Source organism: Pseudophryne corroboree, unplaced genomic scaffold (genome assembly GCF_028390025.1).
Source record: "Pseudophryne corroboree isolate aPseCor3 unplaced genomic scaffold, aPseCor3.hap2 scaffold_162, whole genome shotgun sequence".
Classification (NCBI taxonomy): domain Eukaryota; kingdom Metazoa; phylum Chordata; class Amphibia; order Anura; family Myobatrachidae; genus Pseudophryne; species Pseudophryne corroboree.
The window spans coordinates 972,388-1,043,668 of NW_026968254.1; the positions used below are offsets into that span (position 1 = coordinate 972,388).

The 71,281-nt window shown below is 45.6% G+C and overlaps 11 non-coding genes and 4 pseudogenes across 11 annotated transcripts; all 15 read left to right on the forward strand.

Moving 5' to 3' along the window:
* The first annotated feature begins 16,559 nt into the window (after positions 1-16,559).
* Positions 16,560-16,722, forward strand: LOC135001147 (U1 spliceosomal RNA). The gene has a single exon (XR_010202689.1). It is a non-coding gene; the product is annotated as a U1 spliceosomal RNA (small nuclear RNA).
* Positions 16,723-16,874: 152 nt separating this feature from the next.
* Positions 16,875-17,016, forward strand: LOC135001153 (U1 spliceosomal RNA; annotated as a pseudogene).
* Positions 17,017-17,708: 692 nt separating this feature from the next.
* LOC135001143 (U1 spliceosomal RNA) lies at positions 17,709-17,872 on the forward strand. The gene has a single exon (XR_010202685.1). It is a non-coding gene; the product is annotated as a U1 spliceosomal RNA (small nuclear RNA).
* Positions 17,873-18,024: 152 nt separating this feature from the next.
* On the forward strand, positions 18,025-18,160 carry LOC135001149 (U1 spliceosomal RNA; annotated as a pseudogene).
* Positions 18,161-18,858: 698 nt separating this feature from the next.
* On the forward strand, positions 18,859-19,022 carry LOC135001140 (U1 spliceosomal RNA). The gene has a single exon (XR_010202682.1). It is a non-coding gene; the product is annotated as a U1 spliceosomal RNA (small nuclear RNA).
* A 152-nt stretch (positions 19,023-19,174) lies between these two features.
* LOC135001151 (U1 spliceosomal RNA) lies at positions 19,175-19,328 on the forward strand (annotated as a pseudogene).
* Positions 19,329-19,983: 655 nt separating this feature from the next.
* LOC135001144 (U1 spliceosomal RNA) lies at positions 19,984-20,147 on the forward strand. Its single transcript, XR_010202686.1, has one exon. It is a non-coding gene; the product is annotated as a U1 spliceosomal RNA (small nuclear RNA).
* A 152-nt stretch (positions 20,148-20,299) lies between these two features.
* On the forward strand, positions 20,300-20,462 carry LOC135001148 (U1 spliceosomal RNA). Its single transcript, XR_010202690.1, has one exon. It is a non-coding gene; the product is annotated as a U1 spliceosomal RNA (small nuclear RNA).
* A 671-nt stretch (positions 20,463-21,133) lies between these two features.
* Positions 21,134-21,297, forward strand: LOC135001145 (U1 spliceosomal RNA). The gene has a single exon (XR_010202687.1). It is a non-coding gene; the product is annotated as a U1 spliceosomal RNA (small nuclear RNA).
* A 12,587-nt stretch (positions 21,298-33,884) lies between these two features.
* LOC135001150 (U1 spliceosomal RNA) lies at positions 33,885-34,041 on the forward strand. The gene has a single exon (XR_010202691.1). It is a non-coding gene; the product is annotated as a U1 spliceosomal RNA (small nuclear RNA).
* A 671-nt stretch (positions 34,042-34,712) lies between these two features.
* LOC135001146 (U1 spliceosomal RNA) lies at positions 34,713-34,876 on the forward strand. The gene has a single exon (XR_010202688.1). It is a non-coding gene; the product is annotated as a U1 spliceosomal RNA (small nuclear RNA).
* Positions 34,877-35,028: 152 nt separating this feature from the next.
* Positions 35,029-35,170, forward strand: LOC135001154 (U1 spliceosomal RNA; annotated as a pseudogene).
* Positions 35,171-35,862: 692 nt separating this feature from the next.
* Positions 35,863-36,026, forward strand: LOC135001141 (U1 spliceosomal RNA). The gene has a single exon (XR_010202683.1). It is a non-coding gene; the product is annotated as a U1 spliceosomal RNA (small nuclear RNA).
* Positions 36,027-36,178: 152 nt separating this feature from the next.
* Positions 36,179-36,341, forward strand: LOC135001152 (U1 spliceosomal RNA). The gene has a single exon (XR_010202692.1). It is a non-coding gene; the product is annotated as a U1 spliceosomal RNA (small nuclear RNA).
* Positions 36,342-36,984: 643 nt separating this feature from the next.
* Positions 36,985-37,148, forward strand: LOC135001142 (U1 spliceosomal RNA). The gene has a single exon (XR_010202684.1). It is a non-coding gene; the product is annotated as a U1 spliceosomal RNA (small nuclear RNA).
* Positions 37,149-71,281: the final 34,133 nt, after the last annotated feature.

The window sequence follows — 71,281 nt, forward strand, 5'->3', positions numbered from 1 at the left end:
CAGATGAACATGGGAGGGCGGAAGGCTGCCTAATACTGAAGCACCCTCAGACATTAAACCATATGCAACAACTATTGCAAGCATTCCTGGGGGAAGGTCTGCAGCAGACGGATTTGCATACGGTGATGTCATCCAAGCAGTGGGCCAAAGTTGGCTGGAACCCTCATCTGTATATGAAAAGAGAAAAGGGGCATGCAGGGCATGGCGGCCTTTTGCGGCGATTGGATAACCCCAAGTTTGCATTAAACACCCCCACCCTCCTTCGGTGTGGGGCTCATGTTAGCCATGCCCAAGCCCCTGAAGCATTCAAGCTGATTTCTTGCAGCAGCTGGGCACTGTAACAGCTTCAGAGCTGCTCTACAAGACAAGTAAAAGGGTGTGGGCCCTGCAGCACCACCTGTAGTTTGCATACACACATATATAGGACAGCATCTCTTATATGCCCCAGGGTCAATAAAATAGTATCCTTGTCTAGGCTATCCATCCCCTCAGATAAGGTATTTGTCCATGCCGCTACAGCACTACACACCCAGGCCGACGCAATTGCCGGTCTGAGTAAGGTACCTGAATGTGTATAAATGGACTTCAGGGTAATCTCCTGTTTGCGGTCAGCACACTCTTTGAGGGTAGCCGTATCCTGGGACGGGAGGGCTACCTTCTTGGATAAGCGTGTTAATGCTTTGTCCACCCTAGGGGAGGATTCCCATCGTAACCTATCCGTTGATGGGAAAGGATACGCCATAAGAATCCTTTTGGAAATCTGCAGTCTTTTATCTGGAGATTCCCAAGCTTTTTCACATAACTCGTTCAGCTCGTGTGAGGGGGGAAAGGTTACCTCAGGCTTCTTACCCTTGTACATATGTACCCTCTTGTCAGCGACAGGGGGTTCCTCTGTGATGTGCAAAACATCTTTTATTGCCATAATCATAAATCGAATGGATTTTGCCAATTTTGGCTGTAACTTTGCATCATCGTAATCGACACTGGAGTCAGAATCCGTGTCGGTATCTGTGTCAACAATCTGGGATAGTGGGCGCTTATGAGACCCTGACAGTCCCTGCAACATAGGATCAGGCATGGGTTTAAACCCTGACTGTCCCAAAGCTTCTGCCTTGTCTAATCTTTTGTGCAATGAGTTTACACTAGCATTTAAAACATTCCACATATCCATCCAATCAGCTGTCGGCGGAGACACCACATTCATTTGCTCCCGCTCCTCTCTAATATAGCCTTCTTCCTCAGACATGTCGACACACGTGTACCGACACACTACACACACAGGGAATGCTTTTTCTGAAGACAGTTTCCCCACAAGGCCCTTTGGAGAGACAGAGAGAGAGTATGCCAGCACACCCCCCAGCGCTATATAACCCAGGAATAAAACAGTAACTTAATGTTTGCCCAGTAGTGCTGCTGTATGTAATTTGCGAATTATGTGCCCCCCCCCTCTTTTCAACCCTCTTGTCTAACGTGGTATAAGCAGGGTAGAGTCCGGGGAGCTTCCTCTCAGCGGTGCTGTGGAGAAAAAATGGCGCTGGTGAGTGCTGAGGGAGAAGCCCCGCCCCCTCGGAGGCGGGCTTCTGTCCCGCTTAAACTGTAAAATTGGTGGGGGCTTATACATATATAAAGTGCCCAGGTGTATATATGTTATATTTTTGCGAAAGAGGTTTATATTGCTGCCCAGGGCGCCCCCCCTGCGCCCTGCACCCTTACAGTGACCGGAGTATGTGAGGTGTATGGGAGCAAAGGCGCACAGCTGCAGTGCTGTGCGTTACCTCAGTGAAGATCATGAAGTCTTCTGCCGCCTCTGAAGTCTTCTTTTCTTCTCATACTCACCCGGCTTCTATCTTCCGGCTCTGCGAGGGGGACGGCGGCGTGGCTCTGGGACGGACGGCGAGGGTGAGATCCTGCGTACCAATCCCACTGGAGCTAATGGTGTCCAGTAGCCTAAGAAGCAGGACCTTGCAACTCAGAGAGTAGGGCTGCTTCTCTCCCCTCAGTCCCTCGATGAGGGAGTCTGTTGCCAGCAGTGCTCCCTGAAAATTAAAAACCTAACAAAATACTTTCTGTCAGAAAGCTCAGGCGAGCTCCTGAAAAGCACCCAGTCTCCACTGGGTACAGTATCAAACTGAGGTCTGGAGGAGGGGCATAGAGGGAGGAGCCAGTGCACACCCAGAACTAAAGTCTTTCTTAAAGTGCCCATGTCTCCTGCGGAGCCCGTCTATCCCCATGGTCCTTACGGAGTCCCCAGCATCCTCTAGGACGTTAGAGAAAATAGGATTTTAATACCTACCGGTAAATCCTTTTCTCTTAGTCTGTAGAGGATGCTGGGCACCCGTCCCAGTGCGCACTGTGTCTGCAGTTATTAAATGGCCCTTAACTCCAGAACATTTATGTGGAGATGAAAACATCCAAGGAAGACTTGACCATCTTCCTTGGATGTTTTCCCCCTGTGTGACTGCTCTCCAGCCTCGGAGGGTTGCATCCGTGGTCCCTAGGATCCCGTCCTGGATCCCGAACCATCGCCCCTCTAGGTGGTGAGAACTGTGCAGCCACCAATGGAGTGAGATTCTGGTCTTGGAAGACAGGATTATCCTCCGGTGCATGTGTAGGTGGGATCCGGACCACTTGTCCAACAGGTCCCACTGGAACACTCTGGCATGGAACCTGCCAAACTGAATGGCCTCGTTGGCCGCAACCATCTTCCCCAGCAACTGAATGCATTGATGGATTAACACTCTTGCTGGTTTCAGAATTTGTTTGACCAGACTCTGGATCTCCAGAGCCTTTCCACTAGAAGAAAACCTCTTCTGTGTCCAGTATCACTCCCAAAAACAACAACCGCGTCATTGGGACCAACTGCGATTTTGGCAAGTTTAGGAGCCAACCATGTTGTTGAAGAACTGTCAGGGAGAGTAGATGTTTTGCACCAACTGGTCCCTGGATCTCGCCTTTATCAGGAGATCATCCAAGTACGGGATAATTGTGACTCCTTGCTTGCGAAGGAGGACCATCATTTCCGCCATCACCCTGGTGAAAATCCTCGGAGCCGTGGACAGACCAAACGGCAACGTCTGAAATTGGTAATGACAATCCTGAATTGCAAACCTCAGGTAGCTTGATGCAGTGGCTAAATGGGAACATATAAGTAGGCATCCTTTATGTCTACCAAAACCATGAAATCTCCTTTATCCCCCGGACTGGAGATCACTACCCTGAGAGATTCCATCTTGAAATTGAATTTCTTTAGGTAGAAATTAAGGGATTTCAGATTTAAGATTGGTCTGACTGAGCCGTCCGGCTTCGGGACCACGAAGAGGCTTGAATAAAAACCTTCTCCCTGCTGACTAAGGCTGATTTGAACAATCGGTAAGGGGGAACGTCTTGAAACCCCAGTTTGTACCCTTGGGACACTATTTGTAAAACCCACGAGTCCAGGTCCGAATGAATCTAGAACTGACAGAAGAGTTTTAGACGTGCCCCCCACTGGTGCGGGCTCCTGCAAGAGAGCCCCAGCGTCATGCAGTGGATTTGGCAGAAGCAGAGGACGATCTCTGCTCCTGCGATCTTGAAGAGGCTACAGACCTCTTCCCTCTTTTCCTTCCTCTACCTGCAAAGAAAGGGGAATCTTAACTTCTTGCATATCTATTGGGCCGAAATGACTGCGTCAGATAATGATGCGTCTTCATCCGTTGAGAGGGAACATAGGGCAAGAAGGATGACTTACCTGCGGGAGCTGCCGAGATCAAATTAACTAGGCCGTCGCCAAACAAGGCTTCACCTTCATAGGGAAGAGACTCCCTTTCTTCTTGGAGTCAGCATCAGCATTCCCTTGGTGAATCCACAATGCCCTCCTATCCGAGACTGCCATGAAATTGGCCCGTGAGCACTTGTGCCCGGTGTAGGATTTTTAAATATGTGTAGTTTACTGTATGCAAGGGTTTAAAACCTTTTAGGAACTGAGCTCTAAGGTGTATTACATGTAGTTTAAAAAAAACAAAAAAGGTTTATTTTATTGCAGTAGTTTCCAAACTGGGGTTCTTGCACTGGTAGCATAGTTTGGTGGTCCAGGACCAATTAAAATTATTTATACTTTATTAAATTGGCAAAACCATTCCCTCACAACATAACTGAACCTGAGGATGACATGCTATAAACACAATTTACTTAATTTTATATTTTTTTCTGAATTTCTCAATAAAAAAAACTTTGGCCTAGGGGTGCCGTGAAACAAATTTTGATACTCTAGGGCAGGGGTGTCAAACCCATGGGCCGCATGCCGCCCCCAATGCATCCTTTTGTGGCCCACAGGCCGGGGTCCGGCAGGGGTCCGACAGGGGTCCTTTTGTGGCCCGATCACCTTGCTTAGAGCGAGGGCAGGAGAGTGCAGCCAGAGTCTTTGCTTTCTATGTGCGGCACCATCTTCCCGAAGAGATCACCGGGAAGATAGTGCCCCTTCCACTGGCTACAGCACAGGTATACTGGGGTGGGGTAGCAAACTGGGGGCCCCAATGGGCCCCTCCAGCAGTCCCTCTACCAAAACACGTCTTTTGGTGGTTTTGCGGTGTTGTTATAACTACATGGTGACGATACTGTAGCACAGAGATTTTCAACCATTTACAACTCACGTCACACAGAACAAGATTTAAATATTGACAAGGCACACTGAAATATAATGGTGATGCATGGTGCAGTATCGTGTCCTAGGATGTCATGTCGCAGCTTCTCCATAGGTAACGCCTGAACAGGCCCGGTGACAGGGGGGACCAAGGGGACACTTGTTCAGGGCTCCAAGTATTAAGAACTGAAATAATGGGGCCACAGTGCCAATATTGCTTTTTAAAGTGTATCCACCAACTGCTCAATTTAAGCAGGAAAACAATTAACAGGCCAACTAAACCCTCCCCCCTCCTTTTACCCCATCACTTTGTCCAGTCCCTGTGGTCCATACTGTATTGCCATTATTATGCATGTTGCTGTGCTGGCCCTTTTCTGAATGTCCCTGCCACCGCCACCGAAGAGCTGGATAGCCCAGTATGAAAACCACCTGCCGGCCTCACTGACGGTCCGAGTCAAAGGCTCCATTTTTTTTTTAAAGATCCCTCTGCCAAGTTAAGGGGGGGTTGAGGGGGCCCCAGAGATATCAGTGTACTGGGCCCCGAGATTTCTGTTTCTGGCCCTGACCCTCAGGGGCGTATCTACCCCTTGGCCAGGATGGCACTTGCCAGGGGCACCATCCAGCTGTGCCAACCGTGGCTAAGGGATAGAGTTCTGCAGTCTCGAAAGGGCGCTATGGCAATCAGCGTGGGACTGACCAATTAGACGGTGAGGGAAGGATACTGAAATTGTCCCAACCCTGTTACAGTTTGAAACGCCCCTCAACTGCTGTCCACTGCTTCACTCCTAGCTCTGCCCCTTTGAAATTATTAATCCCTACCCCCCGGTAGGCGGAGTTCTCCAGGCCCATACTCAGGAGTCACCACTGCTGTACATTATGTGCCGGTTGTAGAGGCAGAGCGGGGAACATCAGAGAACGCCACAAATTACACAGTGGGCAAGGAGATGGCTGGAGACAGCTGCACAGCCATGCCTTGCAAGTTCGAGAGAGCTGTTGAATTTCAGCACTTCAAGTCAGAGCCTGCCCCCTGCTGCCCAAGCAGTCCGTGACAGTTAGTGTCGAGGAGGGGGGGATTTGTGCATGTGTGCTTTCAGTGTGTGTGTGGGGGGGGGGGGGGGTGGGGGGGTGGAGGATGTGTGTGACTGTGAGGGAGCTGTCAGTGTCAGTGGGGAGAGGAGCAGGAGGGAGTTGTCAGTGTGTGGAAGTGATGAGAGTTGTCAGTACTGGGGAAATGTGTGTGTGTGTGTGTGTGTGTGTGTGTGTGTGTGTGTGTGTGTGTGTGTGCTAGATTTAGGAGTGTGTGTTTGTGAGAGGTTTCAGTTGGGGAATTAGAGTTCATACAGTAATTAAATGTTTTCATATTGAGAACTACATCTCCCAGCATATACAGTGTGCTGGGGATGCTAACAAGCTTTATTTAAAAGTTTAAAAAACATTGCTTTTATGACTGCAATGGTTAAAAAGGGAGAGCTATAAATCAATTTATCAGTGAATGATCGCAGTTTGAGCTGTTACATTTTACTGAACCACCTATCCCTCCACACTCACTACCTGTCCTCAGGATACATTTACCATCCCGGCAGACGGTATACCGGCGGTCATTTGACCGATGTTGGAATCCTGACACCACTTGGGAGACTGGTGCCGGCACACAGACAGCCAACATCCCGAAGGCGAGTATTGGAGGGAGGGTTAGGACCGGGGGAGGGGGTGTTAGGGAAGGCACTAGGAGGGGGGGGGGGTTAGTCCTAGCTGCCACCCCCTGAGGGTTAGCCCTATCCGCCACCCCCCCAGAGGGTTAGGATTAGGATTAGGTATCATGTGACTGCTGGAATCCCGAGCGCCGGATGCCATACCCAACCCCCTTTACTTTTTCAGGCATTTCTATCTCTCCTCTCTCTATGGTGTTCCGATTGCCCACTTTCCCTTGTGCTTTTCTCTCTCTCTCCTTTGTTTAGAGCATCAGTTTCTGTAGTCCACTTTATCCTTATTTTTTCCAGTGTTTCACTATCTCTCTGATGTAATGAGGATGTATGGTCTAGAGGGATCAGTAATGCATTGTACTGTATAGAGGCGTCAGGGATGTAGCGTAGGGTATAGAGGCGTCAGGGTTGTAGCGTAGGTTATAGAGGCATCAGGAATGTAGCGTAGGGAATAGAGGCATCAGGGATGTAGCGTAGGGTATAGAGGCGTCAGGGATGTAGCATAGGGAATAGAGGCATCAGGGATGTAGCGTAGGGAATAGAGGCGTCAGGGATTTAGCTTAGGGAATATAGGCATCAGGGATGTACTAGCAGGTATATAGAGGTCAGTGTACTGTATAGAGGGGTCAGTAATGCAGTGATGGTTATAGAAAGGTCAGTGATGTAGTGTAGGGTATAGAGGGGTCAGTTATGTAGTGTGGGGTAAAGAGGGGTCAGTAAAGATACTAAGCTGAAGTACTTAGAACACTTCTTGAATTAAGACACAACCTGCAAGAAAAAGTATGCAATATGGGTGAAAAGGCAAATGTCAGAGGTCTGATACAAGTGACCAGCTCCACACCTTGCACCACATAGCGTTATGTTAAACTGGGATATGTTCTTTTTTGGTGTGTGTGTGTGTGTGTGTGTGTGTGTGTGTGTGTATGTGTGTGTGTGGGGGGGGGGTGCCAAAGGAAATTTTTGCCATTGGCTCCTTTGGTCTAGAACCAGCCCTGATCACAAAATATTTTTGTCTGAGCAGACTGGACACTGATCAGCGTTGGCTCATTCTCAGCCCCCCGCCCAGCCTCTGCTGCCAACAGACTGCTATTAGCTAGTTAACCTTCTGCCTTCCCTATCTATGACACAGACTGCTGCTAATGCTACCAGAATGTTCCCAGTGGCTTCACACCAACAGTGAATCCCAGCCGATGATGTAGGGCAGCGTGTGGGGGAGGGGGTCAGTTGCTGTGGCTCCAACATGGTAACCGCCAATGGACTGCAATGCTTTATCGAAAGGGGGGGCGCCAGTCCCTTACTTTGCCAGGGGCGCTTGGACCCCTAGCTACACCTCTGTTGACCCTAACCGATACCCCTAAACTAACCATAATTCCTGCAGTAAAAATCCATGTTTCTATGTATATAGGGGGTCATTCCGAGTTGATCGCTTGCTGCCGTTGTTCGCTGCGTAGCAATCAGTTGAAAAAAAATGGCTAATCTGTGCATGCGCATGCTCCGTAATGTGCATGCGCATCGTACGGGTACAAAGTCCATTGTGGTTTTGCACTAGTTCTAGCGATTATTCCAATCACAGAACAGGCCACAAGGAGATTGACAGAAAGAGGGCGTTTCTGGGTGTCAACTGACCGTTTTCAGGGAGTGCTTGGAAAAATGCAGGCGTGGCAGAAGAAATGCAGACGTGGCTGGGCATTCGCTGGATGGGTGTGTGACATCAAAAGCCGTCCCTCGGTTGTTAGAATCAACGCACACGAAGTGTAACTACAGTGCTGGTCTTATTTTGAAACGATTTTGCAGGCGCTCTGCTGCTCAAGTGTTCGCACTTCTCCAAAGTGAATATACACTCTCCAGTGGGCAGCGACAATGCGTTTGCATGGCTGCTAAAAACTGCTAGCGAGCAATCAACTCAGAATGACCCCCATAGTGTATTGCAAGAAAATATCTGTAAATCCAATGGTACCGTAAGTGCGGTATATACTCGCACTTCTTTGCGGGGTGAGAACATCTCCCCTAAGTGAAGTCAGCCCTATGAATAGAGTTTGTGTGATCCCTGTGCAGCAGTCACAGAAAGGGTTCATCTCTGCAGTTTGTCACTCAAATTACATTGCTGCATTTTTTCTAGAAGTGGATCTGAGAGCTGTTACCCGCAGACCAGCTACAATAATTATCCTGGGTACTCACTAGACCAGTGGTTCTCAAACTGCACCCTGGGGTGCCTCAGGACACTTGCAGGGGTGCCTTGGATTGGTGGTCCAGGACCAATTCAAAATATTTATAGTTAGTGTTATAGGCAAAACCAGTGCTGTTGGCTGGCAATCATAACATATGTGCACAAGCAGAAGCAAATCCTGTCCCCTACCAAAGGGCCAGTGCTAGGGTGTTTGGCGCCTCCCTGCAAACTATTAATTTGGGCCCTCTCTCCAATACTTAATAAAGGGACAGTGCGCTCCTTAAAAAAAGAAGGTGTGGTATCACAAGGAAGGGGCATGGCCACACAATAGCACCCCAAATCAAAATACGCCACACAGTAGCACTATCTTATTGTCATTACACCGCATGTAATAATAATAATAATAATAATAATAATACCCACAGTCGCAGTGCCCTTTATACACATAACCACCATATCAGTGCAGCTTACACACATAATGCCAACAGTAGCAGTGCCCCTTCTACACATGCCCACGGTGGCAATCCTTTACATGGCAAATATCAACCTGGTTTTGCCATGTAAAGGATTGCCACTTTAAAAAACAAACAATAAAAAAAAAAAAAAACAGGAAAAAACACAAAATCTCTCACTTTCTGATTCTCACACCCTATTACATTCCTCCCTATATATTTAAATGTTTCTATTACTGTATGTTCCCTCTTCCCTTCTCCAAACTATACACATCAACATTTTTTTGTATTTCCAGGTAAGTTTTGTGATGTAGGCCATGCACAATTTTAGTTGCCCTAATGTATTTACAGCCTTCTGGAGATATGGCTTCTGGAACTGAACACAGGATTCTAAATGTGGCTGTACCAAGGACCTATACAGTGGCATTACAGGTTGAGTATCCCTTATCCAAAATGCTTGGGACCAGAGGAATTTTGGATATCGGATTTTTCTGTATTTTGGAATAATTGCATACCATAACGAGATATTATGGTGATGGGACCTAAATCTAAGCACAGAATGCATTTATGTTTCATATACACCTTATACACACAGCCTGAAGGTCATTTTAGCCAATATTTTTTATAACTTTGTGCATTAAACAAAGTGTGTGTACATTCACAGAATTCATTCATGTGTCATATACACCTTATACACACAGTCTGAAGTTCATTTAATACAATATTTTTAATAACTTTGAGTATTAAACAAAGTTTGTGTACACTGAGCCATCAAAAAACAAAGGTTTCACTATCTCAGTCTCACTCAAAAAAGTCCGTATTTCGGAATATTCCGTATTTCGGAATATTTGGATATGGGATACTCAACCTGTATTACTTTTTTCTGCTACTGGTTCTTTAACCTATGCAAACAAGCATCTGACTTGCCTTTCCTATTGCTTTGTTACATTGCTCACCTGAAATAGTAATACTTAGATAGCTTTCCTCTTGCCATTATAATGCCCTTAATATTATAGTTAGCCTTTGCATTTTTGAGACGTGTATGATTTTGCATTTTTTGGCATTAAATGTTGCCATGTTCTTGACCATTCCTCTAGTCCAGGGGCAGAACTGCCAGAGACAACGGAGTCAGTTGCCGCCGGGCTCCAGCCCTGAAGGGGCTCCAGCCCTAAAGGGGCTTCCTCCATTGCCCCCCGGCTGTTACGTGCCCTTCCTACTAAATAGACAAAGGCGCTACCAGCAGGGTCTCGCAGTTTGTACATTCCATGCCGTAACACCCTTCTTTCCACCTTTTTCAAGACCCAGCCCAGCAGCCTCGCCGCTGCCACCACCGCTAGCTGCAGCACTGCCAGCGGTGGGGTGCCCCTGCTTCTTCTCACACCACAGATAGCTGGGCAGCACTGCAACTGCCTGCCTGATTGCTCCGCCCCCTTCCGGCTCCCAAGCACCTCTGCTGCCCAGTGATCCAGGAGCCTGCTGCTAGGAAGAAGTGGCCGAGCTTCAGCAAGCGAGTCTGGACACTGGCGGAGGAAGCCATGATAACCAGATAATGGGGAGTGGAGAGCCAGTTCCAAGGTAATACTTTATACAGCTGGTTGAGATCCTGGTCGGTGGATATGGATTCCAAGAAAACCCTGGAGGTGCTTCCTTTCAAGGGAGACACTCTCTTTGGAGAAGACCTCAATAAGATTGTAGCTGATCTGGCTACTGCTAAAACAGCTTGCCTACCTCGTATGACTCCTACCACGCAGAAGGCTAAAAGTACTTTCCCTTGGCCCTTTCATCCCTCAGGTAAAGCGTACCCAAGGTCAGGCATACCCAAAGCAAGCTCATGCTTCCAGACCTGCCAAGCCCAGACTGAAGCAAGCCTGGGCTGCCCATCAGCCTGCTTCCAAAACGGACAAGCCTGCCGCATGACGGTGCAGGCCTCCCTCTGGGGGATCCCAGGGTGGGGGGCCCGACTTCTAGGTTTGGCATAGAAAGGTATAATTCTAAGCTAGAGAATTCTGTTTGGAGCTCACCTTGTACTTTGTGAAGAAATAATCAGCATTGTGGCTGAGCAGATACATGTAGTGTGTGGCTGCAAACTGCATGGATCTGCTGCGTTGTAATGCTGATACTTTTTTTTTGCAAAGTACCAATAGCTTCATATAATGTTCACAATTTTTATGCAGGATCAAATAGCTCAATAGGTAGGGTGTTTGATTAGAATTCAACAGGTTATAGGTTTGAATCCTGGGTATGGTAGTTTGAGATGTGTTATTTAATAAAGTATGTTGTTCTGACTGCTGGGATATCATACTAAATAAATGGAGTTGATCAATTTTTTTTTTATTTTTTTTTTAAACTAGGGACAATTTCCAGATACTTTTCTTTATAACTGAGATTGCCCCCTGGAACTTCACATCAGTTGACAACTATGCATGAGTGGGCAGTGCTTGCTCTGGATCTGCCCACCCATTTATGTGCCGTCATAAAAGAAAGCACAACTGACAGTTATCCTGGGCGTACACTACACAATTATCTGTCAGGCTATCTATCCAGTCTGGATGGATGGAATGAAAATCTGGTAATGTATAGTAGCAAATGTCAATTAACCATTTGCTCCCAAACACTAGAAAAGTGGTCAAAAATGGTCATTACACAAATTGGTTAAACCCAAAATTTAACCAATTTGTTTAGGGGACCATGTTTGTCCATTTTCTAGTGTTTGAGAGTAAATCGTTGATGGTCATTTGCTCACATAGATAACCGGATTTCTATTCCAACCAGCCAGTGTTGGAGATATGGTCTGCCAGATTACATAATGCATACCAGAGCCATAACTAGACTTTTTGGTGCCCTGTGACAGAGAATTATATGCCCCCCCCCTCCCCTCCCCATTTTTGCAATATGGACAAAAGGCGCATGCCTTGTGGGGAAGGGGCATAACAAGATTGGTCTCAGAGAAAGCACATGAGATATGAAGATATATCTAGTATACTTGACACTCAATGGTTTGTGGTATTGCCGGGGTGCCCTCCTTAAATGCATATACAGTCACACATGGCGTGTTTGTGCAAATGGCATATCAGCAGTCAGCACTAACTGGTGACATGCCATTTGTACAAGTAAGCCATGTGTGACTAATATATAAACATACTTTATTAAATAACACCTCAAACTATCATACCCAGGATTCAAATCTATAACCTGTTGAATTCTAATCAAACACCCTACCCATTGAGCTACTTGATCCTGCATCTATTCTAACCTCCAAAAACAGATTCGGTTGCATTTTCCAGCGTGTTTTGTTTGCGCCTTTGCAAATGTCTTACATCGACAAACTTATTTAGTACTATTTTGCAAATAGGGTTACATTGTCGCAACATTGTGTTCCCTAATTGCTTGATTTTTTAAATGCAACAATTGATAAAGACACCTGATAATTGCTCTGTGGAGTGTTATTTTGTGTCTACTTCTTATCTACATTTAATTCCCTACCTCTAATCAAGGCATTTTTAAATGCTGGGGGCTGCCAGGACGTGAGGCCTACCTAGACTTTAGATCGGAATTTGAATGTACTTGTGAACTAACTTAATTTCCTACTTCTAAATTCATTCCTAAATTCACTACTTACATTAATCCTGTAGTTGGGCATTTTGAGCCTTCAATTGTGGGTATTGTTTTGTGTCCAGACCAGCAGCTGGTGGTGTGCATTTGCTGGAAAGGCATCGAAGACCTCCGATATGCTGCATCTCCTGATGTGTGTCTCCCTCAAGTGGCTGTCAGCAAATGCATGCTAGACACCCCATTCCAAGCTGATTGTGACATCACGGAACATGCATCATAGAACAGGCATGCTAGAATATGGGTCTTCAACCTGCGACCCTCCAGCTGCTGTGGAACTACATATACCAGCATGCCCTGCCTCAGTTTTAGCATACCTTAATAGCAAAACTGTGGCAGGGCATGCTGGGATGTGTAGTTTCACAGCAGCTGGAGGGCCACAGGATGAAGACCCATGTGCTAGAGCCAAGCCGCAGGTACATTGAATGCTAGCAAGCTGAATGTTTAAATCCTTTTTGTTCCGCAGCATTCCAATGCGGAAGATTCCATGGAACCAGAGATTATTCCATTGAGAAGGACATGCTGCCTGGATGACTGCACTGTGCAAATTAAATCACGGAGCCAGTTGGCTTGTGGGTGGCTCTGGTGACTGGGTGGTTGGGTGGGCGGTGTGTCAGAGGTGGAGCACATGCAAATGAATGTGTATCATCCTGCTAGTGAGAGTGAAAACTCATGCAGGAGTGTGCCTGCTTGTCAGTGGGTTATGCACCTTGCCAGGCGTCAAATCTACATGGAGCAGCTGGAGGGGACAAGAGCAGGTTTGCAAAATATAGATAGAAGAGCATATATGCTGGCGCATTCTCCATGATTGTGTCAGCTTATGTTTTGGTGCACTGCACTTTCCTCCACTAAGTTTTAGCCATTTTGGTTAAACGCAAGTGTAGTTGCTTCTCGCCCTTTTGGCTGTGATCTTGTATCGTGGTTGAAGAGTCTGCTGGAGGGATTGTTTTCTTCATTGACGAGAGACTGAAGATATTACAGGATGGAAGGCTTGGGAACACTATCTGTTTTTCAGTTGTGGAAGAGTTGAAAGACAGCTTTTCCTTGCCAATATCTCTCTTTTGCAAAGAGCTACGCATTGGAAAATTCAGGGCTATACTGTGTAGATGAAGCACTAACAGGAGGCTTTAAAAATTTCATTCTAGTTTCCTTCGTTTGGGAGAAAAATGCAAAGGTACAAGACAGCTTTTCCTTGCCAATATCTCTCTTTTGCAAAGAGCTGCACATTGGAAAATTCAGGGCTATGCCGTGTAGATGATGGCCTAACAGGAGGCTTTAAAATTTTCTTTCTAGTGTCCTTCGTTTGGGAGAAAAATGCAAAGGTACAAGACAGCTTTTCCTTGCCAATATCTCTCTTTTGCAAAGAGCTACGCATTGGAAAATTCAGGGCTATGCCGTGTAGATGATGGCCTAACAGGAGGCTTTAAAATTTTCTTTCTAGTGTCCTTCGTTTGGGAGAAAAATGCAAAGGTACAAGACAGCTTTTCCTTGCCAATATCTCTCTTTTGCAAAGAGCTACGCATTGGAAAATTCAGGGCTATACCGTGTAGATGAAGCACTAACAGGAGGCTTTAAAATTTTCATTCTAGTGTCCTTCGTTTGGGAGAAAAATGCAAAGGTAGCTTGTGCCATCGCCACTCTGCTCCTTGTGCCACCTTGGCGGTTTACATGAGCCACTGCGGTGACGTTGTCTGACTGGATCAGAACCGGTTGGTCGCAAAGTAAGGTCTCCGCTTGACGTAGGGCATTGTATATGGCCCCTAGTTTCAGGATGTTGATGTGAAGACAAGTCTCTTGACTTGACCAAAGACCTTGGAAATTTCTTCCCTGTGTGACTGCTCCCCAACCTTGGAGGCTTGCATCTGTGGTCACCAGGATCCAGTCCTGAATGCCGAATCTGCGTCACTCGAGAAGGTGAGCACTCTGCAGCCACCACAGGAGTGATACCCTGACCCTGGGGGACAGGGTGATCAACCAATGCATCTGTAAATGTGACCCAGACCACTTGTCCAGTAGGTCCCATTGGAAAGTCCTCGCATGGAACCTGCCGAATGGAATGGCTTTGTATGATGCCACCATCTTTCCCAGGACTCGAGTGCAGTGATGCACTGACACAAGTTTTGGTTTCAATAGGTTCCTGACAAGAGTCATGAGTTCCTGGGCCTTTTCTATCGGGAGATAAACCCTCTTCTGGTCTGTGTCCAGAATCATGCCCAAGAAAGACAGACGAGTCGTAGGAACCAACTGCGACTTTGGGATATTGAAAATCCAGCCGTGTTGCTGTAACACTTTCAGTGAAAGTGATACGCTGTTCAGCAACGGCTCTCTTGATCTCGCTTTTATGAGATCGCTCAAGTACGGGATAATTGTGACACATTGCTTGCGCAGGAGAACCATCATTTCCACCATTACCTTGGTGAAAATTCTCTGGGCCGTGGAGAGACCAAACAGCAACGTCTGAAATTGGCAATGACAGTCCTGTACCGCAAATCTGAGGTACGACTGATGAGATGGATAAATTTGGACATGAAGGTTTGCATCCTGTACACAAATGCGGACAACAGGTGTCAAGCCGTGTGTTGCCTTTGTCAAGCTGTAATAAGTAGGGGTAAGGACGTTAACCACCTCAGAACATCCTCCCTTATATGTCACCTGCAGCGCATTAATCATAAGTCAGTGACAAGTTCAAAAACTTTGGATGACAGCGGAAGCAGTCCACTGACCACTAAATCCCTTCCTCTTGTAACCAAGCTCCTGCAAACCACACCACCAACTCCCTCAGTGTCAATTTCCTCCTTAGACAGGAGAGCCAATAGTCCTGCAGGCCATGTCACTGGCAAGTCTGACGAGTCCTCTCCTGCCTGGGATTCCTCCGATGCATCCTTGAGTGTAACGCCTACTGCTGCTGGCGCTGCTGTTGTTGCTGCTGGGAGTCGATCGTCATCCCAGAGGGGAAGTCGGAAGACCACTTGTACTACTTCCAGTAGGCAATTGACTGTCCAGCAGTCCTTTGCGAGGAAGATGAAATATCACAGCAGTCATCCTGCTGCAAAGCGGATAACTCAGGTCTTGTCAGCCTGGGTGGTGAGAAACGTGGTTCCGGTATCCATCGTTAATTCAGAGGCAACTAGAGACTTGATTGAGGTACTGTGTCCCCGGTACCAAATGCCATCTAGGTTCCATTTCTCTAGGCAGGCGATACCGAAAATGTACACGCTTCTCCCAGGGCAAGGCTCACCCATTGCACTCTGGGTGTGCTGCTCCTGCGATTTCCCCAAATGTGGGACACTTGACTGCATAATTTGTGTTTCCTCTGGTCGGCTCTCGTATAATTCAGATCTCTTTGTCTCAGGTCTCTCTCCAGCCTAGTTTGCTGTCTGTTTCCACTTCTCTTTTCTTCAGCCGCTCCCTTCTATGCCCTTGCGCACTATCCTGACTTCTCCCGTCTGCTTACTTTGTGCCTTCCAACGCACAATGCGAACTACAGGTAGTGCTGCAGGGCCCACACCCTTTTAGTTGCCTTACAGAGCAGCTCTGGAGCTGTTACAGTGCCCAGCTGCTGCAAGAAATCAGCTGGAATGCTTCAGGTGCTGGGGCATAGCCAACATGAGCCCCACACCGAAGGAGGGTGGAGGTGTTTAATGCGAATTAGGGGTCATCCAAGGGCCGCAAAAGGCCGCCATGCCCTGCACATCCCTTTTTTCTTTTCATATGCAGACGAGGGTTGAAGCCAACTTTGACCCACTGCTTGGATGGCATCACCATATGCAAATCCATCTGCTGCAGGCCTTCCCCCAGGAATGCTAGCACTAGTTGTTGCATTTGGTTTGTTGTTTGGGGGTGCTTCAGTATTAGGCAGCCTTCTGCCCTCCCATGTTCATCTGAAAATATGTGTTCTCCCTGCAGTTGTTGTCCCCAGATGAGAGTTCCCTTGTGCTGCCTCAGTTGAATCGCCTTTACTTGACAGAGATGTGCCTGAGCAGCGGCCCTCCCCAGCCCTATCCCAAATCATACTTATTTTGCATAGGAGATATCATGGTCATGAAGATTGTTCTCCCAGGGTGAGGTTCATTCATTGCATTCTGGGTATGATGACCCCTGTGATTTCCCCAAATGTGGGAAACTCGACTGCATTATTTGTGGTAGTGGGGGACTGTGTTGTGCTTTCCTCTGGTCAGCTCTGGTAAAAGTCAGATTTCTTTGTCTCAGATCTTCCTCTAGCCTTGTTCTTCTTTCGAGAGTTCCCTTGTGCTGCCTCAGTTGGATCTCCTTCACTTGACAGGGGGGTGCCCGAGCAGCGACCCTCCCCAGCTCTAGCCCAACTCCTACTTACCTGCCAGGTGAGATACTATGATCATGTAGGTGCTTCTCCCAGGGCAAGCCTCACCCATTGCACTCTGGGTGTGCTGCCCCTTTGATTTCCCCAAATGTGGGAAACTTGACTGCATAATTTGTGTTTCCCCTGGTCGGCTCGCATATAATTCAGATCTCTTTGTCTCAGGTCTCTCTTCAGCCTAGTTTGCTGTCTGTTTCCACTTCTCTTTTCTTGAGCCGCTCCCTTCTATGCCCTTGCGCACTATCCTGACTTCTCCCATCTGCTTACTTTGTGCCTTCCAACGCACAATGCAAACTACAGGTAGTGCTGCAGGGCCCACACCCTTTTACTTGCCTTACAGAGCAGCTCTGGAGCTGTTACAGTGCCCAGCTGCTGCAAGAAATCAGCTTGAATGCTTCAGGGGCTGGGGCATAGCCAACATGAGCCCCACACCGAAGGAGGGTGGAGGTGTTTAATGCGAACTAGGGGTCATCCAAGCGCCGCAAAAGGCCGCCATGCCCTGCACGCCCCTTTTCTCTTTTCATATGCAGATGAGGGTTGAAGCCAACTTTGACCCACTGCTTGGATGACATCACCATATGCAAATCCATCTGCTGCAGGCCTTCCCCCAGGAATGCTTGTACTAGTAGTTGCATTTGGTTTGTTGTTTGGGGGTGCTTCAGTATTAGGCAGCCTTCTGCCCTCCCATGTTCATCTGAAAATATGTGTTCTCCCTGCAGTTGTTGTCCCCAGATGAGAGTTCCCTTGTGCTGCCTCAGTTGAATCTCCTTTACTTGACAGAGATGTGCCTGAGCAGCGGCCCTCCCCAGCCCTATCCCAAATCATACTTATTTTGCATAGGAGATACCATGGTCATGAAGATTGTTCTCCCAGGGTGAGGTTCATTCATTGCATTCTGGGTATGCTGACCCCTGTGATTTCCCCAAATGTGGGAAACTCTACTGCATTATTTGTGGTAGAGGGGGACTGTGTTTGTGCTTTCCTCTGGTCAGCTCTGGTAAAAGTCAGATTTCTTTGTCTCAGATCTTCCTCTAGCCTTGTTCCTCTTTCGAGAGTTCCCTTGTGCTGCCTCAGTTGGATCTCCTTCACTTGACAGGGGGGTGCCCGAGCAGCGACCCTCCCCAGCTCTAGCCCAACTCCTACTTACCTGCCAGGTGAGATACTATGATCATGAAGGTGCTTCTCCCAGGGCAAGGCTCACCCATTGCACTCTGGGTGTGCTGCTCCTGCAATTTCCCCAAATGTGGGACACTTGACTGCATAATTTGTGTTTCCCCTTGTCGGCTCTCGTATAATTCAGATCTCTTTGTCTCAGGTCTCTCTCCAGCCTAGTTTGCTGTCTGTTTCCACTTCTCTTTTCTTGAGCCGCTCCCTTCTATGCCCTTGCGCACTATCCTGACTTCTCCCGTCTGCTTACTTTGTGCCTTCCAATGCACAATGCAAACTACAGGTAGTGCTGCAGGGCCCACACCCTTTTACTTGCCTTACAGAGCAGCTCTGGAGCTGTTACAGTGCCCAGCTGCTGCAAGAAATCAGCTTGAATGCTTCAGGGGCTGGGGCATAGCCAACATGAGCCCCACACCGAAGGAGGGTGGAGGTGTTTAATGCGAACTAGGGGTCATCCAAGCGCCGCAAAAGGCCGCCATGCCCTGCACGCCCCTTTTCTCTTTTCATATGCAGACGAGGGTTGAAGCCAACTTTGACCCACTGCTTGGATGGCATTACCATATGCAAATCAATCTGCTGCAGGCCTTCCCCCAGGAATGCTTGCACTAGTTGTTGCATTTGGTTTGTTGTTTGGGGGTGCTTCAGTATTAGGCAGCCTTCTGCCCTCCCATGTTCATCTGAAAATATGTGTTCTCCCTGCAGTTGTTGTCCCCAGATGAGAGTTCAATTGTGCTGCCTCAGTTGAATCTCCTTTACTTGACAGAGATGTGCCTGAGCAGCGGCCCTCCCCAGCCCTATCCCAAATCATACTTATTTTGCATAGGAGATACCATGGTCATGAAGATTGTTCTCCCAGGGTGAGGTTCATTCATTGCATTCTGGGTATGCTGACCCCTGTGATTTCCCCAAATGTGGGAAACTCGACTGCATTATTTGTGGTAGTGGGGGACTGTGTTTGTGCTTTCCTCTGGTCAGCTCTGGTAAAAGTCAGATTTCTTTGTCTCAGATCTTCCTCTAGCCTTGTTCTTCTTTCGAGAGTTCCCTTGTGCTGCCTCAGTTGGATCTCCTTCACTTGACAGGGGGGTGCACGAGCAGCGACCCTCCCCAGCTCTAGCCCAACTCCTATTTACCTGCCAGGTGAGATACTATGATCAGGAAGGTGCTTCTCCCAGGGCAAAGCTCACCCATTGCACTCTGGGTGTGCTGCTCCTGCGATTTCCCCAAATGTGGGACACTTGACTGCATAATTTGTGTTTCCTCTGGTCGGCTCTCATATAATTTAGATCTCTTTGTCTCAGGTCTTTCTCCAGCCTAGTTTGCTGTCTGTTTCCACTTCTCTTTTCTTGAGCCGCTCCCTTCTATGCCCTTGCGCACTATCCTGACCTCTCCTGTCTGCTTACTTTGTGCCTTCCAACGCACAATGCATACTACAGGTAGTGCTGCAGGGCCCACACCCTTTTACATGCTTTACAGAGCAACTCTGGAGCTGTTACAGTGCCCAGCTGCTGCAAGAAATCATCTTGAATGCTTCAGGGGCTGGGGCATAGCCAACATGAGCCCCACACCGAAGGAGGGTTCATCCAAGCGCCACAAAAGGACGCCATGCCCTGCACATCCCTTTTTTCTTTTCATATGCAGACGAGGGTTGAAGCCAACTTTGACCCACTGCTTGGATGACATCACCATATGCAAATCCATCTGCTGCAGGCCTTCCCCCAGGAATGCTTGCACTAGTTGTTGCATTTGGTTTGTTGTTTGGGGGTGCTTCAGTATTAGGCAGCCTTCTGCCCTCCCATGTTCATCTGAAAATATGTGTTCTCCCTGCAGTTGTTGTCCCCAGATGAGAGTTCCCTTGTGCTGCCTCAGTTGAATCTCCTTTACTTGACAGAGATGTGCCTGAGCAGCGGCCCTCCCCAGCCCTATCCCAAATCATACTTATTTTGCATAGGAGATACCATGGTCATGAAGATTGTTCTCCCAGGGTGAGGTTCATTCATTGCATTCTGGGTATGCTGACCCCTGTGATTTCCCCAAATGTGGGAAACTCGACTGCATTATTTGTGGTAGTGGGGGACTGTGTTTGTGCTTTCTTCTGGTCAACTCTGGTAAAAGTTAGATTTCTTTGTCTCAGATCTTCCTCTAGCCTTGTTCTTCTTTCGAGAGTTCCCTTGTGCTGCCTCAGTTGGATCTCCTTCACTTGACAGGGGGGTGCCCGAGCAGCGACCCTCCCCAGCTCTAGCCCAACTCCTACTTACCTGCCAGGTGAGATACTATGATCAGGAAGGTGCTTCTCCCAGGGCAAAGCTCACCCATTGCACTCTGGGTGTGCTGCTCCTGCGATTTCCCCAAATGTGGGACACTTGACTGCATAATTTGTGTTTCCTCTGGTCGGCTCTCGTATAATTCAGATCTCTTTGTCTCAGGTCTCTCTCCAGCCTAGTTTGCTGTCTGTTTCCACTTCTCTTTTCTTGAGCCGCTCCCTTCTATGCCCTTGCGCACTATCCTGACTTCTCCCGTCTGCTTACTTTGTGCCTTCCAACGCACAATGCGAACTACAGGTAGTGCTGCAGGGCCCACATCCTTTTACTTGCCTTACAGAGCAGCTCTGGAGCTGTTACAGTGCCCAGCTGCTGCAAGAAATCAGCTTGAATGCTTCAGGTGCTGGGGCATAACCAACATGAGCCCCACACCTAAGGAGGGTGGAGGTGTTTAATGCGAATTAGGGGTCATGCAAGCGCCGCAAAAGGCCGCCATGCCCTGCACATCCCTTTTTTCTTTTCATATGCAGACGAGGGTTGAAGCCAACTTTGACCCACTGCTTGGATGACATCACCATATGCAAATCCATCTGCTGCAGGCCTTCCCCCAGGAATGCTTGCACTAGTTATTGCATTTGGTTTGTTGTTTGGGGGTGCTTCAGTATTAGGCAGCCTTCTGCCCTCCCATGTTCATCTGAAAATATGTGTTCTCCCTGCAGTTGTTGTCCCCAGATGAGAGTTCCCTTGTGCTGCCTCAGTTGAATCTCCTTTACTTGACAGAGATGTGCCTGAGCAGCGGCCCTCCCCAGCCCTATCCCAAATCATACTTATTTTGCATAGGAGATACCATGGTCATGAAGATTGTTCTCCCAGGGTGAGGTTCATTCATTGCATTCTGGGTATGCTGACCCCTGTGATTTCCCCAAATGTGGGAAACTCAACTGCATTATTTGTGGTAGTGGGGAACTGTGTTTGTGCTTTCTTCTGGTCAACTCTGGTAAAAATCAGATTTCTTTGTCTCAGATCTTCCTCTAGCCTTGTTCCTCTTTCGAGAGTTCCCTTGTGCTGCCTCAGTTGGATCTCCTTCACTTGACAGGGGGGTACCCGAGCAGCGACCTGATAAAGCTAAATATTTATCGTATATAAAACACTTTAAGAGGTCTAAGAACACTATACGCTATCTACGTAAGAAGTACCGTAAGGGTACGCAAGTTGTGTAGCGATCGCTCAACCGTAGTCGAGACGCTCAAGCGTCACGTTCGCTTACGGCCCAGTGATCACAGGCAGGCACGCTATTGGCTGCCGACTAACGTAATGATTCGCTATAGCGTAGCGTACGCTCGGGACCACGAGGAGATCACCAGCGGTGCAGACGCTTACAACGTTTAAACCTTTATCTCTATACCTTTAACGATGAGATACACAGTATACCTTAGTGTAGAGACAGAGTGTAAGTGCAACCTGGTGTAACCTGATTAACTACAAAGCTGCTTGAGCGTCACCGGCGCTCAGAGAATACTTAACACTATAAAGAATACACAGATACCTGGGCTTAGGGTCCGAAACCTATTATATGTATTATGACTATTATACTTGCAAAAAGAATCACAGTACAAAGCATACACTACAATATAACATAAACCAACTAACCAGATAAACTACACAGGAAATACAATACAATACAATTAAAGGAAAATACGAGAGAAAGAGAAGAGAGAGAGAGATAGAGAGAGAGAGAGATGGCTCACAGTAAGACAATATGATTACGGAGAAAACTTACGCACAAGGGGAACGATCGCATGCGCCTCGATATCCAGCTCCCGATTATCAGCAATGAGAACCGTTGAAGAGAGAGAGAACTGGATACGGTCGGCCTGCCTATTTATGCCCCACACACAATACAATTCAATGGTCCCTACAATCTCATTGTTCATTGGACACAGGAATTCGGCTTCGCATTATAACAAAAGGTCATAGGTTGATTCATACAGGTGGGCTGTGACTATTTCCAACTGCTCAGGTGGGAGGGAAACTGGGTATCCCGCCGCATGGGTAATAAAGTGCAAATAAAGTAAATGTTCATAAACTTCTTATGTCCATAACTATTCGCACGAGCGATTGATCTGCTTCAAACCAACACCGGAATATTTCTAATTAAATATTCTTCCGATGGATACTAAACACCACTGTATTACTCCTGTCTGACCCTTCGTATCAAACAAAGAGGGATTCCTCTGTTCATAAACATTCTATATTAACCAAACTTTCAGAATCTATCAAAGGGACCATGATCTACAAAATACATTATTAGTGAAAATATGTTACGATTGAGTCGCACGCTACAACCACATAAACTCTACCGTAAATACGCATACCATGCGCCTGCGGGTGCCCGCGACTGTGAGTATGCGCACGTACGGGAGAGCGTACGCATGCGCAGCACGGACCTGGGTGAGGTGCAAATATGGTAGTGTGCATAGAGATATTTTTCTGACTTTGACAGTCCACCCTTTGGCAGTCAATAATAACTGCCACTTCCTGAAAACATTTCAAAAGGAGAAAAATATATGTTAGGGGTTAATTCATTTCCATGGTTGGGTAAGGGAGGAGAGAGGAGTAGGTGTGAAGAGGGTATGACCTAGTGAGATAGCAGAAGCATGTGTGTATGAATCCGTGTTTGGGGGGTCATGTATCATCGTGCCGTACGTGTTGTAAATCAAGCTTCGAGGTATTGCGAAGTATACATTTGAATTCCTTCTTATCCCGTGGTACGGGTCTGTGGATGGGCTGTCAAACTTTACCGAGCTCTTTTCGGATTTTGAACAAAATGGGGAGCACATTTTAGTTGATGATACATGAATGGGGGAATATGTGATTGCTGATATCTGTGCCTGTATTCCCTATACTATGTGTGTCATTACCTGAGGGTTGTAGAAATGAAGAAAAGACATAATTACGGTAAATGCGGTGGTATTCTATGTCAGGTTAATGTATATCTGTCGGTTGAAGTTTTGTTCGGTATCAGTTGAAAGTCGTCTTCTTTGCGCTGTGTTGCCCATTAGGGGTGAGCAAAAAGCTTTGTCAATGCCATTAGATTTACAAAAAATGTTGGGCTAGCGTAAGTTTAAGAATTCTAGGGAAACTGGGGATCCCTGGCAAAGTTCATCAAATGTCCATATCTCAAGTGGTCAAAACTTCTTCTTTGGTCTATCCGTTGTCTGTATAGCGTCTCGTCAACTTCCTCGTCCAAGTGGGTCTTTTTATCTTGGAGAAAAACCAGAAAAACAGGTGAAAGAAACGGACCGTAGAAATCGCATTTTCATCACATCATTGTTTCTATCATTGGGTCATAAATCAAATCCAGGTTAATTACAGTTTCCTCACTCCTCAAACTCATTACCTTAGTACGACGATTGCACCTCATTAAAGCCTGACCGCATCTAAATATCAAGCCAATGGTTATGATAACACCTAAGATACATAGGAGAAACTTCCCAACATCCATTATGACTCCTTGAGCCCAGTCTCCCAAACCGGAGAACCAATTTCGCGGGTTCAACCATGACACCCAACCAGTCAGCTCATTACCTACAGCAGCAAGAGTGAGATTGTGTTTTCGGCGAAATTCCCACTTCAATTGGAGAATATCGTCCATCTTTTGGTCTATGACCTCGACCGGATCCTCGGTGCTATTCGTGATATACGTGCAACACTTCACGCCGTACTGTGTTGCCAATGTAACACAATATCCGCCTGTCACTGCTGTGAGGTAATTAAGAACCATTCTATGCTGCACCAGTTCTGTTTTATAAGCTTGAAGTTCCCTTCCCGTATATCTAAATGTGTCATCATACATTTCAGTGATATTGTCTAACAAATTTGCGAGCGCCAATATGTATTTATAATTTAGCACTCCTCTAGCGGTGCGGGTGAAATCTAACGCGATTAAGAATTGAATCCCGGTGGATTCACTTATCAGATCAGAGGCCGGATGCTCTGTCTTCTCTATCAGGTGTCTTTTAACAACGTGCTCGTAGTGGGTGTGAGTATAAGGAGCTTGGGCACCACGATGTATGTCCTTCATTTTGTCATGTGTTACAGTCATTACTTCAGGCAATACTTTTCCAATATAACACAATCCTTCAGAGTTTGGGGCAAGCCACTTGTACGCCTTTCTCCCGCATATGAAATATGCATCATCGGGGAGAACATATGGGACGGAGAAGGACATAACCATATTACACACCTTCCAGGTGAAATCTCCTAACCCTAATTCTTCCATCTGCTTAATACACGTATCAGGTTGTACGATATGTGCACAGTATCCTGGTGATACTTCTCCAACTCTCGTAATCCTATTTCCTAAGGTGTACCTATACCGGAAAGATTTTCCTCTACTGGCTATGTGGCGTACAAGCTCTGTATCTGTAGGCATTCTATCTGCTCTATGCGAAAAGGTCATGGTGTGGTTACTCCATGACACTTCCCAATTTCCCGGCTTTCTGGGATTGGAGATGTTGAAACATAATAGGGACCTATCCACATGGTATTGGTGGAGCTTCAAACTAGGAGGGCTGGAGATATTAAACCTCCTGTCCACCGGTCTCCCACCATTTAACTCAAGTACCTCCCCTATCGTTAAAGGAAATGGTACTAGCCCTGATTTGCTATGACCTTGAGGTACTTGAGAGCATACCCAACAATCTGTTTTGTTTAACACATTACCCACTAAGGAGTGATAGTCACTCAATGGATGCCGGTCCATATGGATATTAAAACTGGATTGGCATTTCTTAATGCACCCATCTTCAATGACATTGTTACAGAGCCTACAGATACAGTTTTCTTCAGCTAACAATCCGTCACAATTTCTTCTATGGTCAATGCTATCGGATCGTTTTCTGATACTCGCCTTTGCTTGTTGGTTAGGTTGATCCTGGAAAACTACGCCTCCATCTTTATCATCAGAACCCATTCCAGAACCTCTATCGACCTCCATGGTACTCTCGCCGGAACAGACTGCTCTGGTCAACATCATGGTCAACAGGAAAATCCGGATCACAGTCTCTTGGGGCAAGTCCATCTTATAGGAGGAAATGGAGAAGAATGAGAAGGAGGAAAAAGAAATTTGAGGGAGAGGGGATGGGAAGTGGAGGAAAATAATAAAAGGGAGTGGGGAGTCGACAACAGCTCTCGGTCTTCAAGGCTCAGGTGCCGCCTCAGTCCTCCTGGAACAGACACTCCAGTGATACAACCTCTACCGTCTGTTTCTTATCACGGGACTTCTCTGGATCAGCAACCTTCTTGCAGTGGGATGAATGGACCCAAGTCTCTCTCTCAGCAACCTTCAATGCCGTAGTGCTAGTCAATAAGACCTGGTATGGTCCTTCCCATCTGTCAATAAGGCAACCTGAGCGTAGAAAATTCCGTATCATTACATAATCCCCAGGTTCAATGTCATGACAATTACTATCTGGTAAATCAGGAATCACTAACTTCAGATTATCATTTTGATTCCTCAACTGTTTACTCATGTTAATCAAGTACTTTACAGTTACTTCATTGTTACATTTCAAATCATCCTGAGGGTTAATCATGGCATGCGGTTGTCGACCAAACAAGATTTCAAAGGGAGACAGATTAAGAGGGGACCTGGGAGTGGTTCTGATACTGTACAATACAATGGGTAAAGCTTCTGGCCATGTCAATCCTGTCTCTGCCATCACTTTACTCAATTTATTTTTAATAGTGCTGTTCACTCTTTCGACCTTCGCACTCGCCTGTGGACGGTACGGAGTGTGCAGCTTGCTATCAATTCCCATCAACTTACACATTCCTTGAAAGACATCACCTGTAAAATGGGTACCCCTATCACTTTCGATTATTCTAGGGATACCATATCTACATACAAATTCCTGCACAATTTTCTTAGCAGTAAACATAGCGGTATTTGTTGTCGCTGGAAATGCTTCGACCCAATTTGAGAAAACATCTATACAAACAAGTACATATTTCAAATTCCGACAAGGGGGTAATTGTATAAAGTCAATTTGTATTACCTGGAAAGGGCCGCCGGCAGGTGGGATATGGGATGGTTCTGTAGGTATTGCCTTTCCAATATTCTTTCTCAAACAGGTAAGGCATGACATTGCTCTTTTACTCGCATGAGAGGAGAATCCTGGGGCGCACCAGTATGCTCTTACCAATTTGCACATTCCTTCCTTGCCTAGATGAGTCAGCCCGTGAGCTGCTTCAGCCAGACATGGAAGATATGCTCTGGGGGCCACTGGTTTACCATGTCCATCCGTCCAGAGTCCTGAGGACTCCTGGCCACATCCCTTTGCCTTCCAGACTGCCCTTTCCTGTGTGGAACACAAATTTTGCATTTCACACAACTTCTGTGTGTTAATGGTATTAAATACCATTAATTGTGTGGTGTCTGTCTGTATGGGGGTAGCAGCTGCTAACTTAGCAGCTTTGTCTGCTCGGCTGTTACCAAGTGATACCGGGTCTTGGCTATATGTGTGTGCTTTACATTTGATAACAGCCACTCTGTCGGGTTCCTGTATCGCTGTTAGAAGCCTTTTTATGTGAGCTGCATGCGCTACCGGTGTACCAGCGGCCGTCATGAAATTTCTGAGGCGCCATAGGGCTCCGAAATCATGGACTACCCCGAATGCGTATCTAGAATCGGTGTAGATATTGGCTGACTTACCCTTAGCCAATTCACATGCTCTGGTTAGGGCGACCAGTTCAGCAACCTGGGCTGAGTGAGGTGGGCCTAGCGGTTCCGCTTCTATGGTGTCTTGGTCATCTACGACTGCGTATCCAGTACACAAGTCTCCCGAGTCTGACTGTCTATGACAACTACCGTCCGTGTAGAACGTGAGTTCTGCATCTTCCAGTGGGTTGTCACTGATGTCAGGCCTTGCGGTAAAATTTTGGGTCAAATATTCCATACAATCATGTGTATCTTCCTTTGTATTAAATCCTCCTTCCCCATCACTCTCACCTTCCACCCTTTGTGCCTGACCAGGCACACCTGGGAGATACGTTGCAGGATTTAATGCACTGCATCTCCTTATGGTGATGTTTACGGGGGCCATTAGTGCCAATTCCCATCTTGTAAATCTCGCTGATGAGACGTGTCTGGTTTGGGCAGAATTCAATAAGGCTGATACTGCATGTGGCGTATGGATTGTGAGGTTGTGGCCTAGCACGACGTCTTCGCTTTTTGTCACTAGCAATGCTATTGCAGCAACGCTTCGCAAGCATGTGGGGAGGGATCGCGCTACCGTGTCTAGCTGAGCGCTGTAGTATGCAACTGGCCTACTGGCATCACCGTGTTTTTGGGTTAGTACACCTGCCGCGCAACCAGCACTTTCTGTTCCATATAGTTCAAAGGGTTTCCCATAGTCTGGCATACCTAGTGCTGGTGCCTGCGTTAGGCACTGTTTGAGTCTCTCAAATGCTGTTTCGGACTCGTCTGTATGCGAAATCCTATCAGGTTTGTTTGAGGAGACCATTTCCTGCAAAGGTAACGCCAAAATGGAAAACCCTGGGATCCAATTACGGCAATACCCACACATTCCTAAAAATGTTCTGATCTGTTGCTGGGTTTGTGGCAGAGTCATGTCTCTAATTGCTTGGATTCTATCAGCGGTCAGGTGTCTCAGTCCTTGTGTTAGACAGTGTCCCAAATATTTTACCTTAGTTTGGCATAATTGTAACTTGTCTTTGGACACCTTGTGTCCGGTGTCTGAAAGATGAAACAGGAGCTGTTTCGTATCCTTCAGAGATGCTTCCAGTGAATCTGAACACAGTAATAAATCGTCCACATACTGTATCAATACTGATCCACTGTCTGGTTGCAAAGACTGTAAACAATCATGCAAAGCCTGAGAAAATATACTTGGACTATCTATGAAACCTTGGGGTAATCGAGTCCACGTGTATTGGACTCCTCTGTATGTGAATGCAAACAAATATTGGCTGTCAGGGTGCAGAGGTACCGAAAAGAAAGCGGAGCAGAGGTCAATAACAGTGAAAAATTTGGCAGTGGGAGGGATTTGCATTAGGATGACAGCTGGATTTGGCACTACGGGGAACTGACTCTCAACTATTTTGTTAATCCCCCTTAGATCCTGCACTAGTCTGTAACCCCTCCCCCCACTCTTTTTCACAGGGAAGATGGGACTATTAGCAGTGCTGGACGTTCTTACCAGAATGCCCTGTTGTAGCAAGCGCTCTATTACTGGGTAAACTCCTAACTCCACCTCTGGCTTCAGAGGGTACTGTGGGATTTTTGGAGCTATCCTACCATCTTTTACTTGTACAACTACTGGAGCTACGTTTGCCATTAATCCAGTGTCTTGTCCGTCTTTTGTCCAAAGTGACTCTGGTATCTGAGATGTCATCTCTTCTATTTGGGATGGATTCCTATTTGTCATAATGGTATGTGACATTAATTTTGATGGGGAGTCTAACATGTCTCGCACTTCCTGAGCGTGTTTCTCAGGTATGTCCAAGAATACACCTTCAGGAGTACAATAAATGACGCACCCCATTTTACACAGTAAGTCTCTTCCCAGGAGATTGGTTGGTGCCGATGCAGCCAGCAAAAAGGAATGCTTGGTATGCAAAGGCCCTATTGTAATCTCGGCTGGTTTGCTAACAGGGTAGTGCTGGACTACTCCTGTTACTCCCATGGCTGGAATTGTCCTACCAGTGGTTCTCATGCCCACTGTCGAATTTATCACTGACCTGTGTCTACAAGAAAGTTTAAAGTTTTACCAGCTACATTAATTGCGATCTCGGGTTCACTTCCAAGATTGGCAATTAATTTTACTGGCTGCAGATTACAGGTATGGCCACACCCCTATTGGGTATGGTGACCTCCCTGAATCCCGCTGGCAGCAACTACTTGTGAGGGAGATAGTTGGGAACTACCAGAGGCATGCCAGTCTCTGTTTGGGGGATATCTTTTTGTTTCCCCTGTATGTGGCTCATAACTCCGTTTCTGCGGACCTTGCTCCCAATGTCGTGTGTCGTGTCGTTGTCTAGGGGTTTGGTATGAGTTTCGTGGATTCTTTACTCTACAATCTCGTGCCATGTGTCCCTGTTTGTGACAAGAATAACAAGTAACCATACTTGACTTACCCACAGGATTTGGTGATACAAACAAAGGCTGCCTTGTGGTCAGAGCCTGTATACTTACTGACATTAATTTGTCACCTTGTTGTTCCCTGTGTCTGGTGATGTTTCTGTCGTGATCAATAGCAGCCTCTCTCAAAGTAGCCACAGACAGACCTCGCCAACATGGTTGCGTGGTCTGTACCCTAGTCTTCAATGACTCTTTTAAACCATCCATCAGTACCGATACTGCTACTTCCCGATGGTTTGTGTCTGTTTTAATGTCCTCTATGCCTGTGTATTTGGCATTTCTAATAATGCTCTGTGAAAATACTCTGCAGCTGTCTCTGACTCCTTCTGTTTAATGGAGAATATCTTATTCCATTTAGCTACTGCTGGGAAATACTCTTTTAACTGCAAGTTTATTCTTTTCACATTATCTTGGTTGTACACATCTGTAAGAGGTACATCATGACCTAGTCCGCAATCAGCTAAAAATTGAGTTGCGTCGACATTTGAGGGTAAACATGCTCTCAGCAATATCTGCCAGTCTTTATTGTTGGGCTCTACAGTGTTACCTAAGTCTCTGATGTATTTTTGACTGGCAACTAAGTCTTTTCTAGGGTCAGGAAATTCAGACACTATGGTCCTTAATTCCATTCGGGAAAATGGAGTGTACATGGCAATGTTCCTAATGGGAGTGGCTCCTGATGCGTCTGTTTTCCCATTTGGCACTGCTATTACTCTAACAGGTGTAATTCTAACAACCTCATTCTGTGTAGATTCTACAGGCTGTGGTGAAATAGTTTCAGCATAATGCATGGTGCCGTACTTACCAGTTGATACGACCTCACCTATCCCTCCGCTAGGGGCCTTTACTAATCTCGTGGGTGGAGCTGTGCCTACTGTGGTCTCTGCTATGGTGGCTGCTAGAGAGAGCGCTGAAATCGTTGCCGATTCGTCCTCTTGATCACACTCCTGAGGAAAGTTCAAAACAGGGTACAACTTGCACGGGTTAATACTTGCATGGGTTAATGGGTTAACATTATCATTAACATTTACACAGTTACTAAGTGATTTTGTGTTACACCTTAGTGCGTCTTTCTCCGCAATCAACTTCTCTCCTGATATGTATGGTGGCGGCGGGGCCGTGGCAATCAGTTTTCTGTTAGAGCCAGATCCCGCCGCCTGAGCCAAACCTCTCTGTATCTCACCTTCCTGTTGCCACAACTGTAAATAATCATAATGCTGGATTCGTCTCTTTGTTGATTTTATGAGACATATCCTCCTCCTTAAATTTTGTAACACTTCTGAGCTGAAGCTCCCTACTCTTGGGAATTTCTCCCCGTCATGTACAGTCATTCTCTCCCATTCATCACATAAAGTTTCTGTGTGACTTCCATATTTCTCACACATTATATACCTGGCCGACCCAATTGGCCGGACCACTGAATCAACCCGAACCGAGGTTGATCGCCCCCTACCTGAACAAGTGGCCCCCATAGTTCGAAAGTGTTGCTTTATTTAGCCAACCCTTTACGCAAAACCAAATGCCAACAATAGGCTGACGGTGGCGGTTTACCGAGTACCCCACTCACTCGCCCACGCCGACCAATACGACCTGATCACACCGATATGGTGCTGGCGTACTCGACCTAGGGCCCCTGCGACCTGAACCTCTATTTACTGGAACCTGCGAGGGTTATCCGAAGAACACTTACTCTTTCCAGTAACTATTGGTTGCTGGATAGTTCCTGAGTGAGCAGCGAACTTCCCTTAAAATAAAAAAATTACACAAATCACGTTAGAGTGTACAGATAGCGTTTGTGACCCCTTTACTCTAATGGTATTAGGTCAGATTACTAACTACTGCACACACTTACGTGCGGTCCAGTCGTTCAGTACACAAACAACTAAGCTTATGTACGGAAAGACCAATGGAATCGAAACTTACGACTGCGAATTCCTTCAGCCAGAGCTTATATGGCCTATATGGGTGTTGCACCAACCCTTTTCGGTGTTGTGCCTGTGAACTGTATAGCAGACTTCCTTGTCAGCTGTACCTGGACCTCCTGGTCTGTTATGACCTCCTGGTCTTGTTACAGTATGACCTCCTGGTCTGCTATACTCTAATGCTCAAAATTGTATATTTAACCAGAGATGCCTCCCTAGCCACCGTGCACGTCACTTACACGCATGTACCTCACGAGTACTCGACTTTTCTTGTGGTTCAACCTTTAAAAATTGTAAAAACACTCACTCATCACATGTACACTTTTGTTTCTATTTCTATTTCTGCGCAGAAATTTTTCTTCAGATCAGGTGTGTTACCAATTAGGAGCAGGATCTGTTAACTAAATTTCGGACACCCAAAAATAGACTTGCGTTATTTCTCGCCTCGCGTTATCTATCGCTTTGCGTTAAAAATCAACTTATCGTGACTTGAGCTACGTGGGCGTAACCGGACGCTCCGTTGCGTAACGTACGCTGCGTGCGTCGGCCTTTGGATTGCGTACGCAAGTCTTTGTTAGAGACACGTATACGCAAAGCAAAGATCCACCGTAACACAATTTATACTTTTATCAATGTAGATGATCCTTGATCATCTACCACACAAACACACTTACTTCGCCTTATCTCCCAGGCGAAACTGTGTGTTTGTCTATCTTTTAACTATATTACCTTTACTCTTAAACTATGAAATAACGGCAACTCTCTTTTTAGCACTTCTATCAACTATAAAAACTGGCAGACAGGAGAGTGATATACGAAAATGAAAAAGAAAAAGAAATGCAGATATATATATGTGTGCGTGCGTGTGTACGCAAGACAGAAAAATAAACAGTTTTAAAAGAAACTAGCGTTTTGTTCTTACCTCCGGTTCCCGGATTCCTTCAGCACTCTTTACCTAAGTGAAGCAGACGCTTATCCTGTCAGCACTACGAGGGATACAACCTCCCGCCCTTTGCTGAGGGATAATGTCTGCTGATCTACCTAGTGCAGATATGTGAAGGACGGGCGAGCCGCCAATTGATAAAGCTGAATATTTATCGTATATAAAACACTTTAAGAGGTCTAAGAACACTATACGCTATCTACGTAAGAAGTACCGTAAGGGTACGCAAGTTGTGTAGCGATCGCTCAACCGTAGTCGAGACGCTCAAGCGTCACGTTCGCTTACGGCCCAGTGATCACAGGCAGGCACGCTATTGGCTGCCGACTAACGTAATGATTCGCTATAGCGTAGCGTACGCTCGGGACCACGAGGAGATCACCAGCGGTGCAGACGCTTACAACGTTTAAACCTTTATCTCTATACCTTTAACGATGAGATACACAGTATACCTTAGTGTAGAGACAGAGTGTAAGTGCAACCTGGTGTAACCTGATTAACTACAAAGCTGCTTGAGCGTCACCGGCGCTCAGAGAATACTTAACACTATAAAGAATACACAGATACCTGGGCTTAGGGTCCGAAACCTATTATATGTATTATGACTATTATACTTGCAAAAAGAATCACAGTACAAAGCATACACTACAATATAACATAAACCAACTAACCAGATAAACTACACAGGAAATACAATACAATACAATTAAAGGAAAATACGAGAGAAAGAGTAGAGAGAGAGAGATAGAGAGAGAGAGAGATGGCTCACAGTAAGACAATATGATTACGGAGAAAACTTACGCACTAGGGGAACGATCGCATGCGCCTCGATATCCAGCTCCCGATTATCAGCAATGAGAACCGTTGAAGAGAGAGAGAACTGGATACGGTCGGCCTGCCTATTTATGCCCCACACACAATACAATTCAATGGTCCCTACAATCTCATTGTTCATTGGACACAGGAATTCGGCTTCGCATTATAACAAAAGGTCATAGGTTGATTCATACAGGTGGGCTGTGACTATTTCCAACTGCTCAGGTGGGAGGGAAACTGGGTTTCCCGCCGTATGGGTAATAAAGTGCAAATAAAGTAAATGTTCATAAACTTCTTATGTCCATAACTATTCGCACGAGCGATTGATCTGCTTCAAACCAACACCGGAATATTTCTAATTAAATATTCTTCCGATGGATACTAAACACCACTGTATTACTCCTGTCTGACCCTTCGTATCAAACAAAGAGGGATTCCTCTGTTCATAAACATTCTATATTAACCAAACTTTCAGAATCTATCAAAGGGACCATGATCTACAAAATACATTATTAGTGAAAATATGTTACGATTGAGTCGCACGCTACAACCACATAAACTCTACCGTAAATACGCATACCATGCGCCTGCGGGTGCCCGCGACTGTGAGTATGCGCACGTACGGGAGAGCGTACGCATGCGCAGCACGGACCTGGGTGAGGTGCAAATATGGTAGTGTGCATAGAGATATTTTTCTGACTTTGACAGACCCTTCGCAGCTCTAGCCCAACTCCTACTTACCTGCCAGGTGAGATACTATGATCATGTAGGTGCTTCTCCCAGGGCAAGGCTCACCCATTGCACTCTGGGTGTGCTGCCCCTGTGATTTCCCCAAATGTGGGAAACTTGACTGCATAATTTGTGTTTCCCCTGGTCAGCTCTCGTCAGATCTCTTTGTCTCAGGTCTCTCTCCAGCCTAGTTTGCTGTCTGTTTCAACTTCTCTTTTCTTGAGCCGCTCCCTTCTATGCCCTTGCGCACTATCTTGACTTCTCCCATCTGCTTACTTTGTGCCTTCCAACGCACAATGCGAACTACAGGTAGTGCTGCAGGGCCCACACCCTTTTACTTGCCTTACAGAGCAGCTCTGGAGCTATTACAGTGCCCAGCTGCTGCAAGTAATCAGCTTGAATGCTTCAGGGGCTGGGGCATAGCCAACATGAGCCCCACACCGAAGTAGGGTGGAGGTGTTTAATGCGAACTAGGGGTCATCCAAGCGCCGCAAAAGGCCGCCATGCCCTGCACGCCCCTTTTCTCTTTTCATATGCAGACAAGGGTTGAAGCCAACTTTGACCCACTGCTTGGATGACATCACCATATGCAAATCCATCTGCTGCAGGCCTTCCCCCAGGAATGCTTGTACTAGTTGTTGCATTTGGTTTGTTGTTTGGGGGTGCTTCAGTATTAGGCAGCCTTCTGCCCTCCCATGTTCATCTGAAAATATGTGTTCTCCCTGCAGTTGTTGTCCCCAGATGAGAGTTCCCTTGTGCTGCCTCAGTTGAATCTCCTTTACTTGACAGAGATGTGCCTGAGCAGCGGCCCTCCCCAGCCCTATCCCAAATCATACTTATTTTGCATAGGAGATATCATGGTCATGAAGATTGTTCTCCCAGGGTGAGGTTCATTCATTGCATTCTGGGTATGATGACCCCTGTGATTTCCCCAAATGTGGGAAACTCGACTGCATTATTTGTGGTAGTGGGGGACTGTGTTTGTGCTTTCCTCTGGTCAGCTCTGGTAAAAGTCAGATTTCTTTGTCTCAGATCTTCCTCTAGCCTTGTTCTTCTTTCGAGAGTTCCCTTGTGCTGCCTCAGTTGGATCTCCTTCACTTGACAGGGGGGTGCCCGAGCAGCGACCCTCCCCAGCTCTAGCCCAACTCCTACTTACCTGCCAGGTGAGATACGATGATCATGTAGGTGCTTCTCCCAGGGCAAGCCTCACCCATTGCACTCTGGGTGTGCTGCCCCTTTGATTTCCCCAAATGTGGGAAACTTGACTGCATAATTTGTGTTTCCCCTGGTCGGCTCTCATATAATTCAGATCTCTTTGTCTCAGGTCTCTCTTCAGCCTAGTTTGCTGTCTGTTTCCACTTCTCTTTTCTTGAGCCGCTCCCTTCTATGCCCTTGCGCACTATCCTGACTTCTCCCATCTGCTTACTTTGTGCCTTCCAACGCACAATGCGAACTACAGGTAGTGCTGCAGGGCCCACACCCTTTTACTTGCCTTACAGAGCAGCTCTGGAGCTGTTACAGTGCCCAGCTGCTGCAAGAAATCAGCTTGAATGCTTCAGGGGCTGGGGCATAGCCAACATGAGCCCCACACCGAAGGAGGGTGGAGGTGTTTAATGCGAACTAGGGGTCATCCAAGCGCCGCAAAAGGCCGCCATGCCCTGCACGCCCCTTTTCTCTTTTCATATGCAGACGAGGGTTGAAGCCAACTTTGACCCACTGCTTGGATGGCATTACCATATGCAAATCAATCTGCTGCAGGCCTTCCCCCAGGAATGCTTGCACTAGTTGTTGCATTTGGTTTGTTGTTTGGGGGTGCTTCAGTATTAGGCAGCCTTCTGCCCTCCCATGTTCATCTGAAAATATGTGTTCTCCCTGCAGTTGTTGTCCCCAGATGAGAGTTCCCTTGTGCTGCCTCAGTTGAATCTCCTTTACTTGACAGAGATGTGCCTGAGCAGCGGCCCTCCCCAGCCCTATCCCAAATCATACTTATTTTGCATAGGAGATACCATGGTCATGAAGATTGTTCTCCCAGGGTGAGGTTCATTCATTGCATTCTGGGTATGCTGACCCCTGTGATTTCCCCAAATGTGGGAAACTCGACTGCATTATTTGTGGTAGTGGGGGACTGTGTTTGTGCTTTCCTCTGGTCAGCTCTGGTAAAAGTCAGATTTCTTTGTCTCAGATCTTCCTCTAGCCTTGTTCTTCTTTCGAGAGTTCCCTTGTGCTGCCTCAGTTGGATTTCCTTCACTTGACAGGGGGGTGCACGAGCAGCGACCCTCCCCAGCTCTAGCCCAACTCCTATTTACCTGCCAGGTGATATACTATGATCAGGAAGGTGCTTCTCCCAGGGCAAGGCTCACCCATTGCACTCTGGGTGTGCTGCTCCTGCGATTTCCCCAAATGTGGGACACTTGACTGCATAATTTGTGTTTCCTCTGGTCGGCTCTCATATAATTCAGATCTCTTTGCCTCAGGTCTTTCTCCAGCCTAGTTTGCTGTCTGTTTCCACTTCTCTTTTCTTGAGCCGCTCCCTTCTATGCCCTTGCGCACTATCCTGACCTCTCCCGTCTGCTTACTTTGTGCCTTCCAACGCACAATGCATACTACAGGTAGTGCTGCAGGGCCCACACCCTTTTACATGCTTTACAGAGCAACTCTGGAGCTGTTACAGTGCCCAGCTGCTGCAAGAAATCATCTTGAATGCTTCAGGGGCTGGGGCATAGCCAACATGAGCCCCACACCGAAGGAGGGTTCATCCAAGCGCCACAAAAGGACGCCATGCCCTGCACATCCCTTTTTTCTTTTCATATGCAGACGAGGGTTGAAGCCAACTTTGACCCACTGCTTGGATGACATCATATGCAAATCCATCTGCTGCAGGCCTTCCCCCAGGAATGCTTGCACTAGTTGTTGCATTTGGTTTGTTGTTTGGGGGTGCTTCAGTATTAGGCAGCCTTCTGCCCTCCCATGTTCATCTGAAAATATGTGTTCTCCCTGCAGTTGTTGTCCCCAGATGAGAGTTCCCTTGTGCTGCCTCAGTTGAATCTCCTTTACTTGACAGAGATGTGCCTGAGCAGCGGCCCTCCCCAGCCCTATCCCAAATCATACTTATTTTGCATAGGAGATACCATGGTCATGAAGATTGTTCTCCCAGGGTGAGGTTCATTCATTGCATTCTGGGTATGCTGACCCCTGTGATTTCCCCAAATGTGGGAAACTCGACTGCATTATTTGTGGTAGAGGGGGACTGTGTTTGTGCTTTCCTCTGGTCAGCTCTGGTAAAAGTCAGATTTCTTTGTCTCAGATCTTCCTCTTGCCTTGTTCCTCTTTCGAGAGTTCCCTTGTGCTGCCTCAGTTGGATCTCCTTCACTTGACTTTTTAAAGTTTTTCTAGGAAACGTTCTAGATGAATGCTTATTAGCCTTTGTCAGTATGTACTTTTTGCAAAGTGTCTCTGTGGCGCAATTGGTTAGTGTGTACGGCTATTAACCAAAAGGTTGGTGGTTAAATCCTACCCAGGGACGTAATTGACCTTGTGATCAGATTTTGGTGATATTTAAGTAGACAAGTCAAAATTTCAAACCCCCTCTTATTGTGTAGGGTACCTAGCCTTCTCTGATGTAATCAGAGTTAGATTTGATTCAGTGATTTTATAAAAACAGCTAGGAAGCACAATTTAGCAGTGGGTTGCAGAGAAAAAGAAATATGCTGGCAAAAAAATCCAATTGAGTGATTAAACAGCTCTTCATTTCTGGCTTTATTTTTATGCTAACAAATTTGTTCTCTGAAAAGTGTCCACAAAGCCAAGTCTCTGATTAACACCTTTGTAGGGATGGTTTTTCACATATTACTAAATTAAACTTGCTTCATTGTAAAGGCAGCAAGATGCATCCTCATTTCAATGTCTACTGAAATAATACAAGTTGACACCAGGAAACATTAACGCCACTGCATCCTTGCTGCTTTCTCATGTGGAAGTCTGTTTAATGTGAAAACAAGGTGATATCTAATTAGCACACAAGTAAGGAATTAAGAAAATCTTTATTTAAGGGTGAAGATGTTTCTCACAAAATCGTTGCCCCAATGCATCATTGAAATTCAAGCTGGAAAGATGATTTTAATATATCACTTGTACATTTTGTATTGCTCTTCTGGTGACAATGTAGTTTGTTTTTGTCAATTACCATTTTAATAATAGGGTAAAGAAAATTAAGTGGATTTTTGAAAGAAAACAATACTGTCAATATACTATTAAAACAAATTAAAATGGTAAAAGAAATTGTACTTTAAGTAAAAATAAAAGAGGCAAAATATCAATCCCAGTTTTGGATTACTTTAATTAACAAAAAAAAAAATGCATATAGCAGAGGATAGTTTCAATCTGCCTACCTCTGGGTTATGGGCCCAGCATGCTTCCATTGCTGTACTCTGCTGCACATGTAAGTGCAAGAGATCCTGAAGCACTCACTCATCATGGGAAAGTACCAATGTGTTTCTTCGTTGGTTGATGGAAGAAACATCTTACAAAAACTCTCCAGATTATTGACTTTTTAAAGTTTTTCTAGGAAACGTTTTAGATGAATGCTTATTAGCCTTTGTCAGTATTTACTTCTGCAAAGTGTCTCTGTGGCGCAATCAGTTAGTGTGTACGGCTACTAACCAAAAGGTTGGTGGTTCAATCACACCCAGGGACGTAATTGACTTTGTGATCAGATTTTGGTGATCTTTAAGTAGACAAGTCAAAATTTCAAACCCCCTGTTATGGTGTAGGGTACCTGGCCTTCTCTGATGTAATCAGAGTTAGATTTGATTCAGTGATTTTATAAAAACAGCTAGGAAGCACAATTTAGCAGTGGGTTGCAGAGAAAAAGAAATATGCTGGCAAAAAAATCCAATTGAGTGATTAAACAGCTCTTCATTTTCTGGCTTTATTTTAATGCTAACAAATTTGTTCTCTGAAAAGTGTCCACAAAGCCAAGTCTCTGATTAACACCTTTGTAGGGATGGTTTTTCACCTATTACTAAATTAAACTTGCTTCATTGGAAAGGTAGCAAGATGCATCCTCATTTCAATGTCTACTGAAATAATACAGGTTGACACCAGGAAACATTAACGCCACTGCATCCTTGCTGCTTTCTCATGTGGAAGTCTGTTTAATGTGAAAACAAGGTGATATCTAATTAGCACACAGGTAAGGAATTAAGAAAATCTTTATTTAAGGGTGAAGATGTTTCTCACAAAATCGTTGCCCCAATGCATCATTGAAATTCAAGCTGGAAAGATGATTTTAATATATCACTTGTACATTTTGTATTGCTCTTCTGGTGACAATGTAGTTTGTTTTTGTCAATTACCATTTTAATAATAGGGTAAAGAAAATTAAGTGGATTTTTGAAAGAAAACAATACTGTCAATATACTATTAAAACAAATTAAAATGGTAAAAGTTATTGTACTTTAAGTAAAAATAAAAGAGCAAAAATATCAATCCCAGTTTTGGATTACTTTAATTAACAAAAAAAAATGCATATAGCAAAGGATAGTTTCAATCTGCCTACCTCTGGGTTATGGGCCCAGCATGCTTCCATTGCAGTACTCTGCTGCACATGTAAGTGCAAGAGATCCTGAAGCACTCACTCATCATGGGAAAGTACCAATGTGTTTATTCGTTGGTTGATGGAAGAAACATCTTACAAAAACTCTCCAGATTATTGACTTTTTAAAGTTTTTCTAGGAAACGTTTTAGATGAATGCTTATTAGCCTTTGTCAGTATTTACTTCTGCAAAGTGTCTCTGTGGCGCAATCAGTTAGTGTGTACAGCTACTAACCAAAAGGTTGGTGGTTCAATCACACCAAGGGACGTAATTGACCTTGTGATCAGATTTTGGTGATCTTTAAGTAGACAAGTCAAAATTTCAAACCCCCTCTTATTGTGTAGGGTACCTGGCCTTCTCTGATGTAATCAGAGTTAGATTTGATTCAGTGATTTTATAAAAAACAGCTAGGAAGCACAATTTAGCAGTGGGTTGCAGAGAAAAAGAAATATGCTGGCAAAAAAATCCAATTGAGTGATTAAACAGCTCTTCATTTTCTGGCTTTATTTTTATGCTAACAAATTTGTTCTCTGAAAAGTGTCCACAAAGCCAAGTCTCTGATTAACACCTTTGTAGGGATGGTTTTTCACCTATTACTAAATTAAACTTGCTTCATTGGAAAGGCAGCAAGATGCATCCTCATTTCAATGTCTACTGAAATAATACAAGTTGACACCAGGAAACATTAACGCCACTGCACCCTTGCTGCTTTCTCATGTGGAAGTCTGTTTAATGTGAAAACAAGGTGATATCTAATTAGCACACAGGTAAGGAATTAAGAAAATCTTTATTTAAGGGTGAAGATGTTTCTCACAAAATCGTTGCCCCAATGCATCATCGAAATTCAAGCTGGAAAGATGATTTTAATATATCACTTGTACATTTTGTATTGCTCTTCTGGTGACAATGTAGTTTGTTTTTGTCAATTACCATTTTAATAATAGGGTAAAGAAAATTAAGTGGATTTTTGAAAGAAAACAATACTGTCAATATACTATTAAAACAAATTAAAATGGTAAAAGTTATTGTACTTTAAGTAAAAATAAAAGAGCAAAAATATCAATCCCAGTTTTGGATTACTTTAATTAACAAAAAAAATGCATATAGCAAAGGATAGTTTCAATCTGCCTATCTCTGGGTTATGGGCCCAGCATGCTTCCATTGCAGTACTCTGCTGCACATGTAAGTGCAAGAGATCCTGAAGCACTCACTCATCATGGGAAAGTACCAATGTGTTTCTTCATTGGTTGATGGAAGAAACATCTTACAAAAACTCTCCAGATTATTGACTTTTTAAAGTTTTTCTAGGAAACGTTCTTGATGAATGCTTATTAGCCTTTGTCAGTATGTACTTTTTGCAAAGTGTCTCTGTGGTGCAATTGGTTAGTGTGTAAGGCTATTAACCAAAAGGTTGGTGGTTCAAACCCACCCAGGAACGTAATTGACCTTGTGATCAGATTTTGGTGATATTTAAGTAGACAAGTCAAAATTTCAAACCCCCTCTTATTGTGTAGGGTACCTGGCCTTCTCTGATGTAATCAGAGTTAGATTTGATTCAGTGATTTTATAAAAAACAGCTAGGAAGCACAATTTAGCAGTGGGTTGCAGAGAAAAAAAATATGCTGGCAAAAAAAATCCAATTGAGTGATTAAACAGCTCTTCATTTTCTGGCTTTATTTTTATGCTAACAAATTTGTTCTCTGAAAAGTGTCCACAAAGCCAAGTCTCTGATTAACACCTTTGTAGGGATGGTTTTTCACCTATTACTAAATTAAACTTGCTTCATTGGAAAGGCAGCAAGATGCATCCTCATTTCAATGTCTACTGAAATAATACAAGTTGACACCAGGAAACATTAACGCCACTGCATCCTTGCTGCTTTCTCATGTGGAAGTCTGTTTAATGTGAAAACAAGGTGATATCTAATTAGCACACAGGTAAGGAATTAAGAAAATCTTTATTTAAGGGTGAAGATGTTTCTCACAAAATCGTTGCCCCAATGCATCATTGAAATTCAAGCTGGAAAGATGATTTTAATATATCACTTGTACATTTTGTATTGCTCTTCTGGTGACAATGTAGTTTGTTTTTGTCAATTACCATTTTAATAATAGGGTAAAGAAATTTAAGTTGATTTTTGAAAGAAAACAATACTGTCAATATACTATTAAAACAAATTAAAATGGTAAAAGTTATTGTACTTTAAGTAAAAATAAAAGAGCCAAAATATCAATCCCAGTTTTGGATTACTTTAATAAAAAAAAAAAGCATACAGCAGAGGATAGTTTCAATCTGCCTACCTCTGGGTTATGAGCCCAGCATGCTTCCATTGCTGTACTCTGCTGCACATGTAAGTGCAAGAGATCCTGAAGCACTCACTCATCATGGGAAAGTACCAATGTGTTTCTTCGTTGGTTGATGGAAGAAACATCTTACAAAAACTCTCCAGATTATTGACTTTTTAAAGTTTTTCTAGGAAACGTTTTAGATGAATGCTTATTAGCCTTTGTCAGTATGCACTTTCGCAAAGTGTCTCTGTGGCGCAATCAGTTAGTGTGTACGGCTATTAACTAAAAGGTTGATGGTTCAATCCCACCCAGGGATGTAATTGACCTTGTTATCAGATTTTGGTGATCTTTAACTAGGCAAGTCAAAATTTCAAACCCCCTCTTATGGTGTAGGGTACCTGGCCTTCTCTGATGTAATCAGAGTTAGATTTGATTCATTGATTTTATAAAAACAGCTAGGAAGCACAATTTAGCAGTGGTTTGCAGAGAAAAAAATATGCTGGCAGAAAAATCCAATTGAGTGATTAAACAGCTCTTCATTTTCTGGCTTTATTTTTATGCTAACAAATTTGTTCTCTGAAAAGTGTCCACAAAGCCAAGTCTCTGATTAACACCTTTGTAAGGATGGTTTTTCACCTATTACTAAATTAAACTTGCTTCATTGGAAAGGTAGCAAGATGCATCCTCATTTCAATGTCTCGTGAAATAATACAAGTTGACACCAGGAAACATTAACGCCACTGCATCCTTGCTGCTTTCTCATGTGGAAGTCTGTTTAATGCGAAAACAAGGTGATATCTAATTATCACACAGGTAAGGAATTAAGAAAATCTTTATTTAAGGGTGAAGATGTTTCTCACAAAATCATTGCCCCAATGCATCATTGAAATTCAAGCTGGAAAGATGATTTTAATATATCACTTGTACATTTTGTATTGCTCTTCTGGTGACAATGTAGTTTGTTTTTGTCAATTACCATTTTAATAATAGGGTAAAGAAAATTAAGTGGATTTTTGAAAGAAATCAATACTGTCAATATACTATTAAAACAAATTAAAATGGTAAAAGTTATTGTACTTTAAGTAAAAATAAAAGAGCCAAAATATCAATCCCAGTTTTGGATTACTTTAATTAACAAAAAAAAAGCATATAGCAGAGGATAGTTTCAATCTGCCTACCTCTTGGTTATGGGCCCAGCATGCTTCCATTGCTGTACTCTGCTGCACATGTAAGTGCAAGAGATCCTGAAGCACTCACTCATCATGGGAAAGTACCAATGTGTTTATTCGTTGGTTGATGGAAGAAACATCTTACAAAAACTCTCCAGATTATTGATTTTTTAATGTTTTTCTAGGAAACGTTCTAGATGTATGCTTATTAGCCTTTGTCAGTATGTACTTTTTGCAAAGTGTCTCTGTGGCGCAATCGGTTAGTGTGTTCGGCTATTAACCAAAAGGTTGGTGGTTCAATCCCACCCAGGGACTTAATTGACCTTGTGATCAGATTTTGGTGATATTTAAGTAGACAAGTCAAAATTTCAAACCCCCTCTTATTGTGTAGGGTACCTGGCCTTCTCTGATGTAATCAGAGTTAGATTTGATTCAGTGATTTTATAAAAACAGCTAGGAAGCACAATTTAGCAGTGGGTTGCAGAGAAAAAAAATATGCTGGCAGAAAAATCCAATTGAGTGATTAAACAGCTCTTTATTTTCTGGCTTTATTTTTATGCTAACAAATTTGTTCTCTGAAAAGTGTCCACAAAGCCAAGTCTCTGATTAACACCTTTGTAAGGATGGTTTTTCACCTATTACTAAATTAAACTTGCTTCATTGGAAAGGCAGCAAGATGCATCCTCATTTCAATGTCTACTGAAATAATACAGGTTGACACCAGGAAACATTAACGCCACTGCATCCTTGCTGCTTTCTCATGTGGAAGTCTGTTTAATGTGAAAACAAGGTGATATATAATTAGCACACAGGTAAGGAATTAAGAAAATCTTTATTTAAGGGTGAAGATGTTTCTCACAAAATCGTTGCCCCAATGCATCATTGAAATTCAAGCTGGAAAGATGATTTTAATATATCACTTGTACATTTTGTATTGCTCTTCTGGTGACAATGTAGTTTGTTTTTGTCAATTACCATTTTAATAATAGGGTAAAGAAAATTAAGTGGATTTTTGAAAGAAAACAATACTGTCAATATACTATTAAAACAAATTAAAATGGTAAAAGTTATTGTACTTTAAGTAAAAATAAAAGAGCCAAAATATCAATCCCAGTTTTGGATTACTTTAATTAAAAAAAAAAGCATACAGCAGAGGATAGTTTCAATCTGCCTACCTCTGGGTTATGAGCCCAGCATGCTTCCATTGCTGTACTCTGCTGCACATGTAAGTGCAAGAGATCCTGAAGCACTCACTCATCATGGGAAAGTACCAATGTGTTTCTTCATTGGTTGATGGAAGAAACATCTTACAAAAACTCTCCAGATTATTGACTTTTTAAAGTTTTTCTAGGAAACGTTTTAGATGAATGCTTATTAGCGTTTGTCAGTATGCACTTTCGCAAAGTGTCTCTGTGGCGCAATCAGTTAGTGTGTACGGCTATTAACTAGAAGGTTGGTGATTCAATCCCACCCAGGGATGTAATTGACCTTGTTATCAGATTTTGGTGATCTTTAAGTAGACAAGTCAAAATTTCAAACCCCCTGTTATGGTGTAGGGTACCTGGCCTTCTCTGATGTAATCAGAGTTAGATTTGATTCATTGATTTTATAAAAACAGCTAGGAAGCACAATTTAGCAGTGGTTTGCAGAGAAAAAAAATATGCTGGCAGAAAAATCCAATTGAGTGATTAAACAGCTCTTCATTTTCTGGCTTTATTTTTATGCTAACAAATTTGTTCTCTGAAAAGTGTCCACAAAGCCAAGTCTCTGATTAACACCTTTGTAGGGATGGTTTTTCACCTATTACTAAATTAAACTTGCTTCATTGGAAAGGCAGCAAGATGCATCCTCATTTCAATGTCTCGTGAAATAATACAAGTTGACACCAGGAAACATTAACGCCACTGCATCCTTGCTGCTTTCTCATGTGGAAGTATGTTTAATGCGAAAACAAGGTGATATCTAATTATCACACAGGTAAGGAATTAAGAAAATCTTTATTTAAGGGTGAAGATGTTTCTCACAAAATCATTGCCCCAATGCATCATTGAAATTCAAGCTGGAAAGATGATTTTAATATATCACTTGTACATTTTGTATTGCTCTTCTGGTGACAATGTAGTTTGTTTTTGTCAATTACCATTTTAATAATAGGGTAAAGAAAATTAAGTGGATTTTTGAAAGAAATCAATACTGTCAATATACTATTAAAACAAATTAAAATGGTAAAAGTTATTGTACTTTAAGTAAAAATAAAAGAGCCAAAATATCAATCCCAGTTTTGGATTACTTTAATTAACAAAAAAAAAGCATATAGCAGAGGATAGTTTCAATCTGCCTACCTCTGGGTTATGGGCCCAGCATGCTTCCATTGCTGTACTCTGCTGCACATGTAAGTGCAAGAGATCCTGAAACACTCACTCATCATGGGAAAGTACCAATGTGTTTATTCGTTGGTTGATGGAAGAAACATCTTACAAAAACTCTCCAGATTATTGACTTTTTAAAGTTTTTCTAGGAAACGTTTTAGATGAATGCTTATTAGACCTTGTCAGTATATACTTTTGCAATGTGTCTCTGTGGCGCAATCAGTTAGTGTGTACGGCTATTAACCAAAAGGTTGGTGGATCAATCCCACCCAGGTACGTAATTGACCTTGTTATCAGATTTTGGTGATCTTTAAGTAGACAAGTCAAAATTTCAAACCCCCTGTTATGGTGTAGGGTACCTGGTCTTCTCTGATGTAATCAGAGTTAGATTTGATTCAGTGATTTTATAAAAACAGCTAGGAAGCACAATTTAGCAGTGGGTTGCAGAGAAAAAAAATATGCTGGCAGAAAAATCCAATTGAGTGATTAAACAGCTCTTTATTTTCTGGCTTTATTTTTATGCTAACAAATTTGTTCTCTGAAAAGTGTCCACAAAGCCAAGTCTCTGATTAACACCTTTGTAAGGATGGTTTTTCACCTATTACTAAATTAAACTTGCTTCATTGGAAAGGCAGCAAGATGCATCCTCATTTCAATGTCTACTGAAATAATACAGGTTGACACCAGGAAACATTAACGCCACTGCATCCTTGCTGCTTTCTCATGTGGAAGTCTGTTTAATGTGAAAACAAGGTGATATCTAATTAGCACACAGGTAAGGAATTAAGAAAATCTTTATTTAAGGGTGAAGATGTTTCTCACAAAATCGTTGCCCCAATGCATCATTGAAATTCAAGCTGGAAAGATGATTTTAATATATCACTTGTACATTTTGTATTGCTCTTCTGGTGACAATGTAGTTTGTTTTTGTCAATTACCATTTTAATAATAGGGTAAAGAAAATTAAGTGGATTTTTGAAAGAAAACAATACTGTCAATATACTATAAAAACAAATTAAAATGGTAAAAGTTATTGTACTTTAAGTAAAAATAAAAGAGCCAAAATATCAATCCCAGTTTTGCAGTGGCAAACGCAGGATTTGCATGGGGGGGTTTCCAGAACTGGGCGGAGCCAATCACGGGGGTGGGGACTGAGGTGACCCAGTATATGCTGGGTCCGTAAAACTAGTGTGTCTGTGTGTGTGTGTATATATATATATACACATATATCTACACACACACATATATATATATATATATATATATATATATACACACACATACACACACACATACATATACATATACACGGGTGGTCTTCAGTATGCCGGCGGTCGGGCTCCCGGCGACCAGCATACCGGCGCCGGGAGCCTGACCGCCGGCATACCGACACTTATTCTACCTCGTGGGGGTCCACGACCCCCCTGGAGGGAGAATAGAATAGTGTGGCGCACGTAGCATGGCGAGCGCAGCGAGCCCGCAAGGGTCTCATTTGCGCTCGCCACACTGTTGGTAAGCCGGCCTCCCGGCACCGGTATGCTGGTCGCCGGGAGGCCGGGAGATCATAGTGAATCCATATACACATATACATAGCATATTAAACATGCATACATATATATATATATATATATATACACACACATACAGTACACATATATATACACATGTATATATATATATATCATATGTGTGTGTGTGTGTGTGTGTGTGTTTATATGTATGTATGTACGTACGTACGTACGTACGTACGTACGTACGTACGTATGTATATACATGTGTATATATGTAGGCACATGGATATATATGTACTATAATTAAAAAAAAGTAAACTTTTATTGCACTTGCAAGTGCCACCAGGAAGACAGCAGGCTGCAGAGGACGCTAGACAGTCATTAATAATACTCATGCAGCTAAAACCCCCCCTGGGTGCGCCACTGTTTTGGATTACTTTAATTAACAAACAAAAAAATGCATATAGCAGAGGATAGTTTCAATCTGCCTACCTCTGGGTTAAGGGCCCAGCATGCTTCCATTGCTGTACTCTGCTGCACATGTAAGTGCAAGAGATCCTGAAGCACTCAATCATCATGGGAAAGTACCAATGTGTTTCTTCGTTGGTTGATAGAAGAAACATCTTACAAAAACTCTCCAGATTATTGACTTTTTTAAGTTTTTCTAGGAAACGTTTTAGATGAATGCTTATTAGCCTTTGTCAGTATGGACTTTTGCAAAGTGTCTCAATCAATTAGTGTGTACGGCTATTAACCAAAAGGTTGGTGGTTCAATCCCACCCAGGGATGTAATTGACCTTGTTATCAGATTTTGGTGATCTTTAAGTAGACAAGTCAAATTTCATACCCCCTGTTATGGTGTAGGGTACCTGGCCTTCTCTGATGTAATCAGAGTTAGATTTGATTCAGTGATTTTATAAAAACATCTAGGAAGCACAATTTAGCAGTGGGTTGCAGAGAAAAAGAAATATGCTGGCAAAAAAATCAAATTGCGTGATTAAACAGCTCTTCATTTTCTGGCTTTATTTTTATGCTAACAAATTTGTTCTCTGAAAAGTGTCCACAAAGCCAAGTCTCTGATTAACACCTTTGTAGGGATGGTTTTTCACCTATTACTAAATTAAACTTGCTTCATTGGAAAGGCAGCAAGATGCATCCTCATTTCAATGGTAAGTCAACCTTCTTGCCCTATGTTCCCTCTCAACGGATGAAGACGCATCATTATCTACCGCAGTCATTTTGGCCCAATAGATATGCAAGAAGTTAAGATTCCCCTTTCTTTGCAGGTAGAGGAAGGAAAAGGAAGAGGTCTGTAGCCTCTTCAAGATCGCAGGACCAGAGATTGTCCTCTGCTTCTGCCAAATCCACTGCATGACACTGGGGCTTTCTTGCAGGAGCCCACACCAGTGGGGGCACGTCTAAAACTCTTCAGTCAGTTCTGGATTCATTCGGACCTGGACTCGTGGGTTTTACAAATAGTGTCCCAAGGGTACAAACTGGGGTTTCAAGACGTTCCCCCTCACCGATTGTTCAAATTGGCCTTAGTCAGCAGGGAGAAGGTGTCACAACTGAGGGCCTGAGCTGACGGGAGGCAGCCTCAGTTGTAGGGGCTGAGATGTACCGGAACCCGGGAGGTTGTATCAGACCCCTGGACATGTAAGTAACATGAATAATAACTGCCCGAAGGCGTGACCACGACAACTTGGATAAAAGTCAATGATGTTTATTATGACAACTCCGCAACACAGCAGCAGTAAAAGAAAACATAAAAGTCAGCAAAGAATAAATACAGTTCCTGGGTACTACAGGGTGGCAGGAGCCACAGGGCACTGGTAGTGTGAGATAGTTCTTATAATCTTCTAGATGGAAAGTCCTTACCAGGCCCGACTGTAGCAATGGAGATAACCCAGGATAGTACCAGCTGGTGTTCCAGGAAAAGCTGGGTTGCTGAAGATAAAACAGCTGCTGTGGATACTGGCTGGAACCAGACTGTTGTTAACACGGAGTGGATACTGGCTGGAACCAGTTAAATAATAAATGAAGCTTGAGAGCGATGCAATATGAGTAAAATGTAGAGTTTGAGAGCGGAGAAATAATAATACCGATGGAGAGTGGTAAAGTGTAGAAAGGACACCGGCCCTTTAAGAGAAGCTGTACTCTGCTGGAAGCTGAGCTGGAAGCAGGTAATGTTGAAGCTGGAAACAGATGAATCCACAATGGATCAGAGAGTCAGGCTACACCGCAGGTGGAATGCTGGTGCGGGTCTCTATGGTGGAAGTCTTGAGACAGGAGCTGGAACCTGGAAGACAATCACAGGAGAGAGACAAACAGGAACTAGGTTTGACAACCAAAGCACTGACGCCTTCCTTGCTCAGGCACAGTGTATTTATACCTGCAGCAAGGAAGGGATTGGCTAGGCAATTATGCAGATTAACAATACTGACAACAGATTGGAGGAAATGATCAGCTGACAGAGTCCAAGATGGCTGCGCCCATGCAGACACTTGGAGGGAAGTTTGGTTTGTAATCCATGTGGTAATGAAAACAGTAATGGCGGCGCCGGCCACTGGAGACAGGAGATGCCCGGCTGACAAGTGCACATCCAACCACGCGGACACAGCGGAGACCGCGGCTGACGTAATCGCCACTCTGACACTCTGCATGCAGAAGCTCAGGGACGGCGGCGGAGGCCGCGGGAGACGCCATGCCAGATGTAATAAGGCGTTACTGTGACAGCGTCTCAGAGAGACAGGAGAGGATGCAGGAATGTGAACATTAGGATAACAGATGGGATCCGGTCCTGGAGCGCTGAGCCAGCCTTAGGAGGCATCTGATGGGTAAGAAATGGTGTCCAGATACCCGGATCGTGACAGAAGGTTTTTATTCAAGCCTCTTCGTGGTCCCGAAGCCGGACGGCTCAGTCAGACCAATCTTAAATCTGAAATCCCTCAATTTCTTCCTAAAGAAATTCAATTTCAAGATGGAATTTCTCAGGGCAGTGATCTCCAGTCCGGAGGACGGAGATTTCATGGTTTTGGTAGAGATGAGCGGGTTCGGTTTCTTTGAATCCGAACCCGCACGAACTTCACTTTTTTTTTCACGGGTCCGAGCGACTCGGATCTTCCCGCCTTGCTCGGTTAACCCGAGCGCGCCCGAACGTCATCATGACGCTGTCGGATTCTCGCAAGGCTCGGATTCTATCGCGAGACTCGGATTCTATATAAGGAGCCGCGCGTCGCCGCTATTTTCACACGTGCATTGAGATTGATAGGGAGAGGACGTGGCTGGCGTCCTCTCCATTTAGATTAGATTTAGAAGAGAGAGAGAGAGAGAGAGATTGCTGTGATACTGTAGATTAGAAGAGAGTGCAGACAGAGTTTAGTGACTGACGACCACAGTGACCAGTGACCACCAGAGACAGTGCAGTTGTTTGTTTTATTTAATATATTCGTTCTCTGCCTGAAAAAAACGATACACAGTCACACAGTGACTCAGTCTGTGTGCACTGCTCAGCCCAGTGTGCTGCACATCAATGTATTGTATATAAAGCTTATAATTGTGGGGGAGACTGGGGAGCACTGCAGGTTGTTATAGCAGGAGCCAGGAGTACATGATAAATAATATTATATTAAAATTAAACAGTGCACACTTTTGCTGCAGGAGTGCCACTGCCAGTGTGACTAGTGGTGACCAGTGCCTGACCACCAGTATATTAGTAGTATTGTATACTATCTCTTTATCAACCAGTCTATATTAGCAGCAGACACAGTACAGTGCGGTAGTTCACGGCTGTGTCGGCACTCGGCAGGCAGTCCGTCCATCCATAATTGTATTATAATATATACCACCTAACCGTGGTTTTTTTTTCATTCTTTATACCGTCGTCATACTAGTTGTTACGAGTATACTACTATCTCTTTATCAACCAGTGTACAGTGCGGTAGTTCACGGCTGTGGCTACCTCTGTGTCGGCACTCGGCAGGCAGTCCGTCCAACCATAATTGTATTATAATATATACCACCTAACCGTGGTTTTTTTTTCATTCTTTATACCGTCGTCATACTAGTTGTTACGAGTATACTACTATCTCTTTATCAACCAGTGTACAGTGCGGTAGTTCACGGCTGTGGCTACCTCTGTGTCGGCACTCGGCAGGCAGTCCGTCCATCCATAATTGTATTATAATATATACCACCTAACCGTGGTTTTTTTTTCATTCTTTATACCGTCGTCATACTAGTTGTTACGAGTATACTACTATCTCTTTATCAACCAGTGTACAGTGCGGTAGTTCACGGCTGTGGCTACCTCTGTGTCGGCACTCGGCAGGCAGTCCGTCCAACCATAATTGTATTATAATATATACCACCTAACCGTGGGTTTTTTTTCATTCTTTATACCGTCGTCATACTAGTTGTTACGAGTATACTACTATCTCTTTATCAACCAGTGTACAGTGCGGTAGTTCACGGCTGTGGCTACCTCTGTGTCGGCACTCGGCAGGCAGTCCGTCCAACCATAATTGTATTATATACCACCTATCCGTGGTTTTTTTTTCATTCTTTATACCGTCGTCATACTAGTTGTTACGAGTATACTACTATCTCTTTATCAACCAGTGTACAGTGCGGTAGTTCACGGCTGTGGCTACCTCTGTGTCGGCACTCGGCAGGCAGTCCGTCCAACCATAATTGTATTATAATATATACCACCTAACCGTGTTTTTTTTTTCATTCTTTATACCGTCGTCATACTAGTTGTTACGAGTATACTACTATCTCTTTATCAACCAGTGTACAGTGCGGTAGTTCACGGCTGTGGCTACCTCTGTGTCGGCACTCGGCAGGCAGTCCGTCCATCCATAATTGTATTATAATATATACCACCTAACCGTGGTTTTTTTTTCATTCTTTATACCGTCGTCATACTAGTTGTTACGAGTATACTACTATCTCTTTATCAACCAGTGTACAGTGCGGTAGTTCACGGCTGTGGCTACCTCTGTGTCGGCACTCGGCAGGCAGTCCGTCCAACCATAATTGTATTATAATATATACCACCTAACCGTGGTTTTTTTTTCATTCTTTATACCGTCGTCATACTAGTTGTTACGAGTATACTACTATCTCTTTATCAACCAGTGTACAGTGCGGTAGTTCACGGCTGTGGCTACCTCTGTGTCGGCACTCGGCAGGCAGTCCGTCCAACCATAATTGTATTATAATATATACCACCTAACCGTGGTTTTTTTTTCATTCTTTATACCGTCGTCATACTAGTTGTTACGAGTATACTACTATCTCTTTATCAACCAGTGTACAGTGCGGTAGTTCACGGCTGTGGCTACCTCTGTGTCGGCACTCGGCAGGCAGTCCGTCCATCCATAATTGTATTATATACCACCTAACCGTGGTTTTTTTATACCACCTAACCGTGGCAGTCCGTCCATAATTGTATACTAGTATCCAATCCATCCATCTCCATTGTTTACCTGAGGTGCCTTTTAGTTCTGCCTATAAAATATGGAGAACAAAAAAGTTGAGGTTCCAAAATTAGGGAAAGATCAAGATCCACTTCCACCTCGTGCTGAAGCTGCTGCCACTAGTCATGGCCGAGACGATGAAATGCCAGCAACGTCGTCTGCCAAGGCCGATGCCCAATGTCATAGTACAGAGCATGTCAAATCCAAAACACCAAATATCAGAAAAAAAAGGACTCCAAAACCTAAAATAAAATTGTCGGAGGAGAAGCGTAAACTTGCCAATATGCCATTTACCACACGGAGTGGCAAGGAACGGCTGAGGCCCTGGCCTATGTTCATGGCTAGTGGTTCAGCTTCACATGAGGATGGAAGCACTCAGCCTCTCGCTAGAAAACTGAAAAGACTCAAGCTGGCAAAAGCACCGCAAAGAACTGTGCGTTCTTTGAAATCCCAAATCCACAAGGAGAGTCCAATTGTGTCGGTTGCGATGCCTGACCTTCCCAACACTGGACGTGAAGAGCATGCGCCTTCCACCATTTGCATGCCCCCTGCAAGTGCTGGAAGGAGCACCCGCAGTCCAGTTCCTGATAGTCAGATTGAAGATGTCAGTGTTGAAGTACACCAGGATGAGGAGGATATGGGTGTTGCTGGCGCTGGGGAGGAAATTGACCAGGAGGATTCTGATGGTGAGGTGGTTTGTTTAAGTCAGGCACCCGGGGAGACACCTGTTGTCCGTGGGAGGAATATGGCCGTTGACATGCCAGGTGAAAATACCAAAAAAATCAGCTCTTCGGTGTGGAGGTATTTCACCAGAAATGCGGACAACAGGTGTCAAGCCGTGTGTTCCCTTTGTCAAGCTGTAATAAGTAGGGGTAAGGACGTTAACCACCTCGGAACATCCTCCCTTATACGTCACCTGCAGCGCATTCATAATAAGTCAGTGACAAGTTCAAAAACTTTGGGTGACAGCGGAAGCAGTCCACTGACCAGTAAATCCCTTCCTCTTGTAACCAAGCTCACGCAAACCACCCCACCAACTCCCTCAGTGTCAATTTCCTCCTTCCCCAGGAATGCCAATAGTCCTGCAGGCCATGTCACTGGCAAGTCTGACGAGTCCTCTCCTGCCTGGGATTCCTCCGATGCATCCTTGCGTGTAACGCCTACTGCTGCTGGCGCTGCTGTTGTTGCCGCTGGGAGTCGATGGTCATCCCAGAGGGGAAGTCGTAAGCCCACTTGTACTACTTCCAGTAAGCAATTGACTGTTCAACAGTCCTTTGCGAGGAAGATGAAATATCACAGCAGTCATCCTACTGCAAAGCGGATAACTGAGTCCTTGACAACTATGTTGGTGTTAGACGTGCGTCCGGTATCCGCCGTTAGTTCACAGGGAACTAGACAATTTATTGAGGCAGTGTGCCCCCGTTACCAAATACCATCTAGGTTCCACTTCTCTAGGCAGGCGATACCGAGAATGTACACGGACGTCAGAAAAAGACTCACCAGTGTCCTAAAAAATGCAGTTGTACCCAATGTCCACTTAACCACGGACATGTGGACAAGTGGAGCAGGGCAGGGTCAGGACTATATGACTGTGACAGCCCACTGGGTAGATGTATGGACTCCCGCCGCAAGAACAGCAGCGGCGGCACCAGTAGCAGCATCTCGCAAACGCCAACTCTTTCCTAGGCAGGCTACGCTTTGTATCACCGCTTTCCAGAATACGCACACAGCTGAAAACCTCTTACGGCAACTGAGGAAGATCATCGCGGAATGGCTTACCCCAATTGGACTCTCCTGTGGATTTGTGGCATCGGACAACGCCAGCAATATTGTGTGTGCATTAAATATGGGCAAATTCCAGCACGTCCCATGTTTTGCACATACCTTGAATTTGGTGGTGCAGAATTTTTTAAAAAACGACAGGGGCGTGCAAGAGATGCTGTCGGTGGCCAGAAAAATTGCGGGACACTTTCGGCGTACAGGCACCACGTACAGAAGACTGGAGCACCACCAAAAACTACTGAACCTGCCCTGCCATCATCTGAAGCAAGAAGTGGTAACGAGGTGGAATTCAACCCTCTATATGCTTCAGAGGTTGGAGGAGCAGCAAAAGGCCATTCAAGCCTATACAATTGAGCACGATATAGGAGATGGAATGCACCTGTCTCAAGTGCAGTGGAGAATGATTTCAACGTTGTGCAAGGTTCTGATGCCCTTTGAACTTGCCACACGTGAAGTCAGTTCAGACACTGCCAGCCTGAGTCAGGTCATTCCCCTCATCAGGCTTTTGCAGAAGAAGCTGGAGGCATTGACGAAGGAGCTAACACGGAGCGATTCCGCTAGGCATGTGGGACTTGTGGATGCAGCCCTTAATTCGCTTAACAAGGATTCACGGGTGGTCAATCTGTTGAAATCAGAGCACTACATTTTGGCCACCGTGCTCGATCCTAGATTTAAAGCCTACCTTGGATCTCTCTTTCCGGCAGACACAGGTCTGCTGGGGTTGAAAGACCTGCTGGTGACAAAATTGTCAAGTCAAGCGGAACGCGACCTGTCAACATCTCCTCCTTCACATTCTCCCGCAACTGGGGGTGCGAGGAAAAGGCTCAGAATTCCGAGCCCACCCGCTGGCGGTGATGCAGGGCAGTCTGGAGCGACTGCTGATGCTGACATCTGGTCCGGACTGAAGGACCTGACAACGATTACGGACATGTCGTCTACTGTCACTGCATATGATTCTCTCAACATTGATAGAATGGTGGAGGATTATATGAGTGACCGCATCCAAGTAGGCACGTCACACAGTCCGTACTTATACTGGCAGGAAAAAGAGGCAATTTGGAGGCCCTTGCACAAACTGGCTTTATTCTACCTAAGTTGCCCTCCCACAAGTGTGTACTCCGAAAGAGTGTTTAGTGCCGCCGCTCACCTTGTCAGCAATCGGCGTACGAGGTTACATCCAGAAAATGTGGAGAAGATGATGTTCATTAAAATGAATTATAATCAATTCCTCCGCGGAGACATTGACCAGCAGCAATTGCCTCCACAAAGTACACAGGGAGCTGAGATGGTGGATTCCAGTGGGGACGAATTGATAATCTGTGAGGAGGGGGATGTACACGGTGATATATCGGAGGGTGAAGATGAGGTGGACATCTTGCCTCTGTAGAGCCAGTTTGTGCAAGGAGAGATTAATTGCTTCTTTTTTGGGGGGGGTCCAAACCAACCCGTCATATCAGTCACAGTCGTGTGGCAGACCCTGTCACTGAAATGATGGGTTGGTTAAAGTGTGCATGTCCTGTTTTGTTTATACAACATAAGGGTGGGTGGGAGGGCCCAAGGATAATTCCATCTTGCACCTCTTTTTTCTTTTCTTTTTCTTTGCATCATGTGCTGATTGGGGAGGTTTTTTTGGAAGGGACATCCTGCGTGACACTGCAGTGCCACTCCTAGATGGGCCCGGTGTTTGTGTCGGCCACTAGGGTCGCTAATCTTACTCACACAGCTACCTCATTGCGCCTCTTTTTTTCTTTGCGTCATGTGCTGTTTGGGGAGGGTTTTTTGGAAGGGACATCCTGCGTGACACTGCAGTGCCACTCCTAGATGTGCCCGGTGTTTGTGTCGGCCACTAGGGTCGCTAATCTTACTCACACAGCTACCTCATTGCGCCTCTTTTTTTCTTTGCGTCATGTGCTGTTTGGGGAGGGTTTTTTGGAAGGGACATCCTGCGTGACACTGCAGTGCCACTCCTAGATGTGCCCGGTGTTTGTGTCGGCCACTAGGGTCGCTAATCTTACTCACACAGTCAGCTACCTCATTGCGCCTCTTTTTTTCTTTGCGTCATGTGCTGTTTGGGGAGGGTTTTTTGGAAGGGCCATCCTGCGTGACACTGCAGTGCCACTCCTAGATGGGCCCGGTGTTTGTGTCGGCCACTAGGGTCGCTAATCTTACTCACACAGCTACCTCATTGCGCCTCTTTTTTTCTTTGCGTCATGTGCTGTTTGGGGAGGGTTTTTTGGAAGGGACATCCTGCGTGACACTGCAGTGCCACTCCTAGATGGGCCCGGTGTTTGTGTCGGCCACTAGGGTCGCTTATCTTACTCACACAGCGACCTCGGTGCAAATTTTAGGACTAAAAATAATATTGTGAGGTGTGAGGTATTCAGAATAGACTGAAAATGAGTGTAAATTATGGTTTTTGAGGTTAATAATACTTTGGGATCAAAATGACCCCCAAATTCTATGATTTAAGCTGTTTTTTAGTGTTTTTGTAAAAAAACATCCGAATCCAAAACACACCCGAATCCGACAAAAATAATTCGGTGAGGTTTTGCCAAAACGCGTTCGAACCCAAAACACGGCCGCGGAACCGAACCCAAAACCAAAACACAAAACCCGAAAAATTTCAGGCGCTCATCTCTAGGTTTTGGTAGACATAAAGGATGCCTACTTACATGTTCCCATTTAGCCACTGCCTCAAGCTACCTAAGGTTTGCAATTCAGGATTGTCATTACCAATTTCAGACATTGCCGTTTGGTCTGTCCACGGCTCCGAGGATTTTCACCAGGGTGATGGCGGAAATTATGGTTCTCCTTCGCAAGCAAGGAGTCACAATTATCCCGTACTTGGATGATCTCCTGATAAAGGCGAGATCCAGGGACCAGTTGGTGCAAAACATTGCACTCTCCCTGACAGTTCTTCAACAACATGGTTGGCTCCTAAACTTGCCAAAATCGCAGTTGGTCCCAATGACGCGGTTGTTGTTTTTGGGAGTCATACTGTTAGGCGCCGGGGTCCGCTTGATGGTCTGCGCGGCCCGGCGCCTAGCAACTAGAGACGCCGTGCACGTACAGCCGCCGGCTCCCTAGCAACGCTAGACGCCGGGCGCGCTGAGCCGCACGGACCCTAGCAACGGGGACGCCACTGGCGGACCGCGTTCCCCGTTGCTAGGCTTTAGGAAATTAAGATATTCACCTGCTCTCTGGCCGTGCAGCAAGGCAGCTGCACGGCATTTATTCTAATCAGCCATTAGCAGCTGATTGGAGGACTCCTTGTTAAATACACTCCCAGGGCTTCTCACAGACGCCGGTAATAGCTTCCTGCATGCTGCCTTTGTTTGCCGAGAGTCTGTTTCCAGTCCTGCTGTATCCGGTCATTCCAGTCCGCAGAAGTCCGGTATTCGGGAGTTGTCATCTCATCCCAAGAGGTCGTTTGGTTCCCTGGAGTCCTGACTGATCACCGTTTTATATCCAGTGGTGTTCGTGAGTTGCGGCTCTGCCGTGTGTTGCGGCTCAGCCGCTTTACCTTTTATATTTTGTGTTTGGAGCATTTGCGGAGGGTTCCGCTTCCACAAGTCCTCTCTGGTACTTGGCGGTGCCGGGTAGGAGAATTGGACAAGTGGATATTTTGGTTGTCCTTTTTCCTGGCGGTTTCTCCGCACATATTATAGTTTTGAGTTTGCTTAGCCCCTGGCCTGGTTGTTTAGTTAGAGGGCCTCTTGTTATCACCCTGTCTCGGGTTTCCCTTTGTCTCTCATTAAGACCGGGGGGCATCGAAGTTGGGCAGACATAATCCGCCCTTCAAAAGCGGCTGCCAAGGGCTCAAGAAACCATAGTCTCGCAGGGGATTTCTGACAACACGGGTGAGACAACAGAGTTAGGGTGCCAGGGGCTATTTTCCTGTCCTGCTCCCTTCCCCAGCATTCAGTTCCAGTGCTCCAGTCCTTGCCATAAGATCTTCTCTGACCAGAGTGCTGGAATCATAACATTATTACCGGCCATACCAAAACTTAAAATTAAACGGGGTTTAATTTTTTCTCATTCAGTTTTGTGAGAGTTTATCGGCCTCATGAATCCAACAGGTTTAGGGCCAAATCCTGGTCAGCTCTTAGTCAGCCAGATTCAAGAACTTACTCAGATGGTTCAGGATCTTTCTCTTCGGGTGAAGTCGCAGGAAGATCTTTTGCGAGCTTCCCCAAGGGTAGTCCCTGAACCAAAGATGCATTTGCCTGACCGTTTTTCTGGTGATAGAAAAGAGTTTTTTAATTTTAAAGAATCCTGTAAACTTTATTTTCGTTTAAGACCGACTTCCTCGGGTACTGAATCTCAGCGGGTAGGGTTTATTATTTCTTTGCTCCAGGGGGATCCTCAGACCTGGGCATTTGGTTTAAGAGCAGAGGATCCGGCATTGTTGTCAGTTGACGCTTTTTTGAGTCTTTAGGGCTCTTGTATGATGACCCTGATAGAGAGGCGTCCGCTGAAAGTCAGTTGCGCGCTCTCAGACAGGGTAGAAATCCTGCAGAGGTTTCGCCGTTGGTCGAACGACTGTGGCTGGAATGACCCAGCCCTGCGCAGTCAGTTTCGCCTCGGCTTCAGTTCTTCGGTGTCGGCTTTTGTTGACAGTGGAGCTGCAGGAAACTTTATGGATTTAACTTGGGCTAAGGCCTTAGGCATTCCTCAGTTACCTTTGGGTAGGTGTGTCACCATGCATGGCTTAGATGGGAGTCCGCTGTCTAATGGGATTATTTCTCTCCGTACACCCCCTGTACTACTTACAGTAGGAGCTCTACATTCCGAGAAAATCGAGTTCTTTCTTACACATTGCCCAGCAGTTCCAGTTGTTCTGGGTCACCCTTGGCTGGCCTTTCATAATCCCACCATTGATTGGCGGTCGGGGGAGATTTCACATTGGGGTACTTTTTGTGATAAGGAATGTATCACGTTTCCAGTCAGAGCAGCAGCTATCATTCCAGAACTCATTCCGGTGGAATACCAGGAGTTTGCTGATGTTTTCTCCAAAGGCAATGCGGACATTCTGCCTCCCCATCGGCCTTATGATTGTGCTATTGAGTTAATTCCTGGTGCCACATTGCCAAAGGGAAGATTATATGCATTATCCGGGCCAGAAACTGCGGCTATGAATGATTATGTAAAGGAGAGCCTTGAGAAAGGATTTATTAGACCATCAAAATCTCCTTTAAGTGCAGGCTTCTTCTTTGTGGAGAAAAAGGATGGCTCGCTTAGACCTTGCATTGATTTTAGAGCCCTGAATAAGATCTCAGTTAAAAACACCTATCCTTTGCCGTTGATTTCTGTACTCTTTGATCAGTTACGTTCTGCTGTGATTTTTTCTAAAATTGACCTTAGAGGAGCGTACAACCTCATCCGAATTAAATCTGGAGATGAGTGGAAAACGGCCTTCAGTACTCAGTCGGGTCACTACGAATACCTGGTGATGCCGTTCGGCCTGTCCAATGCTCCGGCAGTTTTTCAAGACCTCATTAACGATGTGCTCCGTGACTTCCTAGGGAAATTCGTGGTCGTTTACTTAGACGACATCCTGATTTTTTCTAAATCAATGGAACAACATGTTACCCAGGTGCGTCTGGTTCTTCAAAAGTTATGTGTGAATCATTTATATGCCAAGCTGGAGAAGTGTGAGTTTCATGTCACGGAAGTATCTTTTTTAGGGTACATAATTTCCCCTCAGGGATTTTCCATGGAACCAAAGAAACTCCAGGCCATCCTTAGTTGGGCGCAACCCACCAATTAAAAGCAATTAAGCGTTTTTTAGGGTTTGCGAATTATTATAGGAGGTTCATTCATTCTTTTTCTGACCTGGTTGCTCCCATTGTAGCTCTGACAAAGAAAGGAGCGGATCCTACCAACTGGTCGCGTGAAGCTGAGTTGTCCTTCCGGGCCTTGAAACAAGCCTTTGTCTCGGCTCCAGTCCTCAGACATCCTAATCCGGAATTGCCCTTTGTGGTGGAGGTTGATGCCTCGGAGGTTGGAGTGGGGGCTATCCTTTCTCAAAAGGATCCGGAGTCTCTGGAGTAACATCCTTGTGCCTTTATGTCCAGAAAATTCTCCTCCGCTGAATCCAACTATGACGTTGGTAATCGGGAGTTACTGGCGGTAAAATGGGCTTTCGAGGAGTGGAGGCATTGGCTGGAGGGAGCAAAACATACTATTTCGGTATTGACTGACCATAAGAACCTGCAATACATTGAATCGGCTAAGCGGCTTAATGCCCGGCAGGCACGTTGGGCATTATTTTTTACGCGTTTCAAATTTATAATCACTTTCAGGCCTGGTTCCAAGAATACTAAGGCTGATGCCCTGTCACATAGCTTTCTTCCGGTTCACAATAACAATCCTGTTACCCCCATACTTCCATCTTCGGTCATCTGGGCGGGCCTCACACAAGATTTATTTACCCAGTTAAAACAGCTTCAACACCAAGCTCCTAGAATTACTCCTGCTGGTCGTCTTTACGTCCCTGAGTTTTTGAGAGTTACTGTTTTAACGGAATTCCATGATAACAAAGTTTCAGGGCATCCAGGAGTCTCTAAGACATTGGAGTTAGTCTCTCGCTCAGTATGGTGGCCTGGTCTTTCTAAAGACGTCAAGGAATTTGTTTATTAATGTCAGGTTTGTGCACAGCATAAGGTTCATCGGGCAACTTATGCCCTTAAATGTTCCTCTCAGGCCGTGGTCTCATATTTCCATGGATTTTGTGGTTGACCTTCCCCTTTCAGCCGGATTCCGAGTCATATGGGTGGTAGTGGACCGTTTTAGTAAAATGGCTCATTTTATTGCTCTTCCCCGATTGCCTTCTGCCCAAGGGTTGGCAGTTTTGTTTCTCCGCCATGTATTCAGGCTTCATGGGTTGCCTACTGATATTGTTTCTGATCGGGGTCCACAATTCATCGCACAATTCTGGAAATGTTTTTGTGCCTCATTGAAGATGAAATTGTCGTTAACATCCGGTTACCACCCACAATCCAACGGGCAAACCGAACGAGTTAATCAATCATTGAAACAATATTTGCGCTTGTATTCAGCCAAACTCCAGAATGATTGGTCCGAGTTTCTTCCGTTGGCTGAATTTGCTTACAATAATTCTTGTCATTCCTCCACTAAAGAGTCTCCATTCTTTTCAGTTTTTGGTTTTCACCCCAGAGCTAATTCTTTTTTTCATCATTCCTCAGTCTCCTCGCTTACCTTAACCTCCCATCTCAGAGCCATTTGGAAAAAGGTGCACCTTGCTCTCAGAAAAGCGGCCTTTCGAGAGAAGAAATTTTCTGACAGGCTCCGACGTCCTTGCACTTTTAAGGTGGGAGATAGGGTGTGGTTGTCGACTCGCAACATCAGACTTCGACAATCCTCAGCTAGACTGGGACCCAAATTTATTGGGCCATTTCTTATTATTAAAAGAGTCAACCCAGTTGCCTTTCGGTTACGTTTACCAAGATCTCTCAGGATTGGAAATACGTTTCATTGTTCCCTGTTGAAACAATACGTTTCTTCCAGTAGATTTCCTCGGAAGATCTCTCAGGGTAGATCTCCAGTGGATGTACAGGGACAACAGGAGTTCTTGGTAGAGAAGGTTCTCGATTCCAAATTGTCCTGGGATCGGCTGTATTTTCTGGTTCACTGGAAAGGCTATGGTCCGGAGGAAAGGTCTTGGGTCCTGGATAAGGATCTTCATGCCCCGAGGCTCAAGAGGGCATTTTTTCGGGAATTTCCTCAGAAACCTGGCTTTAGGGGTTCCTTGACCCCTCCTCAAGGGGGGGGTACTGTTAGGCGCCGGGGTCCGCTTGATGGTCTGCGCGGCCCGGCGCCTAGCAACTAGAGATGCCGTGCACGTACAGCCGCCGGCTCCCTAGCAACGCTAGACGCCGGGCGCGCTGAGCCGCACGGACCCTAGCAACGGGGACGCCACTGGCGGACCGCGTTCCCCGTTGCTAGGCTTTAGGAAATTAAGATATTCACCTGCTCTCTGGCCGTGCAGCAAGGCAGCTGCACGGCATTTATTCTAATCAGCCATTAGCAGCTGATTGGAGGACTCCTTGTTAAATACACTCCCAGGGCTTCTCACAGATGCCGGTAATAGCTTCCTGCATGCTGCCTTTGTTTGCTGAGAGTCTGTTTCCAGTCCTGCTGTATCCGGTCATTCCAGTCCGCAGAAGTCCGGTATTCGGGAGTTGTCATCTCATCCCAAGAGGTCGTTTGGTTCCCTGGAGTCCTGACTGATCACCGTTTTATATCCAGTGGTGTTCGTGAGTTGCGGCTCTGCCGTGTGTTGCGGTTCAGCCGCTTTACCTTTTATATTTTGTGTTTGGAGCATTTGCGGAGGGTTCCGCTTCCACAAGTCCTCTCTGGTACTCGGCGGTGCCGGGTAGGAGAATTGGACAAGTGGATATTTTGGTTGTCCTTTTTCCTGGCGGTTTCTCCGCACATATTATAGTTTTGAGTTTGCTTATCCCCTGGCCTGGTTGTTTAGTTAGAGGGCCTCTTGTTATCACCCTGTCTCGGGTTTCCCTTTGTCTCTCATTAAGACCGGGGGGCATCGAAGTTGGGCAGACATAATCCGCCCTTCAGACGCGGCTGCCAAGGGCTCAAGAAACCATAGTCTCGCAGGGGATTTCTGACAACACGGGTGAGACAACAGAGTTAGGGCGCCAGGGGCTATTTTCCTGTCCTGCTCCCTTCCCCAGCATTCCGTTCCAGTGCTCCGGTCCTTGCCATAAGATCTTCTCTGACCAGAGTGCTGGAATCATAACACATACTGGACACAGAAGAGGTTTTCTTCCAGTGGAAAGGCTATGGAGATCCAGAGTCTGGTCAAACAAATTCTGAAACCAGCAAGAGTGTTAATCCATCAATGCATTCAGTTGCTGGGGAAGATGGTTGTGGCCTACGAGGCCATTCAGTTTGGCAGGTTCCATGCCAGAGTGTTCCAGTGGGACCTGTTGGACAATTGGTCCGGATCCCACCTACACATGCACCGGAGGATAATCCTGTCTTCCAAGACCAGAATCTCACTCCATTGGTGGCTGCACAGTTCTCACCTCCTAGAGGGGCGATGGTTCGGGATCCAGGACTGGATCCTAGGGACCACAGATGCAACCCTCCGAGGCTGAGGAGCAGTCACACAGGGGTAAAAAAACGTCCAAGGAAGATGGTCAAGTCAGGAAAGTTGTCTCCACATAAATGTTCTGGAGTTAAGGGCCATTTAATAACTGCAGACACAGTACACACTGGGACGGGTGCCCAGCATCCTCAACAGACTAAGAGAAAAGGATTTACCGGTAGGTATTAAAATCCTAGTTTCTCTAACGTCCTAGAGGATGCTGGGGACTCCGTAAGGACCATGGGGATAGACGGGCTCCACAGAGTTCATGATCTTCACTGAGGTAGCGTACAGCACTGCAGCTCTGCGCCATTGCTCCCATACACCTCACATACTCCGGTCACTGTAAGGGTGCAGGGCGCAGGGGAGGCGCCCTGGGCAGCAATATAAACCTCTTTTTGGCAAAAATATAACATATATACAGCTGGGCACTGTATATATGTATGAGCCCCCACCAATTTTACAGTTTAAGCGGGACAGAAGCCCGCCGCCGAGGGGGCGGGGCTTCTCCCTCAGCACTCACCAGCGCCATTTTTTCTCCACAGCACCGCTGAGAGGAAGCTCCCCGGACTCTCCCCTGCTTATACCACGGTAGAGAAGAGGGTTGAAAAGAGAGGGGGGACACATAATTCGGCGCAAATTACATACAGCAGCGCTACTGGACAAACATTAAGTTACTGTGTTATTCCTGGGTTATATAGCGCTGGGGAGTGTGCTGGCATACTCTCTCTCTGTCTCTCCAAAGGGCCTTGTGGGGAAACTGTCTTCAGAAAAAGTATTCCCTGTGTGTGTGGTGTGTCGGTACACGTGTGTCGACATGTCTGAGGAAGAAGGCTATATTAGAGAGGAGCGGGAGCAAATGAATGTGGTGTCTCCGCTGACACCTGATTGGATGGATATGTGGAATGTTTTAAATGCTAGTGTAAACTCATTGTACAAAAGATTAGACAAGGCTGAAGCTTTGGGACAGTCAGGGACTCAACCCATGCCTGATCCTATGTTGCAGGGACTGTCAGGGTCTCATAAGCGCCCACTATCCCAGATTGTTGACACAGATACCGACACAGATTCTGACTCCAGTGTCGATTACGATGATGCAAAGTTACAGCCAAAATTGGCAAAATCCATTCGATATATGATTATGGCAATAAAAGATGTTTTGCACATCACAGAGGAACCCCCTGTCCCTGACAAGAGGGTACATATGTACAAGGGAAAGAAGCCTGAGGTAACCTTTGAGGGGGTCACACGAGCTGAACGAGTTATGTGAAAAAGCTTGGGAATCTCCAGATAAAAGACTGCAGATTTCCAAAAGGATTCTTATGGCGTATCCTTTTCCATCAACGGATAGGTTACGATGGAAATCCTCCCGTAGGATGGACAAAGCATTAACACGCACAGCTACAGTTGGAAAATCAAATTTTTTACCTTATGTTCCCTCACAGCATAAGAAAGCTCCGCATTATCAAATGCAGTCCTTTCGGTCACAAAGAAACAAGAAAGTGCGAGGTGCGTACTTTCTTGCCAGAGGTAGGAGCAGAGGAATAAAGCTGCACAACACAGCTAGTTCCCAGGAACAGAAGTCCTCCCCGGCCTCTACAAAATCTACCTCATGACGCTGGGGCTCCACTGGCAGAGTCCGGCCCATGTGATGTCATGCAGCTGCTCTGACCACGCCTCCTGTTTCTCCGTTGCCGACCCCATTTTGAAACCGTGCCCCCGCACCGCTCCATCTCCGACTTGGAAATGGAGTGTTGTTGACCCCCCTCCCCCCCCCCCCTTCACCGATTCACAGGAAGAGGTGATCGCATTATCTGCGGGGTGCCGCAGAAAATGCAGGCGTATGCTCTTAGCAGTTTTTGCAGTTGGATTGCGATCCAACCTGAATCAGGCCCCATTACCTATCACAATGCACTGCGGGTAGTACAAAATGGGGTTAATATAGGAGAAAACCCCCCAGAGCTGTGCTCCTTAACTGTCCCTGGTGGCTAGTGGAGCGGCTGCCCAGTAATCAGTGTCCACGCCAGTGCGCACACGGCCCGCCCCCATCAGCGGCCTCGTGATCCCGGAGGGCGGTGTGTGTGTGACTGACCTTAGGAAGAAACCGGAGCCTCCGCTGCAGTGACCCAGCAACCGGGGCACGGGAGTATACTGCGCCACTGGGAGTGATGGAGCTGCAGTAAAGAGGTCTATTAGACCTAGCCTGCTGCAGCCCTTGTAGATTCTTATAAAAAAAGTTCTTCTTTTCTTGCCAAAATTAATAGCTAAGAATAGGCTGCCTGAGGCAGCCCCCTGTTAAGTGGCCTGCTACTGAAGGCACCAACTACAAACAGAGCTCCCTGTTCATGGAAGCGAGGTTATAGAGGAGGGGGCGCTGAGCATCTTGGGAACAGTCAAAAGCTTTGAGCCTGTTGGTGCCTCAGATCAAGATCCTACTCTGGTGTACATATACAATGTGAATCCTTGTGGAGTCCAGTGTACCCCACAGAAGAAATGAATGCGTCACACCCATTGGCAGCAACATTAGAATAGCTGCTGATGGGCACAATTGAGAAAGGAAGGGGGGAAAACATTTGAATCCAGCACATATATGTAATTTGAATATGTAATTTGTACCTTCCTACTTTAAAATGTAATGGATGAACCTCACCCTGTGAGAACTATCTTCATGATCAAGAGATCTCATATGCAAGATAAGTATGTGTTGGGATAGGGCTGTGGAGGGCGGCTGCTCGGGCACACCCCTGTCAAGTTAAGGAGATTCAACTGAGGAAGCACAAGGGAACTCTCATCTGGGAACAACAACTGCAGGGAGAACACATTTTCAGACGAATGTGGGAGGGCAGAAGGCTGCCTAATACTGAAGCACCCCCAAACAACAAACCAAATGCAACAACTACTGCAAGCATTCCTGGGGGAAGGCCTGCAGCAGATGGATTTGCATATAGTGATGTCATCCAAGCAGTGGGCATAGTTGGCTGCAACCCTCGTCTGCATATGAAAAGAGAAAAGGGTCACGCAGGGCATGGCGGCCTTTGTGGGGTTGCGCTTGGATGACCCCTAAATCGCTTTATACACCCCCACCCCCCATCAGTGTGGGCTCATGTTGGCCATGCCCCAGCCCCTGAAGCATTCAAGCTGATTTCTTGCAGCAGCTGGACCCAGAAACAGCTCCAGAGTTGCTCTACAAGACAAGTAAAAGGGTGTGAGCCCTGCAGCACCACCTGTAGTTTGCATACACACATATATAGGACAGCATCTCTTATATGCCCCAGGGTCAATAAAATAGTATCCTTATCTAGGGTATCCATCCCCTCAGATAAGGTATCCGTCCATGCTTCTACAGCACTACACACCCAGGCCGACGCAATTGCCGGTCTGAGTAAGGTACCTGAATGTGTATAAATGGACTTCAGGGTAATCTCCTGTTTGCGGTCAGCAGACTCTTTGAGGGTAGCCGTATACTGGGACGGGAGGGCTACCTTCTTGGATATGCGTGTTAATGCTTTGTCCACCCTAGGGGAGGATTCCCATCGTAACCTATCCATTGATGGGAAAGGATACGCCATAAGAATCCTTTTGGAAATCTGCAGTCTTTTATCTGGAGATTCCCAAGCTTTTTCACATAACTCGTTCAGCTCGTGTGACCCCCTCAAAGGTTACCTCAGGCTTTTTCACCTTGTACATATGTACCCTCTTGTCAGGGACAGGGGGTTCCTCTCTGATGTGCAAAACATCTTTTATTGCCATAATCATATATCGAATGGATTTTGCCAATTTTGGCTGTAACTTTGCATCATCGTAATCGACACTGGAGTCAGAATCCGTGTCTGTAACTGTGTCAACAATCTGGGATAGTGGGCGCTTAGGAGACCCTGACAGTCCCTGCAACATAGGATCAGGCATGGGTTGAGACCCTGACTGTCCCAAAGCTTCAGCCTTGTCTAATCTTTTGTGCAATGAGTTTACACTAGCATTTAAAACATTCCACATATCCATCCAATCAGCTGTCGGCGGAGACACCACATTCATTTGCTCCTGCTCCTCTCTAATATAGCCTTCTTCCTCAGACATGTCGACACACGTGTACCGACACACCACACACACAGGGAATGCTTTTTCTGAAGACAGTTTCCCCACAAGGCCCTTTGGAGAGACAGAGAGAGAGTATGCCAGCACACACCCCAGCGCTATATAACCCAGGAATACACAGTAACTTAATGTTTGCCCAGTAGTACTGCTGTATGTAATTTGCGCCAAATTATGTGCCCCCCCCTCTTTTCAACTCTCTTGTCTACCGTGGTATAAGCAGGGGAGAGTCCGGGGAGCTTCCTCTCAGCGGTGCTGTGAAGAAAAAATGGCGCTGGTGAGTGCTGAGGGAGAAGCCCCGCACCCTCGGCGGCAGGCTTCTGTCCCGCTTTAACTGTAAAATTGGCGGGGGCTCATACATATATACAGTGCCCCGCTGTATATGTGTTATATTTTTGCCAAAAAGAGGTTTATATTGCTGCCCAGGGTGCCCCCCCTGCGCCCTGCACCCTTACAGTGACCGGAGTGTGAGAGGTGTATGGGAGCAATGGCGCACAGCTGCAGTGCTGTGCGTTACTTCAGTGAAGATCATGAAGTCTTCTGCCGCCTCTGAAGTCTTCTTTTCTTCTCATACTCACCCGGCTTCTATCTTCCGGCTCTGCAAGGGGGACGGAGGCGCGGCTCTGGGACGGACGGCGAGGGTGAGATCCTGCGTACCAATCCCTCTGGAGCTAATGGTGTCCAGTAGCCTAAGAAGCTGGACCTTGCAACTCAGAGAGTAGGGCTGCTTCTCTCCCCTCAGTCCCTCGATGAGGGAGTCTGTTGCCAGCAGTGCTCCCTGAAAATTAAAAACCTAACAAAATACTTTCTGTCAGAAAGCTCAGGAGAGCTCCTGAAAAGCACCCAGTCTCCACTGGGAACAGTATCAAACTGAGGTCTGGAGGAGGGGCATAGAGGGAGGAGCCAGTGCACACCCAGAACTAAAGTCTTTCTTAAAGTACCCATGTCTCCTGCGGAGCCTATCTATCCCCATGGTCCTTACGGAGTCCCCAGCATCCTCTAGGACGTTAGAGAAAATAGGATTTTAATACCTACCGGTAAATCCTTTTCTCTTAGTCCGTAGAGGATGCTGGGCACCCGTCCCAGTGTGTACTGTGTCTGCAGTTATTAAATGGCCCTTAACTCCAGAACATTTATGTGGAGAAAACTTTCCTGACTTGACCATCTTCCTTGGATGTTTTCCCCCTGTGTGACTGCTCCCCAGCCTCGGAGGGTTGCATCCATGGTCCCTAGGATCCAGTCCTGGATCCCGAACCATCGCCCCTCTAGGAGGTGAGAACTGTGCAGCCACCAATGGAGTAAGATTCTGGTCTTGGAAGACAGGATTATCCTCCGGTGCATGTGTAGGTGGGATCCGGACCACTTGTCCAACAGGTCCCACTGGAACACTCTGGCATGGAACCTGCCAAACTGAATGGCCTCGTAGGCCGCAACCATCTTCCCCAGCAACAGAATGCATTGATGGATTAACACTCTTGCTGGTTTCAGAATTTGTTTGACCAGACTCTGGAACTCCATAGCCTTTCCACTGGAAGAAAGCCTCTTCTGTGTCCAGTATGACTCCCAGAAACAACAACCGCGTCATTGGGACCAACTGCAATTTTGGCAAGTTTAGGAGCCAACCATGTTGTTGAAGAACTGTCAGGGAGAGTAGATGTTTTGCACCAACTGGTCCCTGGATCTCGCCTTTATCAGGAGATCATCCAAGTACGGCATAATTGTGACTCCTTGCTTGCAAAGGAGAACCATCATTTCCACCATCACCCTGGTGAAAATCCTCGGAGCCGTGGACAGACCAAACGGCAACGTCTGAAATTGGTAATGACAATCCTGAATTGCAAACCTCAGGTAGCTTGATGCAGTGGCTAAACGGGAACATGTAATTAGGCATCCTTATGTCTACCAAAACCATGAAATCTCCTTCCTCCGGACTGGAGATCCCTACCCTGAGAGATTCCATCTTGAAATTGAATTTCTTTAGGTAGAAATTGAGGGATTTCAGATTTAAGATTGGTCTGACTGAGCCGTCCGGCTTCGGGAGCACGAAGAGGCTTGAATAAAAACCTTCTCCCTGCTGACTAAGGCCGATTTGAACAATCGGTGAGGGGGAACGTCTTGAAACCCCAGTTTGTACCCTTGTGACACTATTTGTAAAACCCACGAGTCCAGGTCCAAATTAATCCAGGACTGACTGAAGTGTTTTAGACGTGCCCCCACTGGTGTGGGCTCCTGCAAGAGAGCCCCAGCGTCATGCAGTGGATTTGGCAGAAGCAGAGGACGATCTCTGCTCCTGCGATCTTGAAGAGGCTACAGACCTCTTCCCTCTTCTCCTTCCTCTACCTGCAAAGAAAGGGGAATCTTAACTTCTTGCATATCTATTGGGACAAAATGACTGCGTTAGACAATGATGCGTCTTCATCCGTTGAGAGGGAACATAGGGCAAGAAGGTTGATTTACCTGCGGGAGCTGCCGAGATCAAATTAACTAGGCCGTTGCCAAACAAGGCTTCACCTTCATAGGGAAGAGACTCCCTTTCTTCTTGGAGTCAGCATCAGCATTCCCTTGGTGAATCCACAATGCCCTCCTATCCGAGACTGCCATGAAATTGGCCCGTGAACTCAAGAGTCCTATATCCCTTGCAGTCGTAAGTATGCTGCAGTGTCCTTGATATGATCCAACGTAAGGAGTATCCCATCTCTCCAAGATATCTATATCGGAAGACAAGGTATTCGACCAATTCTTGAATACTACTACTCACCCATGCGCATGTAATGTCAGGTCTAAGTAATATACCCGTGGTTACATAACTAGAAATAATGTAGCTTCCTGCATACGATCCGCTGGATTTGTGACAGGGCCCCGTGCAGAACAGGGGGTGACTCCCACTTTATTCTGTCCGCAGCAGTAAATGAATAAACAATCGGAAACCTTTTGGGGATTTGAAACCATCTTGTCGAGCTGGCCCAGACTTTCTCAAACAGAGATGGAGGAACGTTACATCAGCTTTCATTATATATCTATATATACATACATATAGACCCCTTTGTCAGGAACAGCAGGGTCCTCAGTGATGTTAATATGTCCTTAATATCCACAATCATGTACTGAATGCTCCTTGCCAATATTGGATCTAATCAGGAAATATTATGGTCGACATAGGAATCAGTATCCGAGTCAGTATCAGTGTGTAGTAACATTTTTGCGGGCCTGAGGGAAAAGAAGCATAGCCATGAACATCACATCTATTCTCTACGTCTGTGTCTGGGACACAGATTTATCCAACCTCACTCTGATATTATTGAAACTTTCACCCAGTCAGTTATTGGTGGTGCCAACAGGGCCACCATCATATGTCTGCATTCCTAATATAGTTTCCTCTTGGGAAAAACATTCAGCCACCGACATGTTGACACACATGTACCAAGTACCCACAGACACATCGGCTTATGGGGGATAGACCTACAGTAAATCTGTCAGAGGGACAGAGAGGATTTTTCAGCTCACAACCCAGCGCCAAAAGTACACAGTCTGGGAAATAATAAACTCTATAGTGATAGACTATAGATGTGCTGGTGAGGTGAGGAAGAAGCCCCGCCGCTGTAATGGCACGCTTCTGTCCCGCTCAGAAACAAATAATTAATTACGCTGGCGGGGTAAGGACAGTGCCCAGGCACTAATGTCCACTTTTGCCAGCCTTTTGTGAGGAATTTATGCTGCCCAGGGTGCCCCCCCCCCCCACCCACATGCCCTGCACCCTGCAGTGCCTGTGTTTGTGTGGAAGCATGGCGCACAGCATTCCGCTCGCTGCGTGGTACCTCAGAATGCCGTCACTGGAGAAGAAGTCTTCTGTTCTTCTGCTACTCGCCTGTCTTCTGACTTCTGGCTCTGTAAGGGGGTGATGGCAGGCTACGGGAGTGGGCATCTAGGCGTATCCAGCGATCAGCACCCTCAGGAGCTAATGGTGTCCTGTCAGCCAGAAGCAG